This window comes from Ranitomeya variabilis, chromosome 6, assembly GCF_051348905.1.
Source record: "Ranitomeya variabilis isolate aRanVar5 chromosome 6, aRanVar5.hap1, whole genome shotgun sequence".
Lineage (NCBI taxonomy): Eukaryota > Metazoa > Chordata > Amphibia > Anura > Dendrobatidae > Ranitomeya > Ranitomeya variabilis.
Window position 1 is genome coordinate 341,332,957 of NC_135237.1, and position 72,089 is coordinate 341,405,045.

Sequence of the window (72,089 nt, forward strand, 5' to 3'; positions counted from 1 at the left end):
TCGTTCCCAGGAAGCATAGCGAAATTACCCAGAAGACTTAGCGGTCTCGCGAGACCGCTAAGTCTTCTGGGTAATTTCGCAATGCATCTCTTGGAACGGAAGCTGGCGGCAGCCGCGCGCATCGTCGGACGACAGAAGGTGAGAATAGCAGGTTTTTTTTATTATTATTTTTAACATTAGATCTTTTTACTATTGATGCTGCATAGGTAGCATCAATAGTAAAAAGTGGGGGACACACAGGGTTAATAGCAGCGTTAATGGAGTGCGTTACCCGCGGCATAATGCGGTCCGTTAACGCTGGCGTTAACCCTGTGTGAGCGGTGACTGGACGGGAGTATGGAGCGGGCGCCTGGCACTGACTGGACAAAAGTAGGGAGGGACTAATTCTCGGCCTGACTGTGCCTGTCACTGATTGGTCGCGGCAGCCAGGACAGGCAGCTGGCGAGACCAATCAGCGACGTGGGATTTCCGTTACAGACAGACAGAGAGACGGAAGTACCCCTTAGTTAATTATGTATATAGATAGAACATAGTCAATAATTTGCAATCATTACAAATAAGTATATATAGTGTACTCCAGATATAATTTAAACATAATTACATTATATCTGCCTTTTATATAATAATTAGTGATGAGCGAATATACTCGGTACTCAAGATTTCTCGAGCACGCTCGGGGGTCCTCCGAGTATTTGAAAGTGCTCGGAGATTTAGTTTTCAGCGCCGCAGCTGAATGATTTACATCTGTTAGCCAGCTTGATTACATGTGGGGATTCCCTAGCAACCAGGCAACCCCCACATGTACTTATGCTGGCTAACAGATGTAAATCATTCAGCTGCGGCACTGAAAACTAAATCTCTGAGCACTTTCAAATACTCGGAGGACCCCCGAGCATGCTCGGGAAATCTCGAGTAACGAGTATATTCGCTCATCACTAATAATAATCCAAAAGTGCATGTGCTATTAGATATTTATCCAGTATAATACATTTCTTATAAAGTGCATTGTGCCAATAAACAATTATAAATGCCATCACATGTTGCATATTAATGATGAGTAACTCACCCAGACGTGCATTCCTTTTTTTGTCACATTGTTATTAATGAACACCATTCTCGGCGCTCCTTGTATCCTACTGCTCATGTCTTGCACGTCATTCTTACATCACTTGCGAAGTTGCGAGTAAAACAATAGCAGCCAGACAATACCAAAATACTACCCGCGCTTGCGCGGTAAAGTAGGTCGGCCGATCTTCAGCGCCATATTGAGTGTGGCACGATCATGTCTCATCCCACTGCGCCTGTGCGACATACTTCAAATCCATAATATATTATATGGTGCCATTTTAAGCTTCCCATCTTCAATAACAGCACAATGTGACAAAAAAAGCAAGGCACGTTTGGGTGAGTTACTCATCATTAATATGCAACACGTGATGGCATTTATAATTGTTTATTGGCACAATGCACTTTATAAGAAATGTATTATAATGGATAAATATCTAATAGCACATGCACTTTTGGATTATTATATAAAAGACACATATAATGTAATTATGTTTAAATTATATCTGGAGTACACTATATATACTTATTTGTATTGATTGCAAATTATTGACTATGTTCTATATATGTATATGCACCTGTTTGTCTCACTGCTTGAAAAAGGCTTATAGCCGAAATGTTGCCACGCCATGTGGACCTAATAAAGTCCACCTTATTTTGAAGCTACTTTTTGGAGTGCTGCCTTCCGTTTTTTACTACTATATGTTGGCAAGTATGGATTGATTGCTGGTAAACTTTGCACCCATTTAAGTTTTAGTGCTGTTCCATTTTTTCTAAATAGATAGATAGATAGATAGATAGATAGATAGATATGAGATAGATATATAGATAGATAGATAGATAGATAGATAGATAGATATGGGATAGATAGATAGATAGATAGATAGATAGATAGATAGATAGAAAAATAGATAGATAGATAGATATGGGATAGATAGATAGATAGATAGATAGATAGATAGATAGATATGGGATAGATAGATAGATAGATAGATAGATAGATAGATAGATAGATATGGGATAGATAGATAGATAGATAGATAGATAGATAGATAGATAGATATGGGATAGATAGATAGATAGATAGATAGATAGATAGATAGATATGGGATAGATAGATAGATAGATAGATAGATAGATAGATAGATAGATAGATAGATAGATAGATAGATAGATAGATATGGGAGATAGATATGGGATAGATAGATATGGGATAGATAGATAGATAGATAGATAGATAGATAGATAGATAGATAGATAGATATGGGATAGATAGAGAGATAGATAGATAGATAGATAGATAGATAGATAGATATGGGATAGATAGATAGATAGAAAGATAGATAGATAGATAGATAGATAGATAGATAGATAGATAGATAGATAGATAGATAGATATGGGAGATAGATATGGGATGGATAGATAGATAGATATGGGATAGATAGATAGATAGATAGATAGATATGGGATAGATAGATAGATAGATAGATAGATAGATAGATAGATAGATATGGGAGATAGATATGGGATAGATATGGGATAGATAGATAGATAGATAGATAGATAGATAGATAGATAGATAGATAGATATGGGATAGATAGATAGATAGATAGATAGATAGATAGATAGATAGATAGATAGATAGATATGGGAGATAGATATGGGATAGATAGATAGATAGATATGGGATAGATAGATAGATAGATAGATAGATAGATAGATAGATAGATAGATAGATAGATATGGGATAGATAAATAGATAGATATGGGATAGATAGATAGATAGATAGATAGATAGATAGATAGATAGATAGATATGGGATAGATAGATAGATAGATAGATAGATAGATAGATAGATAGATAGATGCAAAGACTGAAACAAAATGCCATGTGAATGCAGTCACAAATGTCTAAACTAACCATAATGTAATGTAATGTAAGACAAACACAACAAACATTCAAACTGATCTCGGGTCATACATTGTGGAATCACTCTTTATGTTTCTATATACAAAATGTAGGTTTTATTCTTTTTTGTGTTTAATGATGGACTAGAGGGCTATTCTTCATCACATTGTACTTGTATTACACATTGTACCTGCATACACAATAATTAAAGGCCAAAATCAACACACTGAGGTTTGGTTTATTTGCTCAAGGTACATTGACTTTCCTAATCAGTGCTAGAAATAAGTGCATCATTTTATGAATAATAATCCAGTAAATGATGGCAGGTACCATACACTGTCACAGCTGAGTGCAGAGTGTGGTGTCCGGCACACAGCTGGGGATCTGTCCTGTTGTTTCTCTTCTGGTGCCACAATGCTCTACATACACTATCTGTATAGGCTAATTCATATATATATATATATATATATATATATATATATATATATATATATATATATAGGGTGGTACAGGGACACTGCACATGAGGCAGCAGGCCAGGCTCCCATGCTGATGACTTCTAGCACCAGACATCATGCTGCTTTGTACTTAGTTACTTAAATATTTACAACTTTGATGTCACCTTTTTAGAGTCACTGCCCTGTTTCCTGGCTGCTCCATACGTGGCACATTAAAGCCACCCAGTGACCCCTCAGGTGCAGTGTCACCCTGTCAGGATATACAAGGTGTGTGCAGGATTTTATGGAGCCTGTGTAGGCCCTGGGTGCACAGAACCCTTCCAGCACCAGCCCTGAGCTCACATGGTGCTGAGGGTGGAGGCCACCAGTCTGTCAGTGCCAGGGTACACTCCCCAAGCTCCATCTTCCCATCCTGCCAGGCTCCGAGCTACTAGTCCACCACCAGAGCACTGGGCTGGGTGGCCCTAATGAAGTTAGGCACAATTATGGGGGCAGGACAGGCCAAGGAACAATGGAGGGAATGAAAAATGACCTGTGGTTTTCTTTTTTATCATCTGTGACTTGCACCTGCAAATCCCATAGAACAATCTGCATTGGTTATTTATGTCTGCCATTCCCCATGCAGCAGGATCTATAAGGATTGGGGCATGGTTTATATGCCAATAATGCACACAATTCAGCCCAGGACGTGAGGGAACTGCCAAGAGCCCAGCAATGGAGGGGTGGATGGGATCCTACCAGGGCCAGGCAGATGCTGGCTCCACGCAGACCTCTGAAGCTCCATTATTCTTTGGACACGTTAGGAAAGCATTAGTGATTGATAATGACGCTAATTAACCCCTTCTCTCTCTCTAAACACTAAAACCTCCCATAGCCAGCAGGACCCTGCAAACACTACACATACCCACATCTAGGTGGATCCCACCTCCAACCAGGGACCAAGCAGGCAGCAATGCTACTCATCATCCACAAGCCATTGCATGCAGACAGCACCAGGTGCACAACACATACTATACAGCACAGAACTTGGCTTCTGGGTTTCCTTCTGCAGTAAGTATAAAATGCATTTTACATTAGGGGCAGAAGAAGTCAAAAGTTTAAAATATGAATATTTATACCAAAATGAATAAACTGTATTCAATTAACTAAAATTTCGCGTGCACTTCTGAACTGAAGTGGAATCGACTGTAATTGATTTATTTGAAACCAGAGGTTAAGGACTGAATTAGCTAAGTACAACTGGGTATTTCAAGCCACTGACTTCTCAAATGTCAAATCCCTTCTATTTTTAATATTATTTCAGCTGCGGGGCATTGCTATCCTGACGCTTGTTCCACCAGTTAAATCTCAAATTATATTAATATTCGATTTTATTTAGGGGGGGGAGGGAGAAGAGGAGAATAAGGAGAGTGGTAAATATAGGTATAAACGGATACCTAAATTATTCCAAAGAGACTTTAGGTTAAATAATCCGAATATTGTCTAAATCTAACATATTCTACCTCTGCCAATGCCAAACTATAGATAGAGAGAGGTGGGTGGGTGAGATGGGCATATATATATATGTATATATATATATATATATATATATATATATATATATATATATATATATATATATATATATTAGATAGATAGATAGATAGATAGATATAGAGAGAGAGACATATTTATCTATAGATATATATAGATAGATATATATACTGTATATACACACACATGCATAAATATATACACACATACATATATTTATATATGCATATATACACAGTTCATATATTTACACACATATATTTCTTTATAAATATATATTCTGTACATATATACATATATGCATATACATACACGTATTATATATATATGTGTATATATATATATATATATATATATATATATATATATATATATATATAGAGTGAACGAAAAGTAGATGGACAGCATGTAGAATAGGGTTTATATTAGGGTTATACTAATTAATATAAACTACATATGAACTGTAGACTTCAAAGCCGTGTAAATTGTGATGGACAGCAGATTGAGCACATGGGTTTATAAAATTGTATAGTATGGTATCAGTAAATACAATTGCATATGTAGCATCCAAATAAATGTTGTCATTTACTGTGTATACACACACACACACACTATATATATATATATATATATATATATATATATATATATATATATATATATATATATATATATATATATATATATACATATAGCAGATTTCGATATTTGATGCTGATTTCCCCCTACACACTTCTACTTCTGAATGCCTGTGAGAATGAATAGAGCTTCATAAACTGGCTTTGCTTTGGAGATGAGCAGCAGAAGGAGCAGTGGTGTATTGTGGTGTATGCAGCCATTGTGCCCGAGGTGAGGATCCCACACACAATCTGAGATGCAGCCAAGAACAGCAGCCCTGGTAGACAATGCTCCACTTCACCTGCTGCCATACACTGCTCTCCATTTATGCCTGTATATGCCATTTATGCCTATGTGCTGCCTCCACAGAGCTGCTAGTAGTGTATGTGCCTGGGTGGCTCCATCCATCCTGGGAGCAGGAGACAAAGGCAGCTGAGCAGTTTCTTGCTCCACTTCCAATTCGGATTGAAGCCTGTAGCATTGTTATTAGGAGCTGGCTGCCTGATGCAAATAGAATGTGCAGTGCTAGTCCCTTCAGCCTGGCAAGATTGATTTTCCAGTGCCTTCCATAAGTAGATTACCCGAGCAAAATGAAACATCTTGTGCTTTATCTAATGTGTTGCTTCAACAGCTCAAGCAAACGTCAAACAGCATGAGGAAATGTTAATTCTTCTGGCCCTGTTATTGTACACAACTCCACAGAACCCTCCACAATGGAGGGGAACGCAGGAAAAGCCCAAATCACTGGCAATTGTTCCTGATTTCGTTTGCATTTCAAGCAGAATTGACCTTATCTCTGAGCACACTTGGTAATCTGCACCATTCAATTGCTCATATTATTTTAGCATTGGGAACAGCAATGGGGGAGTCTCCAGTTACAGATCATTCCCACATAGGCACAAATAAGTTACAACAACATGTGTAGTGCCATCAAGCCACACAGCCCAAACCGATTATGGATCAGCAATAGAAGATCTCCATTCAATTCGAATCCCATCTTATCTCACTTTAAAGACAAGATGAATATTATTAACTCTTTCCAATAGCTCATATTATACATTCCCCAAGCAATTATCATAGATGCCCTTAAGCATTCTCCAAATACTCCCATTCACATGATCTCTATGCTCCCCTGCTCCAAGGTCTGCTGCTTTAAATAATACAAGGAGCAGCCATACATGAAGATAATGCTTCATCATTACTTTCTTTGATTTAATCATTATTATGCCCTGGTTTCCTATTTGTTATGTCACTTTATCTCCTCCTGATTTCCGAACTTATACATATTACAATGAATTTCTAAAGAGTATATACACACACACACATATATTATATATATACATTACATATATGTTACTACTGTCATATATTAGTATATATACATACACTAATATATGGTATATATATGTTATTACTGCCATATATTAATATATATATATTACATATATGTTATTACTTCCATATATTAATATATATATTACATATATTACATATATGTTATTACTGCCATATATTAATACACATTCACTAGTATATATATTACATATATGTTATTACTGCCATATATTAATATATATATATATATATATATATATATACATACACTAATATACATACACTGTATATATGCATATACAAAGAAATATGTGCGTATATAATCATATATATATCAGTAATGGCATATTTCATATTATATTATGTAATAATAATATTGTTTTCATTGCAATAAAATATAAAAATAGAACATTATATTAGGACTTAATATGTATTGTTATATATAAAACATATATTTTTGTTGGCTTAGACAATAACTATAATAATATTGAAGAAACAAAAGGATTTGTCGTCTTAGATAATAATATTATTTTTTAACTCCCTGTAATGGTTATTATCAATGTCAGATTCCACTCGAAATATCAAATGGTTCCCTACACTGAACTCAGAGTTGAGAGTAAGTTTTTATTATACTTGAGGGAAACAATGGGTTCAGCTGCTTATTGCAGGGAGCAATTGTCAAGGGAGAGTTAAACTCAATTACTGTAACCATACTGAATAAAAAATACTGCCAAGGACAAAAATACGCCAGAGTAAAGACAGCCACTGAATAAAAGAATCGACATAAAGCGTATCAAATATTTATTCACCTGGTCAACAATAAAAACTATAATACATTGCTAGAGGTTGGGGAGCAGAGTCTCTGTGGTCAGGGAGCTCCCTGCAGCCCCATCACTTGTGCAGTCCTCTGTACACAATGGAACCAAATATACAGTATAGCACTTATGTATTGCTCTTCACACACATTTATCCCTCATTCAATAAAACACTAGTTAATTTGACAATATGTCCAAATATTTAGATGTCTATTTTTTTCTTTCTTTCAGGAAATGAAAAGACTTTTTATAATACTAATCATATATAAAAAAAAATCCATTTTATTTTTTTTATTATTTGTTCTGCTGCTTCATTGCCGTCTTAACATGCTACAACAGTGCTAAAAATTAGGAATTCCATAGAAAGAAACCCAAAAGTTCTGCTTTCTAAATAAGTACCAAGAATCACATGAACTAAGAGGAAAATTGAAAAAACCCACTAAACAATAGGTAAACGAGATCACCAGATAAATTAAAAAAAAAAAAAAAAGTTTCTTTTAACAGACTCACCATATTTACAATCCCCATTAAATTACACATAAATAAGTATTTACAGAAACACTGATTCCCTTATAGTGACCATGATCTGTGTCCAAACACAAAGTTCAACGTGTTGGCATTTACCTTAAGAGGGAAAAGGTACAACCTGAAGACACGACATGGAACTGCAATGTTTTGTGCTCAAGTTTATTCACAATACTGATAATGTCATCCGCAGCCTTTGTTACTGGGGCTACAATCTCAGCTGAAGAAGCATCAGCGTAAGGGAAGGTGGTGATAAGTTCGATGACTCTGATATATATATATAGATATATATTTAACAAGAAATTGTTTCTTTAAAAAAAAAAGGTTCTCTTACAAAATGTCCAAACACTAAAGACAAAACGTTTCCTGGCTCCATTGCCTGTTCCATTAATAATCCAAACGAGACAACAAACGAATGGACAACGTTTCGGCGGTAGAGCAGAAGCCTTTCCTTCTCCGGCTTAGGGATGGCAATAGGTCTTCTTCTCTTTGCCCCGCTTGGCAGGGGACTAACACATAAGGATGTTCAGGGGGTACAAATGATGACATTATGGGTCACTTCCTGTGCTTTTCATCTTTGTCGCCCCCTTTGCTGTTGTCTGTGTGGCTGTTGGGGTTGTTATTATTGAGGTACATTTTGTCCATTGCTTTCAGTGCCTCCGTGAGATAATTTTGCAGGGCAGTGATGGCTGCACATACTGCTGGACTGCCAAATCCATGAGAGATGAGGTTGAAGTGTGTCAGGCAGCTTTGTATACCTGGTTCCAGAATTGGAGATGGTCTAGAGTTACCCAAAGGTGATCTGTCCTGTGACAATAAATCTGTGAATTCTTTACAAATCTGCCTAAAATGCAAAAAAAAAGAAAAATAAATAAAACAGATATGATCTGACTTTCATGTTTTACTGCACCTTGCACCCAGGATCAATTTACATAAAGAGAATGTAGAGTATGCAACGAGTTAATAAGCATGATGGAGTATTGGAAGCCTAGACTTGCCACATGATAGCAATCTCCATTGTGGATAACACATTTGATTTAATCCATTCAAGTCTGCAAACCTCACAAGCACCAGAACTAAAGACATCTTCCATTCATTTCCTGGTGTAACCCGAAAAGTCCCTGGGAGAATGAGTAACCTTATGACACATTTCAGAGTCTTGGGGGATGTTACTAAAGGCTTCCAGGGGCATCAGTGGTCTATAAGAAATGCAGAACACATGTCCCAAGGAGATCCCTATAGATTTCCTTATTTGTTGCTTCTGGAGATGTCCTGCATTTCATAAATATATTAAACAGAAGCAAGACTCACTACAAGTCCCATCATGCATCCTAGACACAACTACATAAGCATAGGAATTCCACTGCCTTGGACTGTTTTATTGCAGGTGGATTAATAAGAAATGTAACATATGGTAAGAGACCAACATGTAGTGGAATTCCATTACACCAGAAAATTGTACCAGACACAGTATATTAATATCGATAACCTATCATTGTAATACATACATAGGGTAATAATGACTACAAGTCAACAGCTGTATATTTTAGGCTATCCTTTAATATCACATTTCCGCTTAATTAGATAAGTATTTCAATGAGGTTCTTAATCTTGGTGGCAATTTACTCCTAGCAAATAATTAACTCGGGATACTGCAAAATGTCGCTTAGATTTGTTTTCAGTTTAGGTCAAAGGTGGATAAACTTGGGAACTCCAGCTGGAGAAGATGTTGGGGGGTGAGAGATTTGTGGAAATAGAGCCTACCAACCATAAACCTGTAGAACTACAAGTCCAATCATGCCAAAGATTGCTCAGCTACACATATCCAGATATATAGGGGGAGTACTTACTTTGTAGCCAATAGCATGTTTTTCCTAGTCACTTGCTCGTTAGGGTCGGAGTGTTGTCGGTTGACATATTCTGCTACTGCTTTTGCAGGAAACTCTGTTTCACAGACATAGCCAAAATCTCTGGCTAGATGGACAGCTTCACCTACAAGGACATAGGGCATGGGAGGAATGATGGAAAGGTCGCATAAGTTAGATATGGATTAAGAAGAATAATGATTAGCAGTAAAAAAAAAAAAAAAAACACACGAGACAAATTTAGGAAGTGTAAAAAAAAATACAATAGTTTTTTTTTTAACTTAAAGTTTACTTCTATAATGGTAGAAAAATCCTGACTATAAAGTTGTTATATGGGATTAACAACAGGAAGTTGCTAACATATCACATCCCTGCCAAAGTAACCATTAGGGGCATACAGAATGGTTAATGATTGTTAGCAGACCCCATTGTCAGCTGTAAATTAAGAGGTGGAGTGGCCCTTTAAATTGCAACTCCAGATCCCAAGTATCTTATTTGATTATTATAAAAAAACATGATTTCAATATGACTCCACATATTAATTAGTGCCTTAAATAGAAATGACTTTTATTCTATGCCACATGCTACAAATAAGGCTTTTCCCATCTGAGCTGAGGATCCAGATCCGCTCTGCTGTCATTATTAATGGAAGGAATGTCCACATTATTGGCCGAGCTGGGAGTCCCTGCTTTACAATGCTCTGATTTTCTATATCCTGGCCGATTAGCTGGGAGAGATTCGGGGTCAGTGCACCGAGTCTGTCTGTTCTGTTGATTTCCAGATCTTTGGTTTTAATTTCCTGAAGCAGTTGGATTTTACTGCAGGGTTTCCTGCTATTAGCTGCACTCCGGAAGAACGCATGCGCCAATTAGCGCTTCAAAGAGCTTCTTTCCACAAAGATGGAGCGGATCCTCCACAATAACAGTACTCATCATCATCATCACTACAAAGTGCCTCCTCGTGACTGCACCACGTCAGCCTCTATGTGAATATACATAACCCTCAGAAACTATACATAAATACAAGACATATTACAATTGATAATTATGTGCCCCAAAACTAGGTATGAATAACCAAGATATATATATATATATATATATATATATATATATATATATATATATATATATATATATATATATATCTATCAGATTTTAGAACCTGCTTTGAAACAGTAATGAATAGTTATGTATATATATATATATATATATATATATAGTAAAATTATGTATACATATAGCTTGAACATTAATAACAATAATGTATTAAAATGTAACATATAGATATAAGTAAGTATATATTTATACATATAATATAATAAACATTAGATGTATATATATATATACATCTTTAAATACACACATATTTATATATATTGCAAAATTCTATGTATTCTCAGTAAAACATTTATGTATATATTAAGAAATATATAAAACAGATATATAAACATATATAACTAAATATATATATTTCATTAATATTACATATATTTAAACACACATATATATATATTTAACTGGAAAATATATATATATGTAACTGAAAAAAAAAAATATATATATATATATATATATATATAGAGAGAGAGAGAGAGAGAGAGAGAGAGAGAGAGAGAGAGAGAGAGAGAGAGAGATAGTCACTAACTACTGTTTCAAAGCAGTTTCTGAAATCTGATGGGGTGGGTGAATAGTCCTGTTCAGTTTCTGCCACCAAACATGCAGTAGTGATTCCATAGTGCATGCATGTATATTAATGGGTGTAGAAGGGGGCAGGCTGAGCTCTTTGGCCTGGAAGGTAAGGCATAAATGAGAAGCAGCAGTGAGTCCCTTAGATCCACGCAGTATAATGCTGCCCTCTGGCACAGGTCATGTCATTCAGGAAGTCCTGGTCAGGCACTTCTCCAATGCAGATGGCAGCTCAGCTTAAATGATTTACTGCATTGTTTTGAGTGGAAACAACTTTGGGTTTAGGTATTTAACTATTATCATATTGAAATGGCTTTCTTTTAATTCTTCTAAGAGCACAAAATGGAGGCAATCAAGAACGATTAGTGCACTTTTACCACTTACCCTCCACTAAGGATGTGAGCAATGTGACATTAGCAGCTTTACGCCTCCCAGCTGGAAGATTTAATCCGATTTTATCTAATTTTTCTCTCAGTGATCGGCCACCGTTTTTGGATTTTGCCCTGTTAAGAATGTAAGATATATTACACATAATATAGGAAACAATCCTAGTATAAATCATCATGTAAAATATCATAAATAATGCTAAATATGTCAATAAATGTTCTAAATGATCTTTATATAGAAGTAAGTTGAACGATTTGGAACTTTTATGGAAAGATAAGATATAAATTATTAGTAGTAAAAGTAGTAGTTTAGGATTATTGTCCTACATTGTGATATTTATCTGGGGAGAGTTTACCCCCAAGCTTGCAACACAGAAAACTTTCAGATAGGTTGCAAAATGCATGTAATTGGTGTGCTGGGAAGAGGAATGTGTTGACATGGCTGCAGACCAAGATCATCATTGCTCAAAAAAGTGACCTATTCTGACCCAAGGAAATGAAGCCTCCTGACATCCTCATTCATGTAATTTACAGAAACATATGAATGGTCTCATAGTTATGGGGTGCAGACAGTGAGCATGGTGCGAAGCTCAGTGTCTAGGACATCTCTAAAGGGCATCAGAAGAATCAAATTACTTCTGTGTTGCAAGGAAAGGAAAACCAAGGCCTTGTACATTGTTAGATTGGAGGATACAAGAACTAAGGGCATTGAAGGTTGGTGTATCTACAGAGGAGGGGAATAGGGACAGACATGAAGTGTACATAGGACCCACTCCTCCTCTAGGAAGGAGACAGGCAGTGTTTATGACTTGCAGCTAATCAAAAATCTAATTACACCCAAATCAGCTCTGTCCATAAGCATTAAGTGGCATAACTGTGAATCCATAGTGTAATTACCAGTGATGGAATGATTAGCTATAATCAACCCTTAACAGAAAATTAAAGAATGTAGGATAGTTGCTCCATTTCCCCTTTAATGCTGTTTTCGCTTGCAAATGTGTAACTTTCCTTATGATTTCGGTTCATTTAATATTAATGTATATTAGAACTGTAAGTGACAAGTGTATCTTATACTATCACATATCAAGAAAAGTTCACCGATAATTCCCATAGCCTTACCATAATAACTATACCAATGATGTACTACTGACACATGATATAGTGTGGATACAGTAGAGTATTAATACTTTATAACAAGTTGTGTTAGACTTTTTTCCTCCATTCTATAACTTGTCAGTAAACTTGCCTTTGATTGAGAGCATTATAATGAACTAGAATGTATGTTATAGAACATTAATTCAGTGAAAGAATTGGGGAATCAAATATTATTCTAACCTGTTCCATGAATTGTTTTGATCTCTGCAGTGATCACCATGTTCCCTGCCATAGTTCACCCCCATGTTCTCACACCGTGTCCTTACATGCTCAGCCAGATGCAATGTGACACTGGATGAACCTGCGAGCCCTGATGGTAAACACGATGGCCATAGCCCAGGCTGTAGGCATCTCACCTTACAAGCTAGTGCTAGGTCTGAAAAGTGTTTTTAGTAAATCAATGCAGAATTTCTCTTTTTGTATAACACCATATATGGAATGGTCAGTACTTATAGACACAGACCCCTCACAGTAATCCATTACCCACTATCTGCCTGGTCATTTCCCCATTCCTGGATGATGATGATGATCACCCAATGCTACACAGCAAAAGTCGGTGTATATGAAAGAGTCTCACCTCCTGAGCACTCCACCCAGCAGGGAAGCATTGAGGCACTCGGGCGGGGACAACCTTCTCTGTACTTCTGCCACTGTCACCTTGTACTTTGATGTGGAGCTTAGAAGAGACAGTCTTCCAGGAACTGAGCAGAAAACTTCATTCGGATTCACTACTCCACCGAAGAGATTGTCTTTGTTGAGAGAGAGGGACGACACTGCATTGTTATTGGATTTAGACAATGAGACAGGCCCTGAAAAGAGAAGGATGACAATGATGCCAGGAAACTAGAAGGCCTGGGCACAACACGCTGGGCTTCTAGGGGCATCTCTAAGAAACTCTAACTAGCCTCCTATATATTACACTAATACTAGCTCTACTCATCATCACTAGCCCTAAAGTAGAAGGACCACTGGAGACAAGTGATCATAGGGGCATCTCTAACAAACTCTAAATAGCCTCCTATATAGAATAATTACATTAATACTAGCTCTACTCATCATCATGGTCACTATTAAAGGACCACTAGATCTAGAGCAGATGTACTACTGGAGACAAGTGATCATAGGGGCATCTCTAATAAAACCTAGTGTCCTATATAGGAGAATAGCACTCAGTCTATTACTACTCATCATCATTAAAGGACCACTAGCCCTAAAGGAGAAGGGCCACTGGAGAGATCTGATCACAGGGGCATCTCTAATAAAATCTGAATAGTCTCCTTAATAGAATAATGACACTAATACTAGCTCTACTCATCATCACTAGTCCTAGAGTAGAAGTACTACTGGAGACAAGTGATCACAGGGGCATCTCTAATAAAATCTGAATAGTCTCCTTAATAGAATAATGACACTAATACTAGCTCTACTCATCATCACTAGTCCTAGAGTAGAAGGACTACTGGAGACAAGTGATCACAGGGGCATCTCTAATAAACTCTAACTAATCTCCTATATAGAAGAATGGCACTCAGTCTAGCTCTACTCATCATCATGGTCACTATTAAAGGACCACTAGCCCTAAATTAGAAGTACCACTGGAGAGATGTGATCATAGGGGCAGACAACTCTTTGTCAATAAGCCCATAGAGGAATATTACTGTTCTCTTAAGATGTCTGTTTGTAAGGAACAATAGGTTGCATTCAACTCCATAACTGGAGAAATTGTCTATATGTTGATCCTCTCTAGAGTTATTATTGTGGCCATGCGTTTTTACACGACTAGACTACTATAGATGGAAAATCATTATTGTCACAGGATTAATGTGACCCCCTATAATTATATATATCCTAAATTTAAAAAAGGGATATTCCTAAAGATGTCGCCCTTCTAATAGTGCTCAGGGTTAACTAACTTGGAAGCGACAGGGTTAATACCGCAGGCAGACAGACAGAGAAAGGAGCACAAGCGCCACAGTGAGGCGGAAAGTGGTACTGCTGCTGCACATTGTCTAGTGAGGGAAAACCTGTCTGATGTAATTACCGATTAAAGTTAGATGGTTCCTTGGTAGAATGCGGCCCACAAAGCAGCAGATTACTGCCCTCACAGTCCATAGTAATATTCTTCTCTTGCATACATGACCATTCATCTATCCCAGGACTTCACACTGCAGGCTAGATGTGCTATACTCTGTGTATACAGCATGCAGCCCATACAAGCAAAATATCCCCCTGTACCGATCATGGCCAAAAGCAGCAGCCTGCCTCCCTAAAGACATAGGCCCTGGGATCACCACTGTAAGTGCAGTGTGTCCGATAGTTGAGGCTTTATTCATGCAGATGGTTTTATCATTTACTGGTTTAGATTATTTACAGCATGATATAGAAATAATCCTAATCTGCCGGTACAATTTAACATTCTGAATTATTTCTATATATTGTTCTAGGTCACAGACACCATTACACTGAATTGTTGTGGGAATTATCTAGATTTTAATGAATAATTCCGGTACATTTTTTTTTTCTATTTTATAGTAATTAAATCTATCAAACACACTGCCATCCCCATATACTTTGGCATGTATATAATGCAAGCAGCACACCGGTCCTCTCCAATAAATGCAATGCGTCCATGACTTGCCTCCTTAACCCTGCACATACCCAGACACTGCACCCTGTTATTATGACGGCAGCTCTAATCATGTGGCTATGGATGGCCTGTGCATTTCATCTGTTGGGGAGAGTCAGACGAATGGGGGCTCGGGATAGATCACTTGTGACATTAATAGCTCTGGGGAGGCTAATAGAGACAATAGGAGCTAAACGAACTCTGGAGATTACTAATAGAAGAGCCAATTATCATGTTGACTTGGAAAGAGCATCTCGGCTAGATCATCTTACACTAGAGGAACGAATACACCGGAAGACGTTGGTTTCCTGGTAATATCAAGTCATTCTTGGGGAAAAATATTACTCATATGTCGGTGACTTTCCATAGCCAGCTATTGTGTTCTATCATATATTTGTAAAGGATAGATAGACAGGCAGACAGACAGATAGATATTTAGATATGGGATAGATAGATAGATAGATAGATAGATAGATAGATAGATAGATAGATAGATAGATAGATAGATAGATATGGGGTTTGAGAAAGGTTCCTGTTGGGACCGAAACGTTGCCATCTGGGCTGATTAAATAGCTCCTTTTCACTACAAACGGTGTGCTGCTTCCAATTTTTCTGGATTTTTTTTTAGATATATAGATAGATAGATAGATAGATAGATAGATAGATAGATAGATAGATAGATAGATATTACATAGATAGATAGATAGATAGATAGATAGATAGATAGATAGATATGGGATGGATAGATAGATGTGTAAAAAGATAGATAGACAGATAATAGATAGATAGACAGATAATAGATAGATAGATAGATAGATAGATAGATAGATAGATAGATAGATAGATAGAATAATGTAATATGTCATTTTCCCTTAGGCATCACCTAAATCCACATAAATAAACTCCAGATGAAACACACCATGATCCCCCACGTTATAACTCCGCTCTGCTGCCTCTGTATACACTACATATTACCATCCACACCCAAGAACAATAGTATGAATGCAACAACCACACGGGAGGACATGAGCACATATATATTCTTCTGTGGAGGAGCACACACTCAGATATTTCAGTCACACAAGCTGGAAATACTTTAGGATGAAGCTCGGCAGTTTTGAGCATGGAAAGAATAGCTTGTCGAGACTTGTAAGGAATGCACAGGAAAATCGCCTACCTTTCTTAATTACAGTCTGATCTGGGATGTTGATACCTGGGTCTTCTACGTGCTGCAACAAAAACAACAAAATACACTAAAGTTTGTAATGCATTGTCATAACAAGACCTGGGAAACTGCTCAGGTTTTATGTCAGAAAGGAATTATCACCAAGAACAACAGCTACAAAATATTGTGACACGATGAGCAAAATTATGTACCCTTTAGTGCAAATTTACAAATTACAATGACACAAACTGTGCCTGGAATATATGTAGAGAGGTAGGTCGGGTGTAAGCTCTCTCTCTCTATATATATACATAGATAGCATGTACTACTCAACGATTGGATTGTGTATTTGTATGTGTATGTATAGATATATACATTTACAAACACATATCTATTTGCCTGTGTGCGTATATGTATTTATGTATGCCTGTTTGAGTGTGATAGATGGATAGAGATATTAGATATATAGATAGATAGATATTAGACATATAGATAGATAGATTATACATAGATAGATAGATATTAGATATAGAGATAGATAATACATAGATAGATAGATAGATAGATAGATAGATAGATAGATAGATAGATAGATAATACATAGAGATAGATAGATAGATAGATAGATAGATAGATAGATAGATAGATAGATAGATAGATAGATATTAGATAGATAGATAATAAATACATAGACAGATAGATAATAAATACATAGATAGATAGATAGATAGATAGATAGATAGATAGATAGATAGATAGATAGATAGATAGATAATAAATACATATATAGATAATAAATACATAGATAGAAAGAAAGATAGATAGATAGATAGAAAGATAGATATTAGATAGATAGATAGATAAATAGATAGATAGATAATAAATACATAGATAGATAGATAGATAGATAGATATTAGATAGCTAGATAGATAGATAATAAATGCATTGATAGATAGATAAATATTAGATAGATAGATCGATCGATAGATAAATGGATAGATAGATGGATAGATACATAATAAATAAATAAATAGATAGATAGATAGATAGATAGATAGATAGATAGCTAATACATAGACAGATAGATATATAGATATTAGATATATAGATAGATAATAAATACATAGATAGATAATAAATAGATAGATATTAGATAGATATTATTATAGTTATTAAACATGGATGGAAATATGTTCCCAATAGGTGCAAAATTACTGAAATGGCTATGAAACCATAGAGTGTTACATTGCTAATTGTATGATGAGCGGGGGTCGTGCTCCATGACAGTACTATATCCATTGGATTGTATATTGCTGCCATTTGCACCGTCTGTGAACCCTTGCACAATGCTACCTAGGGCTGCGGACAGTGGCAGCTTTCCGTGGTTCTGACCCACAGGATGCGGCGGGGTCTGCAGTCCTCCCTGCCATTCACTAGTCATTGTCCAGCAATAATCGTGATGATAACATTTTCCATTCACTGGTGGATTTATGCTCCTGTTAATTGTGCCTGATCTGAATGATTCCGGGTGGATGGGACTGCGCGGCTTTATTACGGCTTTTATTATACTCAATGCTCTCATTTGTAACTTGCCTAAAGTGCTCCTGCATTTAAGTAGAATTAAATAGAGAAATGTTCAGACATGACGACTCGTCATTTCAATATGTAGGGAAATATGTTCCCTTTATGGAGAATCGCTCAAGGTATGGGCTAACGGGCTCACACATCATCTCCTATACTACTGATATTATTAGATGCCCCATACTTCCTCATTCAACTTGCACCAATTTTCCAGTATTTAGTTGTGTATTGTATTCAGTAACAATTGTAGTGATTTATAATTATTAATATTGAACAAATAATAACAAAAACAATTATTAAAACCTAAAAAACACCATATTTATTGAATGGTAATATTTTTACAATGCACACGAGAATCGGTCCTAAATGATAATTTATATAATACCAGTGTTAGTTTATTAAAACATTTATGATAATAGTATTGTTAATGTATTTATTGAAATCGATCTAAAAAATAAATCTATATGTGTGTATTTTCATGCATAAATGTAATTATTGCACAGACAAATAGAAGTATATATGTCTATGTCAATATCAAGCTTTCCACCGCTTTCCACTCCATCTATAAAATACATTAGTTATCCCAAATGTAATATATATATATATATATATATATATATATATATATATATATATATATATATATATATATATATATATGTACACCAAAACATTAACAAATTAGTTGCGACATAAATTCAACCCAAACTATATCACATCCACACAACAAAGCTCCTGCATGGCATTCCATCTTTCCCAAATATCATCCCACCACCAGCACCACAAGCCTGCAACCTGAGACTGTAATCGTTAATCTGTCATCACTTATTTCACAGCGGTGTCTAATCCCAGATTTTGGGAAGTATTTTGTATGACGAGGAAACGTCCTGCCGACAGATTATTAATTACTATTATTATTATTACTATTATTATAAATCTGTTTTTTGTTCTGCGACAAAATGACAAATACATGGAAGGGGGAGAATTCAGGGTAAATTGTAAATAATTGATTTGCATGGAATTAACAAAGGATTTCGGTTTGATTTAATTGTAGGTAACTATTAATGGAGAAACTTCATTGGAAGAGTTTCTAGTGATTTGTGATTCAGTGGTGGCTGAATTGTTGGGGGTCTTGGTAATGATATACAGGGAAGGAGGATGGGACTGGGGCTCAGCTTCATTTGTTGAAGGTATGGAATAGCTTCCTTAATTATAAAGAAGAGAAGATTACAGATCACATCTATCCTGGGCTGAGCTTCCTTCTGAGATCTGATCCATTCACCATCTCTGGGTGTTTGCCCTTGGATGACACATCTATGGAGGATCACTTAAAGGGTGAGGAATAGTAAAAGCCTTACCGAGACGTCTTCTAGAGCATGAGGTATGGAGTGGATGGGTAGGTCCCCAAGTCCTGAGCCTAGCCCGTGAGGCCCGTGCAGAAGGTCTTCATGCCGCCTGTAATCCCTGCGTGGGTCCAGGCCGGCCAGTTGGTGTGGCAGCCCCCGGTGGGTGTGCAGCAGGCTGGCCTCCTGGCTCTGCCTCTGTCCTGGCCACCCCGGGTGCTGAGGCTGCGGCTGGGCATGGAGGGAGTTGAGGCTGTACGGGTCATTAATGTGCGAATATGGATCTTGGGATTGGTTATATATGGGCTGGTATGGTGGAGGAAAATAGGGGGGCTGAAAGTCAGTATTGGGGGTATGTGAAAGTGGGGGAGCACTGGCATAGGGGGACTGGCCCACTGACCCCAGCTGGGGCAACCTGCCTGTCCCATTGCTAGCACCGTCATGGCGATCCTAGGAAGAAGAAAACAGAACAATTCATTACACATGTGTAAGTACACCCAGAGTGGATATATTAATGCTACACAATATCTGCTTCCTATTCATAAAGATTATGATGTTTTATCATTTATCTAGACCAAAAATGTCTGCATTAAACACATCTGCAAAAATGAAATAGATGATAAATGGAACAATTTAACAATTTCAGAATTCGAAGAGGCCTTGAAATACTCTATAGTCATAAGAATACTTAATACAATTATCTTAATTACATAATAATAATACGAGGCAATCTGAAAAAGGCCCCTGCAATCCATAACATACAATAATCTATCTAATCAAACATATACATAAAATACAATATAATATAACAGATACTGGCATTTATACAGCTAGGTAAGGATAGTAGGCATTCAATGAACGCACATGCCCCCTGGAAGGCATATGTTTAGGTTTAGCTGGGGGCCGAGAGATTCTATATATTGTGTATCCATGTTTCATAATATTAAGGAGTCATTTGATCAGGGAAAAGGCGCAGGATGTGTGAGCTAAAATCACATGTCAGTAATAGCTGGAATACAAATCATGGGAACTGCACAATGGGGTTTTGATGGCAGGACTAGATTGAATTGGATGGAGCAGATTGATTTATATAGAAATAAAATAACAGCCAAAAAATCAGTATATAACATTAGTATTTCTGTAAACTCACCATAGCGGAAAAACTGTGCACTAACATGATTGCTGCTATTGATACAAATCAATGGAGAAAAATGACAAAGCGCCCAAGAGTGGAAGCAGAAGAGCAGAGAGACTCGCCAGCCCTAGTGTATGGCTACTAGAAAATCATAGCTACAGGGAATCTCATCGGGCGCCGACCACCGACCATAATCCATCCGATCTGAGGGCGAGTCTTCACGGGAAGGAGGCAGAAGCGGCCACGGGAAACTTTCTCAGCATTAGTGTCTCTTCGTTAATCCTTGGTGGGCTTGTGTGCAATGCTGCTGGCGCAGGGTCCCTGCAAGAGACGCAGCCTGCTCCCTCCTAATAGCAGCAGATATTCATGACTATTAATATTACAACAATACTTAATAAAGGAAGAATGGCTGGAAATCGAGCGTGAACCGAGGAAGCGACTGAAGGCAGAGCCCTGTTCTAAATGACGTCCATTGAATGAAGACTCAGTGTATCTAATCAGAGGTGGAGGGGGAGGAAAAGAGGGAGAGACACCAGTGAGGGAAGGGGAGAGGGAGGGGGCTGGCGAATCACAGGATAGGGGGGACATTTTAAAGGTTGCAGGGCATGAAAAGTGAATGAGTGTGACAGGGAAGGAGGGATGGGGGGAATAAAGGGAATTGGCACCTGGGAATCCTGGGAATATCCTGGATAAGCCATGGGCAGCTCTGATGTCCTCCTCTTGCTGCTAGGAAGGCTTTCTGTGCTCTCCAGCCCTTTGCTTTTCATGTCTGGATCCGAGGGGCCCGGGTCTCCCGTCCTCTGAACCTGATCCATAGCCCGATGGGCTCCAACCACAACAACCACAGCTTCCTACTCCAGCAAATAGTCGGAGCCAGTCAGGGCAGGCACATCCACCGCTCGGCCTTAATTAAGATCCTCTGCTCTTTTAGGTTTCTTTTTTACTTCTTCTGTTGCTTCTTTTCTGTTGAGGCAGCTAGGACAACGACCCAGAGCTCAGATGAGGGTCTCAGACAAGGGTGCAGCAGTCCTGGAGGAGGCAGAAGCAGTCCTGGGCTTGTGGCAGCATGCAGGTCCCGGAAGACAGCTGGGGAACTTTGTTCTTCTGCTGGAGCCTACTGGTTTCCTGTTCTCCAGCGCCGAAATGCTGAACGTTCCCCCCCAGTGTAGATCCCTCGCCTGTCCCCTTCCACAGCGGTCAAGGTGCTCCAGCCCTGGTCATCTGTGGACAGCACCGGTCCAGCATGGATGGGCCCGGCTATAGCGCTGCCTCCCTTCCGCCCGAGCCTGGCTCCAACTCCAAACCCGTCGGACTGGCTCTGCAACTCCAGCAAACAACTCCTCCAAAATATGACATAGTCAACTCTATAGAGCTGGCTGGGGTTAGAATAACAACAGTCATCCCAGCCTGCATGTTCCTACACAGCTCTGCACACCTAACAAAATACAGCCTTAATCTCCAGCTCAGAAGTGCCCCACACAACAGCCTCTCCTCCACCATGGCTGCCGATCCTCCTGCTCCACGAGCAGACACAGGGAGAACCATCTCCGAAACCTTGCTGCAAAATACCAACCGGCACATTAGTCACACAACCCGCATGATATCGAATGGTGAGAGGATGGAAAATGATAGGTATCATTAATCACTATTGTGTTATTCCTGAACATATATATACTAAGAAATAGCACACTAGTACTGAGGACGCGGCGAGCCTTTATGTCCATCCCCAAAACTGACCCGACCACTTGGGCAATCACAAAAGCAGCTCCGAGCCTTGCAAGTCATAACAAGACAATGATCCATGTGCCAACACTCTGCCTTTGTACTCACGTTGTGTGCCTTTGTATGCACCAAAACACCCGACATATGGTAAAACTCAACAACAGCTAACGATCCTGATTTCTCCACTTCTGAAAAACGTATACCTTTCTGTTATTAATAATAATAATAATAATAAAATTGTTATTAATTATTTGTATTGATATAATAATATTTTCTGCAAGTATATGTATGATTGATAATCGATTGTAAAATGTTTGATTAAAAGTAAAAAATGACCATAGCATGTAATTACACTGCACAAACTATTGAAACACTCTCTATAAATTGTATGTAGATGTAAAATAATATATATATATTCAATGTATTTCTCATGAGGACATTTTCACCACTAAATTAAGGGCTTATAATAACTCTGTTACTATATAGATGCAATGGACTTCTACATGCACTGATACCAACAGTTCAGAGTTGGAAAGTCACAGGCTGCCCCAGCTCTGATACTGCTGTGTGTGATAGGAATTGTCTCTACCCCTTACCTCACACTCTTCATATTTGATATTATCCGTTAGTTTCCACAGCATTTTCATGGGCTTTTTGGAAGAGGATTTCTTCTTCTTCCCTGTCCCCACAAAAGTCTAGAGACCCTGTGTGCTGTGCAGAGAGTGAGCAATGCTGGTGCAATGCTTTGGTGCACTGAGATCTCCCTCTAATGGTAGAAAGTTTCCTTTATTTCCCTTGCTTCTAACCACCAAGCCTAAATAGCTGATTAGCATATCTACAATGGTCCGATTGCTAGGTGACATGAGATCCTGCACTCAAGGGCTTAGGTACTATAGGAAAGCTGAAAGATAATCTGAGCAGCCATTATATGTGTTTCAGTAACTATGTATATAAATATATATATATATATATATATATATATATATATATATATATATATATATATGTCTATGCTTCTCTTCTATATATAAAAAAATCAAAGCCTCTGCACTTTGCAAATAAATATATATATATATATATATATATATATATATATATATATATATATATATATATATATATATATACACATATATATATAAGACTTAGATTTTTTTTAATTTTATTATACACACCTTTGCTGAAATGCAAAGAAAAAGAATATTCAAAGTGATAATCTCTGTTTACGTGTCCTACTTGATATTCAGTTTGGGCGTCTGAAGATCTTCGAAAACGTGTGAAATGAGAAGATTATGCAGAAATCTAATGAGCAGTGCCATTTTGACGTTTGCAGAATGGTTAATTGTATAGAGTGATAGGAAGGCCAGGACCACAGTGGTGGGCAGAGGTCTGGGTCTGGCACTACTCCTACCATTCTGTGTATTTTACACCTATTTTTGTTACAGCTGGCACAGCCCACCCTTAGTGCACCAGTGTCTTGGTGGTGACACTGCATTTGCATAAATGGTCTCAGGAGCCAGTGACTCTCAGTTCAATGTCAGGAAGATCTAGGAGGTCTTCTACAAGAGAAAAAAAAATCAGGTTTCCCTCCATTGTGTTTGTTTTAGTCAAAATTGTTGTTTTTTTCCCTCATTGAGTTGAAAATGAAGCTGGGATTATCCTTTGGTTTCTGTGCTAATACACTTGTAATGTGAATGGGTCACATCATGAGCCAGCGCCAGCGCCAGCAGCTCGGCCTATAGTCACCTCTACAAGAGGCCATCAACGCCCAGCTCATTGAATGCGAATATTAGATCCACGATCAAACACAGCAGCATGGAGTGTGAAGCAGTGTGAGGAACACTTTACACCAGCAGCAAGAGATCAATAGAGTCGCATTTAGGAGTCATTACCATTTCTTAGGTGGAGCACATCTATTCAGGAGCTGCTAACAGTGTGAAACTCTTCACTGGGCATTGTAACCCTCATCATTGACATGCAAGACACTACACTTGGTGGAAAATCCCTATAGACTTGCTCAGTTACACCGACATTTGTGTCTCAAGTCTGCTGCTCAGGTGCTTAAGATTATATTCATACATGGCGGCAGTGACAGATCATCACGTGTGCACCACTAAGTACACAACTAATATATATTACTATGATGGCTAGCTAGACATCTGTATATATATATATATATATATATATATATATATATATATATATATATATATATATATATATATATATATATATATATATATATATATATATCTTAAGCAGCAGGGCCTATTAACAGAGCCTCCAGTGGTTTCCATACTGATGGGGGACTCCTGAGACTGGGAAAGTTTTACATTCCCATATCTATCTTTTGTGTACTTCCTATCTATGAACTCATCAGTAACGATATATATATATATATATATATATATATATATATATATATATATATATATATATATATATATATATTTATATATCTATAGCACTGCTGTGAATGATTTCCAGGCTGTTGTTATTATTATTATTAGCTTGCATAATTCACTTTTACTAAGAACCTCTAGCAGGAGTGGCTCAAGGCGGTTTTGCCTGCTCCATTCTTCACCTGCCTTGTGCTTTAATGACTAAATTCAGAATATTTCCAATAGAGAGAGATCCAGCCATTTCCCACGTCTTCTGTCAATGTGATATCTATGCTCTATCAATATAAAAATATAATACTTGCATATAAAAAGTCTAATATCATTCTAAATATATTAAGAGATAAGAACCTACAGAACAGATGAATTGAGAGAGTCACCAGGTGAGAGCCTGTGACCAGGTGTGCCATCTCACCTGCCAGTCCCCCATCTTGGCCAGCATGGACATCCTGTAATCCCTGGCTGATGATGGACTGAGGGATCCGCCTGCAGATATGAGCAGCTTCTACAAATCCTTCTCTACCTGTACAGGAACATCTCACCTGCTCATAAAGAACTGGTTGCTACCTGTGCGCGCATGCGCACTGCCCAGGAATGTGCTTAGGTAACTTACTATGCTCAGAGTTGTCTGAGATGTTGATGGATTTACAGCAACCCAAGTCTCCACATAAACACCAGCTCCCTCCTCCTTACTAATAAGCATTTATTGCACGGCTCTTGCAGTCATGTAGTGTACAGGAGACCCCCCAAGCCTTCTGATGACCTTCTGCAGCCTTTTATACCTGGTGCCAATCCATTTCCATGGATTTCCACTGAATTTGCTCCGATCTCTCCTCCCCATAGGGATGAGCTGTGTGCTGAGCCCGGCCATGTGTGCTGGTCCATTACTGCTCGTGCCATGTCCCCCTGTGCAGCCTGATCGGGGGCCACAGACCGCACATCCCGGCCGCCGCTGTTTGCTTTGTGCTAAATACTCTCATTGTTGACTATAAAACAGTTATGGCCTTAAGATCTCGTGCTCTGCCTTCTTGTAAAAATGAAGCCACGAAGACAGTATTTGTATATCCTGATGGCCAGAGACAGAAGACTTTATACTATCCATTATATGTCTAGCTGATTTATTGCTCTCATTAGGCTTCATACTGATAAGGGACTAAAAGTACCAGCACACCCACAGGATCAGAACTAAACCCTAAGAAACCACAAGTTGATGCTAAACATGATGACACTCAGTCTGACTGAGGAAGAATCAACTTTGCTTAGAGCTCGAGAAAATAAGTTTATTTTAGCATATTTAACCCCTCACAGCTCAACTAATAATTCTTTAACTTCACCCCCATAAGGAAAAAAAAACATATTGCAAACCAAGCAGTAACTTTCTGGAGAAAGTAAGACATGCAGAGCGAAGAAATCACAAACTCTCATTAGGGTCCTGCTTCTTGTCTAGTACCTCCAACATCCTGCAGAAAGATCATTAGCCCCATCTAGGAATGGACCTAATATTATACAGCCCTCCAGGGAAGACCCACTCAGGGAAGACCCACTCAGGGAAGACCCACTTAGGGAAGACCCACTCAGGGAAGTGGCACTCAGGGAGACCCACTCAGGGAAGACCCACTTAGGGAAGACCCATTTAGGGAAGACCCACTCAGGGAAGACCCACTCAGGGAAGACACACAGGTATTGTCTTATACTGGAGATAGTGTCTAGCTGTACAGGAGAATCACCTTCCGCACAGAAAGACAAGTTCTCCAAGATGTTGGAGAGCAATGAGCCATGAAGAAGACTTCTCCTCACCAAATCGGCCAACTCTAGATCTATCCGCAATTTACATCGGTTACTAAAGATAAGGAAGCGACTTCACTCACCTGCACCCAACTGTACAAGGAGCAGATGGGCGACAAGAGCCACCAACATGCAACCGAAATGTCACTTTTTATTGTACACATGGGACACTGGGTAGAAAAAACTGAAGTCACACCCCACTCACCAGACCCAAATACATGTGGGGGAAGGGGACCGACAAATGTTCCCATAGCACCACATGCCACTTGTTGCTAAAAATGTTAAATTGGAAAATAAGTACTTATGATATTACAGGTAGTATACTAATATCAGCTCACACACACTGTATATATATATATATATATATATATATATATATATATATATATATATATATATATATATATATATGTGTGTGTGTGTATAAATAAATATATATGTGATTTTTCACGAAACATACTTTATTTCACATGTCTATCGACTATAATAATATAATGCATTTGTATATATATATATTTATTGGTTTTGACAAAATATTGCATTGAGGCAGAGAGGGAAATGAGGATATTTGCTAAATTTTGTTTCATATTGTTTGCAAAGCAAATCAATCATCAAATACTTTAAATCTGCACTTACAGGACAGGGAAAAGGCTTGTGAATTGTAATTATAGTCTATCTATCTATCTATCTATCTATCTATCTATCTATCTATCTATCTATCTATCTAATATCTATGTGTGTCTGCCTATCTATTTAGCTATCATTTATTATTTATATCTGTTTATCTAACATCCATCTATCCTATCTATCTATCTATCTATCTATCTATCTATCTATCTATCTATCTATCTAATATCTATCCTATCTATCTATTTATCTAATATCTATCTATGCATCTATCTATATTTATCTTTCTATCTAGATTTAATGCATTTGAGAATGATTTGCTTTGTAAGTACTACACAGCAATCTGCTTCTGCACTGGTAATTTGTTGTCGAGACCAGAAAACTGAGAGTAATACGTGACATATATGATATATCTGAAAATCTGTATATATATAATTTACAGAAGCAGGTTAGATAGATGTGATAGATGTCACCCCCACGCAATTTGAGGTATTTTCTGCGGATTAAATCACAAATCTTGAATAAATTATGCAAGTGCTCATTACTTTAATCCCGACTATGAAACCAATTTAAAAAACAGGTTTTGGAAACGTTGTCTCTGTCCTGAAGAAAAAGGTAAAAAGCCGGGGAAGTGAGCGGCACCTGCTGCGCCTGGCTGTCCCTGCACACGGTGCGGCCGGAGCCGGTGCGGTCTCTGTGCGCGGCGCCTCCATTTATGGGAAACCTAATATTGTTTTTAAACACGGAAAGCTAAAATAACAAGGTTCTGCCTTAGCAGCTTCCCTCGCACTCAAACGTAAATGTCTTGGAAAACCACGTGCTAATATTACTAGTATTTTACTAAGCTGGCAATTTCCTGGGGAGTGGTTATTACTGGAGCTACATACAGTCAGAAGCAGTAGCCACAGGCTAATGCCGCAGCCCTCACTGCTGTGCACACTGCTCGCTTGTCTTCATCCTGCTGCTGCACTTATAATGAATGGATCGCTAACGAAAAAAAGGTGGAAAACCTAGAAAACAACCGCTCCTCCTCCAGCAATAAACTTCCAGTATTTGTATGTTTGTCATTAAATCTATGTGTTTGGCTACATAGAGAAAGTCTGAAAATAATTCACATGCGTTATCATTCTTCCTGGTGCTTAATAAATATTGCAGTACAGAGGAAGATGCACTATATATATATATATATATATATATATATATATATATATATATATATATATATATATATATATATATATATATATATATACAGTCCAGTAGGTATGTGATTACTGTTGTGTACAATGTTGTATTGTGCCATTTTCTGGCAAACATGTGGAACTGATTTTATTTCTAGCAAAGTTCTGCTTGAAAATAAATTTAAAAGTTCCTTTAAAAAGTAACAAAATGCTTTTAATTTTATAAAGATTTTCTCATGAAAACATTTGCTCTGAATCGCTAATATTTGTGTTCCTGGTTAACAAATAGATAGATAGAAAGAAAGAACAAAATATAGATATATAGAAATATAGATAGATAGATATGCAAAAAAGTAGCTCTCCTTAGTCCAATTCTCAATGGTTTATTAACCCATCATAGCAGGACAACATTTTGCTTGAAGTGTGGAACTTTCTCAAGACTTGGGTCAACAAACCATTGACAATTGGACCATGGAGAGTTACCTTTATCTTTTTTAGATACTTTGAGGTTTGGTTTAGCCTGAAAAACCTTTTATGCACTCAACTTTGCATTTTTTTTTTGCCTCTGATGTACCTGTATTAATGTAAAGAACATGAATAACATAAACATCTGTATTGTTATACAGTGTGTTTTATGTCTTTTTATGTCTTTTTATGTTTCTCTACAAATGTGTCAGTCTATGCTGAACTTTTAACATTTTATTCCCAAGCAATGAAGATCAAGATCGTCACTGTTATATGTCCATCCTAATTAAAGAGGTCAGTTGTGCAAGAAAATATGACAAAATAGAATTGAAAGAAGTGAAATGCCTTTTTAAATATCTAATATTATTGTTATTATCAATAATGAAACAGCCATTGAAGAGTGATCTGTGGCATATAGGGTAACCTGGAATAGCCAACTCATTGTATAACTATAGTCCTAGTAGGCAATGATCTTCTATGTTTTTGATCCACTTTTTTCGGTTAACAATACTAAGGCAAAATGCCGATGAAAATGCTGCTGCGTGAAAGTGCTCTTATGTGTTTTTATAAGAAATGAAGAGGCGGCCATACATGCTGAGAATAACTTTATAGGGAGGCAGGTTGTGCTGCCGCCATGACTAAAGAGCAGAGAATGTACCTCAGTAAGAATTCCACTTTCTTTGATGTAGGACACATATCAATCACATTTTTTTAAACTAAATAATGGGTCTGCAAAATGATTGGGACAAATACAAAAAATTGCACCACACATAAGAAAGGTTGTAGATATCCCTCCAGCCACTATTATTAAGCCACAGAATTCAAGAATGGTGTGTCTGGTACAATATAGAGAAATGCTATTATGTTAGCACTTCACATATGAGTCGTCGTCAATTTACATAATAGTCCTACCAGATGTATAATGGCGAAAAGAGCGTTCTCTGTAAAGCTTCACTTTTAGTAAGACTTCTTGAAAAAAAATCAGTATTAGTAAAACATAGTTTTGAGCATTCTACCATAGAAACTGTTAATTGGTTATAAAAGAGACAACCCATTGAAGAGAAATGTTTTAGAGGGGCAACAATACAGAGAAGATCATTAAGGTTCCAACCAGTTTCTCACATGAATATAACATGTTAAAGGGGTGGTCCAAAGTTCCAATTAATTTTCATCCTAAATCCCTATCTATTTATTGCCCTCATTTATACTAATTTCTAATATACTTACATTAAACATTCCCTATCCTTCCCTAACTACACTACCTAACTGCTTTTCTTCACTTTCTTTTTGATAACTCTTTGCAGCCTCTGCCCCCTCCCTGAGATGTCATCAGTGAAGGCCGTCCCCTCCCAAACAAAATACCCCAAACAATTATTTAGCGGGGTCATGGAACATAGGTGCAGTCACGGAAACACATACCTCTCAAGTTTTAAATACAGAAAAGAAAAATGTGTACCCTGCATCTTAAAAATTGTGAAGCTATGAAAGCCTTATTATGCCCCCCACATACTATGATGCCCACCCCAAGTGCCTGCAGCATAGCAGCATGCATCCCACAGTGCCTCCAATGCAGTATGATGCCCCCACAGTGTTCCCAACATAGTATGATGTCCCGATATTGCCTCCCACATACAGTATCATTTCCATCTACAGTATACATCATTATACCTACACACAATCTGATGCCTGGAGATGAAAAGATTAATAAACATGACTAATAACTAATGTGTACAGAGGATCTATCTCTAAATATATAAATGGTCATGTATACCCTTGGACTCCTGTAAAGATACAGTTCAGCGCCAAAAAGGGCAAATTGTGAACATATAAAAGAAACAGGAGCTGCTAAATAGCAAACAATTTTATTGACACAAAATCACAATATTAAGAATAAAACTTAATTAAAAGGCGGGTGGGCCAGTCTGCTCAGTAGTGATCCAAAATGTGGCACCACAACCAGGCCACAGCCAGACAGCGATGGTGCCACTTCCCCTACGCGCGTTTCTGCCGCGCATCTCCATAAGGCATTACCCCACACAGTATGATTCTCATATGCATGCATCCACATAAACAGACGCAAACTATGATCATGACCCCACAATAGATTTCCCTCCACATAGTATGATGCCCTCATAATGAATTTCCACATAGTATGTTTCCCTCATAGTGCATTATCCTCACAGTATTATGTCCCCATAATTACAATCACCAATAATGCATCTCACAGTGACATAACATAGTGTGGTGGCCCCAGCACAGTATAATACCCTACAGTCCCCACTTAACAGTATTATGCCCACCAACACTTTATAATTCTCCCACAGTGTCCTTCGAGACAGTATGATGCTGGAGGAGGTGGTTTAAATAGTAAGTGACCTCCAGCTATTTGCTGGGGACACTTTAGAGGAACGCGCACGGCCCCTTTAAGAAAGAGGAAGTGTGCACGCGCCCTAAACACAGTGCGTAGAGACTCTCTAGGAGTGAATGCACCCTGGGCAGTAGGAGACCCGAAGGAGCAGAACGGGAGCCTCGACGGTGAGTACTCTGGTGCCTCCGCAGGGAGAGAGGAACTGCAGGCAGAGATGTGGGCGCTACACAAACCAATATGCAGGTGCACAAGTAGACTGTGGCTAATACACACACACTCACATATATATATATATATATATATATATATATATATATATATATATATATATATATATATATATATACAGAGACACATACTCAGGGTCAGCACATTAGACTTAATTAACTACTGTAAATTATTCCACTACTGCTAGAAGCGTAAAAATGTCAGGTACTTAACTACCATTTTTTTTAATCACAAAGTCTCCAACAACAAGGTGACCTGATGCATAGACCCTACATTTGTTAATTTATAGTTGTATAGTTTTTGAATTTGAAGGTAGACATACTGTAAGTGCATCAAGTTCAACCTATAGCCTAACATGTTAATCCAGAGGAAGGCAAAAACCCCATGGGTGAGACACTGATAGCGCCATATTAGGGGGAAAATTCCTTACTGATTCCACATCCTGCAATCAGACTAGTTCTCAGGATCAACAACCCGTCACTGAACTTAGTACCCATAAACTGTAATATTATATTTCTCAAGAAAGACACCCAGGCCCTTCCTTGATCTTTTGCAGTGAAGCAACCATTACAACATTATGTTCCATGGTCTCACTACACTTACAGTAAAGAATCTGCAATTATGAATAAACCGTCTTTCTTTTAGATGTAGAGGATGCCCCTTGTCATCATTGCAGACCTAAGGGTACTGTCACACAGTGGCACTTTGGTCGCTACGACGGTACGATTCGTGACGTTCCAGCGATATCCATATGATATCGCTGTGTCTGACACGCAGCAGCGATCAGGGACCCTGCTGAGAATCGTACGTCGTAGCAGATCGTTTGGAACTTTCTTTCGTCGCTGGATCTCCCGCTGTCATCGCTGGATCGTTGTGTGTGACAGCGATCCAGCGATGCGTTCGCTTGTAACCAGGGTAAACATCGGGTTACTAAGCGCAGGGCCGCGCTTAGTAACCCGATGTTTACCGTGGTTACCAGCGTAAAAGTAAAAAAAAAAAAACGTACATACTCACATTCCGGTGTCCTTCAGGTCCCTCGCAGTCTGCTTCCCGCTCTGACTGACTGCCGGCCGGAAAGTGAGAGCAGATCACAGCGGCGACGTCACCACTGTGATCTGCTTTCACTTTACGGCGGCACTCAGTCAGTGCGGGAAGCAGACGGCAAGGGACCTGAAGGACACCGGAATGTGAGTATGTACGTTTTTTTTTTTTTACTTTTACGCTGGTAACCAGGGTAAACATCGGGTTACTAAGCGCGGCCCTGCGCTTAGTAACCCGATGTTTACCCTGGTTACCCGGGACCTCGGCATCGTTGGTCGCTGGAGAGCGGTCTGTGTGACAGCTCTCCAGCGACCACACAACGACTTTCCAACGATCACGGCCAGGTCGTATCACTGGTCGTGATCGTTGGAAAGTTGCAGAGTGTGACAGTACCCTAAGTGTAAAAAGCTCTTTTGAAAGATCTCTGTACTGTTCCTTCATATATTTGTACATTGTAATAAGATTGACCCTAATTTAATTAAAGGTTTTAATTCAAGCCAAACCAGATGCTCCAGTTTATTCAAGGCCTAGCTGGATATTAGGGAGATAAATTCAAAGATGTAGGGTCCATTCATGAGGTACACCTTGTTGTGGTTGGATGACTTACACACTTATTGATCAAACAATGTGAAAAAAGTAACTTAGGTTTGAAAGAAGCCCTCACATGCACATTTTGTCATTAAATCTGTGTATATGTGCATGTAGTGTAGGATGATTGTATTACTATACTCACCTACCGCTGGTTTCTCTGGGATGAAGCACAATCTCTTCTAAGTGACATCACTGCAATCCAGATTAACTGGCTCACTCTGCTCTCTATGTGTGAGTTGGAAGACTCTATTATAATGTAATCCTATGGAGCGTCAGAACGAGGTGCTGGATACCGGAGAAGGAGGCGATCGTTGAGTACATTAATACAATCACACTACACACCATACACATATACACACAATTAATAAAAACATATTAATGAATGCACTTTTTTGACAGCATGAATAGCAATAGAGGAATTCATGTATTTTTTCATTTCAGTACACTGATACATTGTGTATTTAAGGTGGATATAAAAAGTTTGCACCCCCTTTTAAAATGGCTTTTTTGTTGTCATGTAACAAAATCAAACGAAGAAGAATCACTTCAGAACTAATTTCATTGAAAACATTTTTGGGTGGAAAAAGAAAAATAAAGAGCTAAAGTAATGTGGTTGCATAAATATACAAACCCTTAAACTAAAACTTTGTTGTAATAACCTTTCAATTTATGACAGTATTCTATAGTAGTAGTAATCTATCTACATGGCACATCTAGAATTGGCAATCTGTGCCCACTCTTCCTTGCAGTAGTGCTCCATATCCATCAGATTTTATACAGGCCTCTTTAGATCAACTCACAGATTTTCAATTGTATTCAGATCTGGGCTATGGCTGGGCTATTGCAAAACTTTGATCTTCATCTGACAAAGCCATTTTTTTTATAATTTGGAGGTATGTTTAGAGTCATTGTTGTGCTGAAAGGTGGAGTTCCTCTTTGTCTTCAGCTTTTTAGCACAGGCCTGAGGGTTTTGATGCAAAATCAACAGGTATTTGAAACTTTTCATAATTCCTACCACATTAACTAAAACCCCCACTCCAACAGCCAAAAAACAGTCCCAAAGCATCATGCTGCCTCCAACATGCTTCACGGTAAGTATTGTGCTCTTTTTAAAGGGAATCTGTCACCCCAAAATTCGCCTATATGCTAAGGCCATCAGCATCAGGGGCTTATCTACAGCATTCTGTAATGCTGTAGATAATCCCCAGATATAACCTGAAAGATAAGAAAAACAGGTTAGATTATACTCACCCAGGGGCGGTCCCACTGCGGTCCGGTCCAATGGGTGTCACGGTCCGGGTCCGGCGCCTCCCATCTTCATACAATGACGTCCTCTTCTTTGCTTCCTGCTGCGGTTCCTGCACAGGCGTACTTTATCTGCCCTGTTGAGGGCAGAGCAAAGTACTGCAGTGTGCAGGCGCCGTGAAAGGTCAGAGAGGCCCGGCACCTGCGCACTGCAGTACTTTGCTCTGCCCTCAACAAGGCAGACAAAGTACGCCTGCGCCGCAGCCACAGCAGCAAGCAAAGAAGAGGATGACATCGTATGAAGATGGAAGGCGCTGGACCCGGACCGCGACGCTCTTCGGATCCGAACCGCATCTGAACCGCCCCTGGGTGATAATCTAACTTGTTTTTCTTATCTTACAGGTTACATCGGGGGCTTATCTAGAGCATTACAGAATGCTGTAGATAAGCCCCTGATGCCGGTGGCCTTACCTTATAGGCAAATTTTGGGGTGACAGATTCCCTTTAATTGATGTGCACAAAACAGACCTTTTGGAATTGTGGCAAAAATGTTAAACCTTGATTTAATTAAACTACAACAAGTTTTCCTGCATGCTTTCGGCAGACTTAATGTAGGTTTTGGGAAAATAGCTAGGTTTGGATGCTTTTCTTTATTAGAAAAAGCTTCTGTCTTGCCACTTTACCCCACATGTCAGACATATGAAGAATAGGGGATATAGTTGGTACATTCAGTATACAATCGGTATTTGCCAGGCATTCCTGCAGCTCCTTTAGTTTTGCTGTAGACCTCTTGGCATCTTCCCGGGTCCATTTTCTTCTTGTCTTTTCAGCAATTTCTATGGTATTTTCAATTCTAGGTGATATGAATGCTGTGCCAGTTTTAGTCACTTCTTGATGTCCTTCTTCACAGTTTTCCATGGTATATTTCTAATGCCTTGGAATTTATTTTGTATCCTTCTCCTGACTGATAACTTTTAACCATGAAATCCCTTTGCTGTGTTGTAAGCTATTTATGGACCATGGCTTTTGATGTAAAATGCAACCAAGAAAATGTCATTAAAATATTGCTAGAACAGCTTTATATGGGGTTAAAGAATCACTTTAAATGATCTGTACTGACCTGTGTACTGACTCCAATTTAACCTGAATTTAAATGTGATTAACTAACTCCGAACACAGACACACTGGGTTGCATTATAAGACATTTTGATTCTGAAGATGTTTACTAAGAATAGTTGCGTGACAAAAGCTGCTCACTAATATGAGAAACCTATTGTGAAAGTAATTACGACATGTGACCTTACATACCAAGATGAGAATTGAGCAGGTATCTAATAAGAACACTTTGAACTCTATTTTTGGGACTATTAGGTCTCATCTTTTTCAGGGTCGAAATTAGAAGTTGTGTGTGAAACTTGAGAGCTTCCTCAGATTAATCTTTCAATGATCAGATGTTAAAGTGAGCAAGTGCTTTACTCTCAGATGCATGTATACAGTAGCTGGTAATATTTGCATTGTCCTTTTTTTATTCCTTTGTTCTGCAGCTCCCACATATGTAAAGCGTTCATTAGCTGGCTACTTTTTGCTCATATGAAGAAGCACTATGGGGGTATAATAATAACCTTGTGATGATGTGCAATGTTTCCAGCAAACAGGTTTTTTTTTCTGAACTCATATTCTGCCAGCTGTTCATACAGCCTTAATTAAAGTCAAAATCTACACACCTGTATTTCTCAATAAAATCTTTAAAATGCAGAAACCGAAAAAGAATTGATTATATTTCACCAGTAAAATATTAACTATGAGCTTGTGAAATGTTTATGTAGCCTTCAGCGATGTTACTCGTACGCAGTGGCATGTGGGTGAGTTTTCCACCCATACACATATTGAAGATTTCTAAAACTCAGAAAGTTGTTTGTAACAAGGCAGTCATATGTTTTCTCTTCGCCAATAACCGATACTGTCGAATGGGCTGGGCTATGTATGGGAAGGGTTGCCCAAATACATTTGTCATGAATTTTTGCTTTGATGTTCCTGCATATATTTCTGTTGACAGTTTCTTCTTCTGTGAAAATGAATGAGTGAACTGAGAAAATAGCATTGTAAACCTTCATCTTAATGCATGTTAGGTATTTTTTTTAATGCATTTCTTTTACATGTGGTTTTAAAGGGAACCTGACAGCAGTTTCAAACTTTCCAAACTACTGGCAGAATATAATATCATCAGACTACCTTATTACAATAAGCTTATTATTATTATTATCGACTTTCAGCTGAATCTCGAGCCATGGCAACTTGATGGATGAACACTTTGCAGGAGCATCAAAGTTGTGCAAGCCTTGATAGATCCACCAATGTCTTCTCCATCATTATCTTGATTGCATAAAGCCATCTGGTTGCTGGTCTTCCTCTTCGCCTTGTTCCTTCCATTCTTCCGACTATGATGTCCTTCTCCAGTGTTTGCTCTCTTCGTGTGATGTGTCCAAAGTAGACGAGTCACTACTTTGGACACATTGGGCACTACTTTGGGTGTCACTCGAAGCAAGTTATCCTTGCTTCGAGTGACATGTGTGGCTTGATTTTTTCCAAAACTGATTTGTTTGTTCTTCTTGTCATCCATGGTTTTTATACCATCCTTCTCCAGCATCAAATTTAAAAGGTGTCAATTCTTCTTATGTCTTGTTTCTTTACAGTCTAAGTTGTGCATCCACATGTTACTTACTGAAAAGACCAGTCTACATACAAGCCATGTCTTCGTCGCCAGTGAAATGTTCCTCGATTTGAAGACCTTGTCCAGTGACTTCATTGTTGATTTGCCCATACCTATTCTCCTATTGACTTCCGGTGTTGTCTCTGCATCTTGAGTGATCATTGATCCTAGTAGGTTAAAGTCCTTTATAACTTCTAGTTCATCACTGTCCATCTTAAATATATGTTCCAGTTGTACTTGGCAGTAATCAATATATTTGTCCTCCTTGTATTAAGTAGGAGTCTTAGATAGCCTAAAAACAAGTCAGACATATGGAGAAGAGTCCAGGTAAGGAGACAAGAGCCCACTCTCCCCAGCTTCTCCTCATTTGACAGGTTTTTTTTCTATACAAAAACCTGTCAAGCAAGCCAAACCAGGCAGGGAGCAGCCTGATAGATCCACCCAGCAGACTTTTCATCCCCTACTTGGACTATTCTCCTTGCGCTATACTCGTATTTCAAGTCATTTTTTTCACTGAAAGGCCGCTGTATTTCAAAATAACTTTCTCTAGTATTGAACTTTGTGCTGCCCAAAGTATTTTTCAAAATGCCGTAAATATATTTAAGTGTAAAGTTTTTATTAAATCATTATTTAGTCAGATTGAGGGTCTAGGGGTTGGAATATTCTACTTGACAACAAAGAGAACGTTTTTAAAGTTAAAGGGGTAGTCTCATATTTCAAAGTAATGGCAAAGTAATGGGATATCAACAAAATATCCCATCTTATTGGAGGATATCTGGCAGCAGCACCACTTTAAACTATGTTTCTCTCTAAAACTCACGGTAAAGCTGGAGACACAAAAAGTGCAAATAGGGTCTTACCAGATAGCAAAGTGGTCTAAGATATTATAGGTATACTCACATGATAGGGTTCTGACAATCACAACCCCTGTAGAAGCATGTAAAGGCTGCAGCAGGAGCACCAAGGAGATATGATGCAATGAATGAGGAATATGGTGGTTCAAAATTCGCGCTGCCCAAGGTTCCAAAAATGTTATCACATATGGAGGTGAAGCATGAATGCGGTTTATTTGTCAATGCATTACAAGGTTTCCAAACTTCAGCAGGACAAAACCACAATGATCAACCTTGAAACACGTTGACAAATAAACCACATTCATACTTCACCTCCGTGTGTGATCACATTTTTGGAACCTTGGGCAGTTCAGGTTTTGAACCACTGTATTCCTCGTTCATTGCATTGTTTCTCTGAAACTCCACATAAATGTTTGGAATGCAGGAGCTGATTCATATTAGAGAGTAAAAAATTGTATCATTCTTACTCCGGTCCCTGTTCACCTTACAAGAGTAAGACTCCAGGACTGTAGTGCTTGACATAATGTGGATACTTTTAATCCTTACTCTGGCATGAAGATGAAGGAAAAACGGATAAAACTGCTGTGCTGCTGGTGAATAAAGATGTGCAAAAGTAGCATGGAAGTAAAGAATCATGCACCAATCGTGGACCCAGGCATTCGGCCCACTGAGTTGGATGTTTAGATGACACAGGCCTAATCATTCTAGTAGTGTTTAGGCTCTTAGGGTACCGTCACACAGTGGCATTTTCATCGCTACGACGGCACGATTCGTGACGTTCTAGCGATATCGTTACGATCTCGCAGTGTCTGACACGCTACTGCGATCAGGGACCCTGCTGAGAATCGTACGTCGTAGCAGATCGTTTGAAACTTTCTTTCGTCGCTGGATCTCCCGCTGTCATCGCTGGATCGTTGTGTGCGACAGCGATCCAGCGATGCGTTCGCTTGTAACCAGGGTAAACATCGGGTTACTAAGCGCAGGGCCGCGCTTAGTAACCCGATGTTTACCGTGGTTACCAGCGTAAAAGTAAAAAAAAAAAAAACGTACATACTCACCATCTGATGTCCGTCAGGTCCCTTGCCATCTGCTTCCCGCTCTGACTGTCTGCCGGCCGGAAAGTGAGAGCAGATCACAGCGGTGACGTCGCCGCTGTGATCTGCTTTCACTTTACGGCGGCACTCAGTCAGAGCGGGAAGCAGACAGCAAGGGACCTGACGGACATCAGATGGTGAGTATGTACGTTTTTTTTTTTTTTTACTTTTACGCTGGTAACCACGGTAAACATCGGGTTACTAAGCGCGGCCCTGCGCTTAGTAACCCGATGTTTACCCTGGTTACCAGCGAACCTCGGCATCGTTGGTCGCTGGAGAGCGGTCTGTGTGACAGCTCCCCAGCGACCACACAACGACTTACCAACGATCACGGCCAGGTCGTATCGTATAGGTCGTGATCGTTGGTAAATCGTATAGTGAGACGGTACCCTTAGTGGTCAGGTCCTTGCTTATCTTGGTGCCAGAGGTGGCAAATTACCATTTGTTTTGTCTCAGAATTCTCTAAAAAAGTTCCAGACTGAGGAACAGGTATCTCTGTGACTGAGAAATTCAGGAGTGTTGGTGCTCTATGAAACAGTTGCCAGCCTCCTCCCTCTGGTCACCCCACTGCCTCTTCCTGCCTGTTTTGGTGTCGCTGATCACTCCCTCTCAACTCTGCATGCCTCGTTCTGCATGACTGATTCCCAGGTTGGGTCGGTGACTTCATCATCCGCAATCTTGTTTTCCACCGCAGCACCATGGTCCTCTTGACTTAACAACAACCTGAGTTATCGGCAACTGTGCCTCATCGTCATCTTCCTTCTTAGACAAAATTTGCCACTCCCCACTGTCATGTTTTTGTGGCCATGGCTGTTCTAAGTTTTGTGCATCACTAAACAGCATCTCCTCCTTTTCCTCTTGGAACAAGCAGGGTGAGAAGCCACAATCAAGAAGCAATGCTGTAAAGAGACCCTCGGAATGTCCTAGTGTGGCATCTCTAGTCTCCTGGGACTCAACAAGGTGGGAGGAAGGAGGATCAAGGTGAGGATTAAGTGATCCAGACTGTTGGCTGGTGACACTGGACAGTGTGGAAGACTGTGTGGTGATGCTAAGCATGCTGGAAGCATTATCTGCAATCCAACCTTACCACCTGTTCTCACTGCTCTGGCTTCAGAAGTGGTGTACCGTGCCTCCCTGCAAAGTGAGACAGAAACCTATGTGTCGTGGATGAGGGTGTTTTTTGTGCTACAGCAACAGGCATAGTCACTCTTGCCCCACGTCCTCGTTGTCTGCATGCACCATCATCAGCACTTCCATTTCCCTGTCCCTTATCGCACACATTACATATTTTCTAATTGATAGGTCTTTTGAAACCAAGTTTATTTTTAATTTTAAAAAATGTGTCATCTGCAGCAGTCAAAGCATTTTTTGGAGTTTAATACCACCTTTATGTACCACAAAGCACATAATACTCTATTGCTGAGTAACTGAATCCAGAAAAAGTTTCCAATGCTTTTTTGGAGTGTTATATACCGCTGAAATGTACCAGAAAGCATGTAATACTCTTTGGGTGAGTAATTGATTCCAGAAAAAATGTTCAATACATTTTTGGAGTGTTATATACCACCAAAATGTATCACAGAGCACATAGTACAGTATGGATGAGTAGTTAAATACAGACAAATTTTTCAACACTTTTTTTGAGTGCTATATACCACCTTTATGTACCACAAAGCACGTAATACTCTATGGATGAGTAATTGAATCCAGAAAAAAAGTCACTGCTATTTTGGAGTTTCAAATACCACAAAGATGTACCACAAGGCATGCATTACTGTATGAATGAGTAATTTAATCCAGAAAAAAATTTCAATGCTTTTTTTAGTGTTATATACCATTCAAAAGTGTACCACAAAGCACGTGTTACTCCATGGGTGAGTAACTGAATCTGGAGTGGAATTTGGAGTGTTATATACCACACAAAAATGTAACGCAAAGTACATAATACTTTATGGGTGAGTAATTGAATTTAAAAAAATCAACGCGTTTTTGGAGTGTTATGTACCAGTGAAATGTACCATAGAGAACTTAATACTATATGGGTAAGAAATTGAATCAGGACAAATTTTTCAATGCTTTTTTGGAGTGTTATATACCACCAAAATATACTACAAAGCACAAAATACTGTATAGATGAGTAATTGAATCCAGAAAAAAAAAACAACTCTTTTTGGGAGTGTTATTAACCACAGAGATGTACCACAAAGCACGCACTACTCTATGGAAGACTAATTGAAAACAGAAAGTTTTTTCAATGCTTTTTTGGAATGTTACATATAACTGAAATGTACATCAGAGCATGTAATGCTTTATGGATGAGTAATTGAATACCAAAAAAATTGACAACGCTTTTTTGGAGTGTTGTGTACCACAGATATGTACCTCAAGGCAAGTAAAAAAAAAATGAAGGTAGAAACGATTCAGCGGGAATAGAGACTTTCTTTTAAAAGTAAACCTTAGCATTATTCAAGTCTAAAAAACTAAAAAAATACAGGTAATGTAGTATAAAATACTGTTAACAGAACCTACTAGTTTCGTCAAGCTGTCTTACTCTTGGTCTCTAAAGCAAGCAATACTTTACTGATGAGTAACTGAATCCAGAACATTTTTTCAATGCTTTTTTGGAGTGTTATACAGTGGGTACGGAAAGTATTCAGACCCCTTTAACTTTTTACTCTTTGTTTCATTGCAGCCATTTGGTAATTCAAAAAAGTTCATTTTTTTCTCATTAATGAAACACTCTGCACCCCATCTTGACTGAAAAAAAAACAAATGTAGAAATTTTTGCAAATTTATTAAAAAAGAAAAACTGAAATATCACATGGTCATAAGTATTCAGACCCTTTGCTCAGTATTGAGGAGAAGCACCCTTTTGAACTAGTACAGCCATGATTCTTCTTGGGAATGATGCAACAAGTTTTTCACACCTGGATTTGGGGATCCTCTGCCATTCTTCCTTGCAGATCCTCTCCAGTTCCGTCAGGTTGGATGGTAAACGTTGGTGGACAGCCATTTTCAGGTCTCCCCAGAGATGCTCAATTGGGTTTAGATCAGGGCTCTGGCTGGGTCAGTCAAGAATGGTCACAGAGTTGTTCTGAAGCCACTCCTTTGTTATTTTAGCTGTGTGCTTAGGGTCATTGTCTTGTTGGAAGGTGAACTTTCGGCCAAGTCTGAGGTCCAGAGCACTCTGCAAGAGGTTTTCATGCAAGATATCTTTGTACTTGGCAGCATTCATGTTTCCTTCAATGTCAACCAGTCATCCTGTCCCTACAGCTGAAAAACACCCCCATAGCATGATGCTGCCACCACCATGTTTCACTATTGGGATTGTATTGGGCAGGTGATGAGCAGTGCCTGGTTTTCTCCACACATACCGCTAAGAATAAGCACCTAAAAAGGTCTATCTTCATCTCATCAGACTAGAGAATCTTATTTCTCATAGTCTGGGAGTCATTCATGTGTTTTTTTTAGCAAACTCTATGCGGGCTTTCATATGTCTTGCACTGAGGAGGGGCTTCAGTCCAGCCACTCTGCCATAAAGGCCCAATTGGTGGAGGGCTGCAGTGATAGTTGACTTTGTGAAACTTTCTCCCATCTGCCTTCTGCATCTCTGGAGCTCAGTCACATTGATCTTGGGGTTCTTCTTTACCTCTCTCACCATGGCTCTTCTCCCACAATTGCTCAGTTTGGCTGGATGGCCAGGTCTAGAAAGTCTGCTGGTCCCAAACTTCTTCCATTTAAGGATTATGGAAACCACTGCGCTCCTAGGAACCTTGAGTAATGCAGAAATTATTTTGTAACCTTGGCCAAATCTGTGCGTTGCCACAATTCTGTCTCTGGGCTCCTTGGCCAGTGCCTTTGACCTCATGATTCTCGTTTGGTCTGACATGCACTGTGAGCTGTGAGGTCTTATATAGACAGGTGTGTGCCTTTTCAAATCAAGTCCTATCAGTTTAATTAAACACAGCTGGACTCCAATGAAGGAGTAGAACCATCTCAAGGAGCATCACAAGGAAATGGACAGCATGTGACTTAAATATGAGTGTCTGAGAAAAGGTTCTGAATACTTATGACCATGTGATATTTCAGTTTTTCTTTTTTAATAAATTTACAAAAATTTCTACATTTCTGTTTTTGTTTTCAGAACAGAGTGTACATTAATGAGAAAAAAAAGAACTTTTTTGAATTTACCAAATGGCTGCAGTGAAACAAAGAGTGAAAAATTTAAAGGGGTCTGAATACTTGATATAGTTTGGCAATATTCTTAGCCAAGAGACCATTATCGAGGAGCTGGATGATGCTGTTTCTTATCTTTGTGGCTGCTCCTCGATTCGAACCAATGACCTTTCACTTTGGAATCAACCTTATAATACACTGAGCTATTAGGGAATGTGAGAATAGGCTGTATTTTGTATTATTCAGGAAGAAAAATATTTTGACAAGAATCTGCATAACTAATTATACTCTAAATAGTTGGAAGTAAAATTTTTGTAGGAGATAGCCAAGATGACTGCCTATAAAATGATGGTAGTCTCACAATAAAAGCAGTAATGGATGGTGAGATATGGAGCCTGATAGTCAAAAGTTCAAAACATTGTTACCTTTTCTCTTCACTGTATGTGGCCCATGATGTCCAATATCATGAGCATTGTCGATATACATTTATACCTTTACATTTATAGCTACTCCGGACATAGTTCATTTGCTATTCAATAATTTATGCCACTATGGTTAGATGATGATTTCCCAAAGTAAAACATTTTAAAGCCTGGTTTTAACGTATTCACCATTTTATGAAATATCACAATGACTAGAGTTTCGGAATAAATTATAGGAGAAGCCCTACACTAGATCTGAGAGCAGGATCAGCCTTTTGTTTCCACTGGGGATGCGGCTGCCAAGTAAGTTACTCAATATTTTACACTTTACTTTGAAATACTACACTTCTCCGCATACATAGTACAGTAAGTACTCTACCCGACAAAGTACGACAAAGCAAATTCACTGCAGATTACACCCTTGATAGGTTTACTGTCATGTTATGGAAAAAAAATGTTGCTTAGAAATGTGGCATCAATTCTATTTTATTTATAACTACTAGAATGAAAATGAAGCTATTCAAAGGGCATTTGTAAGTAATGTCATATGTGCAATACCGGCTGCTGAATAATTTATTTCTACTTGTCTTAAGTGATTTCAGGTAAACAACATGTACATTCGCTGTACAAGTGGTTAATTAAGGTCAACAGAAACATACTTACATGACACAGACCATTTACTGTTACACTGACAAAGAGCAGTTGGTGATGTTTGTGCTCGCCCCATACTACACAAAGCAGCTGCTTTCAGTTATTCATGCCTGTTTAATTATAGATTATTTCATATAAAGAATGCTGGTGATTTTCTATTTCCTACGGAAATTAACACAAAGCTAAAAAGAGAGGTACGCATATTGATAATTACGCACTGTATATAAAATAAAGTGGACTTTTAAAGTATCCATGTTTTCTGTATACAGTTAGAACTTTAGTATCTTAGGCCCTGTACATATAATGTTAATGGCCTTCGTTTGACTTATGTGCCTGAAAAAACACCCAACATACAGTTCCGTTGGGTTCCATTATACTAAAACGTATACACTATGGTATAGATATTTACTAGATGTCACACTATGGAATAGAATAGCTTACCATGATATGCCATACCTTGTTTGTGTTGTATACCAAAGCATATGCGGAACTTCCAGTGATCGCTAAAAAAAGAAAATAATAGATTGCTTTGTGTGGGCCTGTTCTTAAAATTAGTAAGTTATTAATGGGCGCTAAAGCTGATTTAGGCTATGGTCACACTATCAGTAATTGGTCAGGATTTTCCATCAGTATCTGTGAGCCAAAACCAGGAGTGGGTGGTAAATACAGACGTGCTGGTGTGTATCTATTACACTTTTCCTCTGATTGTTCCTCTCCTGGTTTTAGCCTACAAATAGGGAGAGAAAATACTGAGAAAATAGTATGACGGCAGCCTTATTCTGAGGATTGGTGGCAGCAGTGACATAGATTGGGAGGCCACAGGGGAGATTCTCCCAGACACCAAATTCTATAAGGGCACAACATTTCTTCTTCTCTCCACCACTACATCTTCTTGAAGTAGCGTAGAGTATAAAAGCTCACTATCTAGATGAGTAAAGCAGCCAGAGGCTGCGTCTACATCTCAGTCGATGTCACAGGTTTCTTTGCAGAGCACAGCAGTCACAGTAGTTGAGATGAATTTGTCATCAGCTACTGTGCTCTGCATAGACAGTGACTGAGATAAAAGAAAACACTCAGTATGTTGAAGCAAGCTTTGTCATCTCAGTTGCTGGCTATGAGTGCTCAGTAGATGATGACAAACTCATCTCTACTGCTGCGCTCTGCATAGGCAGTGACTAAGATGACAAAGACTTAAAGTGCTATCCCTACAGCTTCCTGCTTCTCCTCTCACTTGTAATTCTTAGAGAAAAGAGAAAGAAACCTACTGGGGAGCTGTATCAAATTTTAAAGTGTCTAATGTAAAGGCAAAAGACTAACATTATAATAAACTATACATTTTATATACTTTTCTAATCCTAACTAGGGTTATGGCTCTGGCTAGGGTTAGGGTTAAAAGTAGAGTCAGTGTTAGGACTGGAGTTAAGGTAAGGATTGGACTAAGGTTAGGGTTAGGGCTGGGTTTCAGGCCACGTCGAGAGTTAAGACTAGGGCAAAGGATAGTGCTAATGTTACAGATAGGTTTAAGGCTAATAAAATATAAAGATAAATAAAATAGTGACATAAAACTCCCAAAATATAATAATAATAATAATAAAAATAGCAATGTAAAACTTTAATTTTTAAACTTGTCACAACTCAACAAAGAGCTGAAAATAGCTAGAAGCACAAAGAAGAATCTATAATTACATCAGTATTTTTATAAATGTATTTGCATTTGTCTTTAGTTTATTTTATTTATTTTCATAAAATACATTTTCATCAAGGGTTTTCCTGATACTATAATGTTGATGGCCTAGTCTTAAGATGACCCATCAATTACAGATCACTTAGGCCCTGACTACCGACACTGTTGCCGATTAGCTGACCGATGGGGTCTACAGCACCAAGTGCGGTCTTGTTTGCCAGACACAGCACCATACAAAGGTGTCTGAAGTCAGACCCCCATTATCACTGATCTGATATAGTTGGCTTACGATAAGAATCAGGTCATCGATATTATATTACAGGAAAACCTATTTAACATTTTATTTTATGTTGAACAGTTAACGTTCTTCAGCCCTAAAGAACATTTTGATTACTGCTTTACATGAAATTGTATTGTTATTAGTCCAGTTCAGCAAAAAGAAGAAATGAACTAGAGGTTCAAGGGAAAACTATAATTATATCAGAATATTCATAAAATATATCCGTTTATGGAATACAGGTTCAATATTGGTTTGTCAAAAGGGATTCAGGTAGTGCTATCCATCAGTAAGACGGCGCAAAAATACATGCCTTCACTGGCAATGCACGCTACAACACGGAGTGGGGTCCCTGGCATTTAGGCTTCCACCAACTCTGAAGTGAATAAATTCCCATTGTGGGATCATTCTTTAAATAAATTGTTCATTAATAGAGCATCTGGATGTTATAATAAGAGAGTTATGCCATTCATAAAGCCCCTCTGTTAAAAGGAATGTAAAATCAGGTTTTTATATTAAATATATTCTAAAACAATTTTTCCCTTTTTTTATTATTCATTTCATGATTGGATCGGTTTAAAGGAAAAAAGGGAAATCTTGCAATCCTCACACTGACCACTGGGGCTATTGTAGACTCCTATGTCCTGTTCTTTGAGGAAAGCCTCATTTACATTAGCACTGCAGCAATAGATTTATTCAGATACCCTATCTTTTTTACTACAGTGTGCATTGAGCCTCTACAAAGGTCCATGTGAATGGAGGGGAAGCAATGTCAGGTGTGACGCCATTTATTGAGGTTTGTGGATCCTGCCTTAGAGTTGTTGTAGGAGCAAATAATTTGCATGCAATAATGTATTGTAATCCTGCCTCTGATCTATAAAAGTTCTGCAAAGGACAGAAAGTATAAATCTATAATAGACGCAGTGGTATCTGTGAAAAGCATAACAATTATTGGTTTTTTTAAAATACAGATTGTGATATGAATAGTTTTGAGCATTCCGATACCGCAAGTATCGGGTATCGGCCGATACTTGCGGGTATCGGAATTCCGATACCGAGATCCGATACTTTTGTGGTATCGGGTATCGGTATCGAAACAACATTAAAGTAATAATGTGTAAAAGAGAGAATTAAAATAAAAAATATTGCTATACTCACCTCTCCGACGCAGCCTGGACCTCACTGAGGGAACCGGCAGAGTTGTTTGCTTAAAATTCGCGCGTTTACTTCCTTACGTGAAGTCCTGGCTTGTGATTGGTCGCGTGCCGCCCATGTGGCCGCGACGCGACCAATCACAGCAAGCCGTGACGTAATTTCAGGTCCTTCAGGATTTTAAAATTACGTTCTGGCTTGTGATTGGTCGCGTCGCGGTCACATGGGCGACGCGACCAATCACAAGCCGTGACGTCACGGGAGGCTGGACACGCGCGCATTTTAAAATGCACGCGTGTCCTGCCTCCCGTGACGTCCCGGCTTGTGATTGGTCGCGTCGCCCATGTGGCCGCGACGCGACCAATCACAGCAAGCCGTGACGTAATTTCAGGTCCTTCAGGATTTTAAAATTACGTTCTGGCTTGTGATTGGTCGCGTCGCGGTCACATGGGTGACGCGACCAATCACAAGCCGTGACGTCACGGGAGGCTGGACACGCGCGCATTTTAAAAGCCAGAACGTAATTTTAAAATCCTGAAGGACCTGAAGGACCTGAAATTACGTCACGGCTTGCTGTGATTGTTCGCGTCGCGGCCACATGGGCGGCACGCGACCAATCACAAGCCGGGACTTCACGTAAGGAAGTAAACGCGCGAATTTTAAGCAAACAACGCTGCCGGTTCCCTCGGTGAGGTGAGTATAGCAATATTTTTTATTTTAATTCTTTCTTTTACACATTAATATGGATCCCAGGGCCTGAAGGAGAGTTTCCTCTCCTTCAGACCCTGGGAACCATCAGGGATACCGTCCGATACTTGAGTCCCATTGACTTGTATTGGTATCGGGTATCGGTATCGGATTGGATCCGATACTTTGCCGGTATCGGCCGATACTTTCCGATACCGATACTTTCAAGTATCGGACGGTATCGCTCAACACTAGATATGAAAAATAAAACATTGCCGAATATAAAGTGAACATGACAGCAGATGCAGGCTGCCTGATCCGCGGGCAGCATGTATGAGGCATTGTCTATATGAACCCAGCCAGGTATGTTTGATTCTGAAATGCTGCATCATTTCAGAAAAGACAAGCTTTAAAAGCCGCTGGGCACCAAGCCGTGCAGTAGACAAGTCTGACAAGAGGGTCCCTGGCAGCTTCTTCCCACCCGCTGCCCTGGAGTCATAGGTCTCTGCTTATATGCAGGAGGGGAGTAACCACCACCAGGGAGTCAGACTTACCTATCAGAATGCGACCAGGGAGTCAGACTTACCTATCAGAGTGCGACCAGGGAGTCAGACTTACCTATCAGAGTGCGACCAGGGAGTCAGACTTACCTATCAAAGTGCGACCAGGGAGTCAGACTTACCTATCAGAGTGCGACCAGGGAGTCAGACTTACCTATCAGAGTGCGACCAGGGAGTCAGACTTACCTATCAGAGTGCAACCAGGGAGTGAGACTTACCTTTCATAGTGCGACCAGGGAGTCAGACTTACCTATCAGAATGCGACCAGGGAGTCAGACTTACCTATCAGAGTGCGACCAGGGAGTCAGACTTACCTATCAGAGTGCGACCAGGGAGTCAGACTTACCTATCAGAATGCGACCAGGGAGTCAGACTTACCTATCAGAGTGCGACCAGGGAGTCAGACTTACCTATCAGAGTGCGACCAGGGAGTCAGACTTACCTATCAGAGTGCGACCAGGGAGTCAGACTTACCTATCAGAGTGCGACCAGGGAGTCAGACTTACCTATCAGAGTGCGACCAGGGAGTCAGACTTACCTATCAGAGTGCAACCAGGGAGTGAGACTTACCTTTCATAGTGCGACCAGGGAGTCAGACTTACCTATCAGAGTGAGACCAGGGAGTCAGCCTTACCTATCAGAGTGCGATCAGGGAGTCAGACTTACCTATCAGAGTGCAACCAGGGAGTCAGACTTACCTATCAGAGTGCGACCAGGGAGTCAGACTTACCTATCAGAGTGTGACCAGGGAGTCAGCCTTACCTATCAGAGTGCGACCAGGGAGTCAGACTTACCTATCAGAGTGCGACTAGGGAGTCAGACTTACCTATCAGAGTGTGACCAGGGAGTCAGCCTTACCTATCAGAGTGCGACCAGAGAGTCATACTTACCTATCAGAGTCAAACATACCGGCTGAGTTCATGCAGCCGGTGCCTGATACATGCTGCCTCCATTAGATTCTCTTTGGCACAAAAACTGTATTTAAACAATAGCTCATTTTCTGATTATATGTTCTCTTTACTAATTGTGGACAGCTTGTAAGAGGGTGCTATGAAGAGAAGAACTAAGTGCTCAACCACTCCTTTCCTGCATTCTTATCCTTGAATAGTATTTTACAGTGACGTTCTCTTCTATGAATTATTATTTTTCAACATGGTTTGCCGTGTTATGTTATGTCAAGTTATACCATGTATTTTGCAAAAGCAAAGAAAAAGATATATACAGCTTTCCATGGCACGTGTAAAACAGTCAGGTCAAAGTTCTGCTCTGCCCCTATCTATTTTGAGGCCGTATGTCACTAAGGAAGTGAGTTACTAGTGTTAGGGTATGTGTCCACGTTCAGGAAACGCTGCGTTTTTGACGCTGCGTTTTTCCGCAGCATCAAAAACGCAGCGTCCAGATGTTACAGCATAGTGGAGGGGATTTCATGAAATCCCGACTCCACTATGCGTTAAAAAACGCATGCGTTTTTGCCGCGAAAACGCATGCACGGTGCGTTTTTTCAAAACGCAGCATGTTGCTACGATGAGCAAAACACGCAGGAACACCGCAGGTGACCTGCCAGTGACCTCAGGTGCAGTTTTGGTCAGGATTTTACTTGCATAAAATCCTGACCGAAGCCTGAAGCAACCCTGAACGTGGACACATACCCTTAGGGACCATCCTCATTGGGGCACACCTTGTTGCTGTGGGATGGCTTTTACGCTTTTTTGACCAAAATAGTGAAAACTAAGTACTCTATGTTATTTTCATGTGCTATTACTTTTTATTTACAGGGTATTTGCTTATTGTTTTTTTCTCAGGCTTCCTTTTTTAATGGTCACAGTGTGAATTTTTACTAATACAGCGGCATGTAAAAGTTTGGGCACCCTGTTCAAAATTACTTTTATTGTGAACAGTTAAGCAAGTTAAAGATGAAATGATCTCTAAAAGGTCAAAAGTTAAAGATCACACATTTCCTTTGTATTTTAGGCAATTTTTAAAAAATCTTTTACATTTAACCCCTTCATGACCCAGCCTATTTTGGCCTTAATGACCTTGCCATTTTTTGCAATTCTGACCAGTGTCCCTTTATGAGGTAATAACTCAGGAACGCTTCAACGGATCCTTGCGGTTCTGAGATTGTTTTTTCGTGACATATTGGGCTTCATGTTAGTGGTAAATTTAGGTCGATAATTTCTGAGTTTATTTGTGAAAAAAACGGAAATTTGGTGAAAATTTTGAAAATTTTGCAATTTTCACATTTTGAATTTTTATTCTGTTAAACCAGAGAGTTATGTGACACAAAATAGTTAATAAATAACATTTCCCACATGTCTACTTTACATCAGCACAATTTTGGAAACAAATTTTTTTTTTGCTAGGAAGTTATAAGGGTTAAAATTTGACCAGTGATTTCTCATTTTTACAACAAAATTTACAAAACCATTTTTTTTAGGGACCACCTCACATTTGAAGTCAGTTTGAGGGGTCTATATGGCTGAAAATACCCAAAAGTGACACCATTCTAAAAACTGCACCCCTCAAGGTGCTCAAAACCACATTCAAGAAGTTTATTAACCCTTCAGGTGTTTCACAGCAGCAGAAGCAACAAATAGGGGAAAAATTAACATTTAACTTTTTAGTCACAAAAATGATCTTTTCGCAACAATTTTTTTATTTTCCCAAGGGTAAAAGGAGAAACTGGACCACGGATGTTGTTGTCCAATTTGTCCTGAGTACGCTGATGCCTCATATGTGGGGGTAAACCACTGTTTGGGCGCACGGCAGGGCTCGGAACGGAAGGAGCGCCATTTGACTTTTTGAATTAAAAATTGGCTCCAATCTTTAGCGGACACCATGTCGCGTTTGGAGAGCCCCCGTGTGCCTAAACATTGGAGCTCCCCCACAAGTGACCCCATTTTGGAAACTAGACCCCCCAAGGAACGTATCTAGAAGCATAGTGAGCACTTTAAACCCCCAGGTGCTTCACAAATTAATCCGTAAAAATGAAAAAGTACTTTTTTTTTCACACAAATTTTCTTTTAGCCTCAATTTTTTCATTTTCACATGGGCAACAGAATAAAATGGATCCTAAAATTTGTTGGGCAATTTCTCCTGAGTACGCCAATACCTCATATGTGGGGGTAAACTACTGTTTGGGCACATGGTAAGGCTCGGAAGGGAAGGAGCGCCATTTGACTTTTTGAATGAAAAATTATCTCCATCGCTAGCGGACACCATGTCAGGTTTGGAGAGCCCCTGTGTGCCTAAACATTGGAGCTCCCCCACAAGTGACCCCATTTTGGAAACTAGACCCCCCAAGGAACTTATCTAGATGCATAGTGAGCACTTTAAACCCTCAGGTGCTTCACAAATTGATCCGTAAAAATGAAAAAGTACTTTTTTTTCACACAAAATTTTTTTTAGCCTCATTTTTTTCATTTTCACATGGGCAACAGGATAAAATGGATCCTAAAATTTGTTGGGCAATTTCTCCTGAGTACGCCGATACCTCATATGTGGGGGTAAACCACTGTTTGGGTGCACGGCAAGGCTTGGAAGGGAAGGCGCGCCATTTGACTTTTTCAATGGAAAATTAGCTCCAATCGTTAGTGGACACCATGTTGCGTTTGGAGAGCCCCTGTGTGCCTAAACATTGGAGCTCCCCTACAAGTGACCCCATTTTGGAAACTAGACCCCCCAAGGAACTAATCTAGATGTATAGTGAGCACTTAAAACCCCCAGGTGCTTCACAGAAGTTTATAACGCAGAGCCATGAAAATAAAAAAATATTTTTCTTTCCTCAAAAATGATTTTTAGCCCGGAGTTTTTTATTTTCCCAAGGATAATAGGAGAAATTGGACCCCAAATGTTGTTGTCCAGTTTGTCCTGACTACGATGATACCCCATATGTGGGGGTAAACCACTGTTTGGGCGCACGGCAGGGCTCGGAAGGGAAGGCACGCCATTTGGCTTTTTGAATGGAAAATTAGCTTCAATCATTAGCGGACACCATGTCGCGTTTGGAGAGCCCCTGTGTGCCTAAACATTGGAGCTCCCCTACAAGTGACCCCATTTTGGAAACTAGACCCCCCCAAGGAACTAATCTAGATGTATAGTGAGCACTTAAAACCCCCAGGTGCTTCACAGAAGTTTATAACGCAGAGCCATGAAAATAAAAAAATATTTTTCTTTCCTCAAAAATGATTTTTAGCCCGGAGTTTTTTATTTTCCCAAGGATAATAGGAGAAATTGGACCCCAAATGTTGTTGTCCAGTTTGTCCTGAGTACGATGATACCCCATATGTGGGGGTAAACCACTGTTTGGGCGCACGGCAGGGCTCGGAAGGGAAGGCACGCCATTTGGCTTTTTGAATGGAAAATTAGCTTCAATCATTAGCGGACACCATGTCGCGTTTGGAGAGCCCCTGTGTGCCTAAACATTGGAGCTCCCGCACAAGTGACCCCATATTGGAAACTAGACCTCCCAAGGAACTAATCTAGATGTGTGGTGAGCACTTTGATCCCTCAAGTGCTTCACAGAAGTTTATAACGCAGAGCCATGAAAATAAAAAATTATTTTTCTTTCCTCAAAAATGATTTTTTAACCCACAATTTTTTATTTTCCCAAGGGTAACAGGAGAAATTGGACCCTAAAAGTTGTTGTGCAGTTTCTCCTGAGTACGCTGATACCCCATATGTGGGGGTAAACCACTGTTTTGGCACACGTCGGGGAGCGGAAGGGAAGTAGTGACGTTTTGAAATGCAGACTTTAATGGAATGCTCTGCGGGCGTCACGTTGCATTTGCAGAGCCCCTGATGTGCCTAAACAGTAGGAACTCCCCACAATTGACCCCACTTTGGAAACTAGACCCACAAGGGAACTAATCTAGATGTGTGGTGAGCACTTTGATCCCTCAAGTGCTTCACAGAAGTTTATAACGCAGAGCCGTGAAAATAAAAAATGTGTTTTCTTTCCTCAAAAATATTTTTTTAGCCCAGAATTTTTTAATTTTCCCAAGGGTAACAGGAAAAATTTGATCCCAAAAGTTGTTGTCCAGTTTCTCCTGAGTACGCTGATACCCCATATGTGGGGGTAAACCACTGTTTGGGCACATGGCGGGGCTCGGAATGGAAGTAGTGACGATTTGGAATGCAGACTTTGATGGAATGGTCTGCGGGAATCATGTTACGTTTGCAGAGCCCCTGATGTGCCTAAACAGTAGAAACCCCCCACAAGTGACCCCATTTTGGAAACTAGACCCCCCAAGGAACTTATCTAGATGTGTGGTGAGCACGTTCAACCCCCAAGTGCTTCACAGAAGTTTACAACGCAGAGCCGTGAAAATAAAAAATAATTTTTCTTTCCTCAAAAAAGATGTTTTAGCAAGCAATTGTTTATTTTCACAAGGGTAACAGGAGAAATTGGACCCCAATATTTGTTGCTCAGTTTGTTGTGAGTACGCTGATACCTCATATGTGGGGGTAAACCACTGTTTGGGCGCACGTCAGGGATCGGAAGGGAAGTAGTGACATTTGAAATGCAGACTTTGATGGAATGGTCTGCGGGCGTCACGTTGCATTTGCAGAGCCCCTGATGTGCCTAAACAGTAGAAACCCCCCCACAAGTGACCCCATTTTGGAAACTAGACCCCAAAAGGATCTTATCTAGATGTGTGGTGAGCACTTTCAACCCCCAAGTGTTTCACATAAGTTTATAACGTAGAGCCGTGAAAATAAAAAATAATTGTTCTTTCCTCAAAATTATGTTTTAGCAAGTAATTTTTTTTTTTTGCAAGGGTAACAGGAGAAATTGGACCCCAATAGTTGTTGCCCAGTTTGTCCTGAGTACGCTGGTATCCCATATGTGGGGGTAAACCACTGTTTGGGCGCACGTCGGGGCTTGGAAGGGAGGGCGCACCATTTGACTTTTTGAACGCAAGATTGGCTGGAATCAATGGTGGCGCCATGTTGCATTTGGAGACCCCTGATGTGCCTAAACAGTGGAAACCCCTCAATTCTAACTTCAACACTAACCCCAACACACCCCTAACCCTAATCCCAACTGTAGCCATAACCATAATCACAACCCTAACCCCAACACACCCCTAACCACAACCCTAACCCCAACACACCCGTAACCCTAAATCCAACCCTAATCCTAACCCTAATCCCAACCCTACCCACAACTGTAACCCCAACACAACCCTAACCCTATCCTTAACCCTAACCACAAGCCTAATCTTAACCCTATTTCCAACCCTAGCCCTAATTCCAACCCTAAGGGTACCGTCTCACATAACGATTTACCAAAGATCACGACCAGCGATACGACCTGGCCGTGATCGTTGGAAAGTCATTGTGTGGTCGCTGGGGAGCTGTCACACAGACCGCTCTCCAGCGACCAACGATGCCAAGGTCCCAGGTAACCAGGGTAAACATCGGGTTACTAAGCACAGGGCCGCGCTTAGTAACCCGATGTTTACCGTGGTTACCAGCGTAAAAGTAAAAAAAAAAAAACGTACATACTCACATTTCGGTGTCCTTCAGGTCCCTTGCCGTCTGCTTCCCGCTCTGACTGAGTGCCGCCATACAGTGAGAGCAGAGCGCAGCGGTGACGTCACTGCTGTGCTGTGCTCTCACTTTCCGGCCGGCAGACAGTCAGAGCGGGAAGCAGACGGCAAGGGACCTGAAGGACACCGAAATGTGAGTATGTACGTTTTTTTTTTTTTTTTTACTTTTACGCTGGTAACCACGGTAAACATCAGGTTACTAAGCGCGGCCCTGCGCTTAGTAACCCGATGTTTACCCTGGTTACAAGTGAACGCATCGCTGGATCGCTGTCACACACACCGATCCAGCGATGACAGCGGGAGATCCAGCGACGAAAGAAAGTTCCAAACGATCTGCTACGACGTACGATTCTCAGCAGGGTCCCTGATCGCTGCTGCGTGTCAGACACAACGTCATGGATCGTACCGTCGTAGCGACCAAAGTGCCACTGTGAGACGGTACCCTAACTCTAATTCCAACCCTAACCCTAAGGCTATGTGCCCACTTTGCGGATTCGTGTGAGATTTTTCCGCACCATTTTTGAAAAATCCGCAGGTAAAAGGCACTGCGTTTTACCTACGGATTTACAGCGGATTTCCAGTGTTTTTTTGTGCGGATTTCACCTGCGGATTCCTATTGAGGAACAGGTGTAAAACGCTGCGGAATCCGCACAAAGAATTGACATGCTGCGGAAAATACAACGCAGCGTTTCTGCATGGAATTTTCCGCACCATGGGCACAGCGGATTTGGTTTTCCTTAGGTGTACATGGTACTGTAAACCTGATGGAAAACTGCTTCGAATTCGCAGCGGCCAATCCGCTGCGGATCCGCGGCCAATCCGCTGCGAATCCGCGGCCAATCCGCTGCGTATCCGCTGCGTATCCGCGGCCGATCCGCTGCGTATCCGCTGCGGATCCGCTGCGGATCTGCTGCCGATCCGCGGCCGATCCGCTGCGTATCCGCTGCCGATCCGCTGCGGATCTGCGGCCGATCCGCTGCGTATCTGCGGCCGATCCGCTGCGGATCCGCTGCCGATCCGCTGCGGATCCGCTGCCGATCCGCGGCCGATCCGCTGCGTATCCGCTGCCGATCCGCTGCGGATCTGCGGCCGATCCGCTGCGTATCCGCGGCCGATCCGCTGCGTATCCGCTGCGGATCCGCTGCGTATCCGCGGCCGATCCGCTGCGGATCCGCTGCGTATCCGCTGCGGATCCGCTGCCGATCCGCTGCGGATCCGCGGCCGATCCGCTCTGTGTGCACATGCCATAACCCTACCCCTAACCCTACCCGTAACCCTAACCCTACCCCTAACCCTACCCCTAGTTCTAACCCTAACCCTAGTGGAAAAAGAAAAAAAAAAATTCTTTATTTTATTATTGTCCCTATGGGGGTGATAAAGGGGGGGGTTATTTATTATTTTTTTTATTTTGATCGCTGTGATAGAACCTACCACAGCGATCAAAATGTACCTGTAAGGAATCTGCCGACTGGCAGATTCGGCGGGCGCACTGAGCATGCGCCGGCCATTTTCCAAGATGGCGGCGCCCAGCGAGGAGACGGCCGGACACCGCGAGGATCGGTAAGTATGAAGGGGTGGTGGGGGGGGGGGTGTCGGAGCACAGGGGGGGTGATCGGACCACAGGGGGGCTTTATTCACACAAGGAGGGAGCGGACAGGAGGACGGGGGAGCCGGCAGGCGGACGGAGGGGACCGGAGGACTAACGGAGGACTGGGGGGGCGATCGGTGGGGTGGGGGGTGTCCACTTAAGTATTTCCAGCCATGGCCGATGATATTGCAGCATCGGCCATGGCTGGATTGTAATATTTCACCAGTTTTTTAGGTGAAATATTACAAATCGCTCTGATTGGCAGTTTCACTTTCAACAGCCAATCAGAGCGATCGTAGCCACGGGGGGGTGAAGCCACCCCCCCTGGGCTGAAGCACCACTCCCCCTGTCTCTGCAGATCGGGTAAAATCGGAGTTAACCCCTTCACCCGATCTGCAGGGACGCGATCATTCCATGACGCATACGCTGCGTCATAGGTCGGGAAGGCACAGACTTTCATGACGCAGCGTATGCGTCAAAGGTCGGGAAGGGGTTAAAAAATTACAAAAAGGAACATTGGCTGATGCAAAAGTTTGGGCACCCTGCATGGTTAGTACCTAGTAGCACCCCCTTTTGAAAGTAACACAGCTTGTAAATGCTTTCTGTAGCCAGACAAGAGTCTTTCAATTGTTGTTTGAGGGATTTTCAGCTATTTTCCCTCAGAAAATTCATCCAGTTTGGTGAGATTCCTGGGTGTCCTGCATCCTCTGATATTTTGATGTCTAGCCACAGATTTTTAATGATGTTCAGATCAGGGGACTGTGTGGGCCATTGTAAAACCTTCAGCTTGCTCCTTTTGACGTAGTCTATTGTGGATTTTGATGTGTGTTTGAGATCATTATCCATTTGTAGAAGCCATCCACTTTTCAACTTCAGCTTCTTTTACAGATGGTGTTATGTTTGCATCAAGAATCAGTTGAAATTTCATTGAATCCATTCTTCCCTATACCCGTGAACTGATCCCCATGCCATTGTCTGAAACACAACCCCAAAGCATGATTGATCCATCTCCATGCTTAATGGTTGGCGAGGTGTTCTTTTCCTGAAATTCTGTGCCCTTTTTTCTTCACACCTACCTTTGATCATTGTGACCAAAAAGTTCTATTTTAATCTAATCGGTCCACAGGACTTGTTTCCAAAATGCATCAGGCTTATTTAGATATTCTTTTGCATATTTCTGACGCTGAATTTTATGGAGAGGATGCAGGAGAGGTTTTCTTCTGATGACTCTTCCATGAAGGCCATATTTTTGCAGGTGTCTCTGAATAATAGAACTATGTGCCACAACTCCAGAGTCTTCTATATCTTTCTGAAGGTCTTTTGCAGTCAAGTGGGGGTTCTGATTTGCCTCTCTATCAATCCTATGAGCAGCTCTCACTGAAATTTTGCTTGGTCTTTCAGATCTTATCTTGACCTCCACTGTTCCTGTTAACTGTTATTTCTTAACTACATTTCGAACTGAGGTAAGGGCAACTTGAAAACGCTTTGCTATCTTCTTATGGCATTCTCCTGCTTTTGGGCCTCCACCATTTTCATTTTCAGAGTGTTAGGCAGCTGCTTAGAAGAATCCATAGCTGCTGTTTTTTGGCACAAGGTTAGAGGAGGCTGGGTTTTTATAAAGCTGGGAAATTTGCATCACCTAGCCTTTACTACCACTGATAGTGAACAAACCATTACCATAGCATAATATAATAGATATCTTTGTGTGGTGAATCACCACTGGTGATGTCTATCTACCGTATATACTCGAGTATAAGCTGAGAATTTCAGCCCATTTTTTAGGCTGAAATTGCCCCTCTCGGCTTATACTCGAGTCATTCCCAGGGGTCAGCGGGGAAGGGGGAGCGGCAGCTGTCTAATCATACTCACCTGCTCCTGGCGCGGTCCCTGTACGTCCCTGGTTCTCCAAGCACTGACAGCTTCTTCCTGTATTGAGCAGTCACGTGGTACCACTCATTACAGTAATGAATATGGACCCGACTCCACTCCCATAGAGGTGGAGCCACATATTCATTACTGTAATGAGCGGTACAGGTGACCGCTGAACATAGGAAGAAGCTGTCAGTGCCCGGAGAACCAGGGACATCCAGGGACCGCGCCGGGAGCAGGTGAGTATGACAGGGGCAGTGCGCAATATTCACCTGTCCCCCGTTCTACCGTTGGGCGCCGCTCCGTCTTCCGCGTCCTTTGCAGTGACGCTCAGGTCAGAGGGCATGATGACGCGATTAGTGTGCGCATCACGCTCTGCCTGAACAATCAGTGCAGAGGATGCGGAAGACACAGCGGAGCTCGATGGTGGAACGCAGACAGGTGACTATAGCAAGTGTCGGGGGCCTGAGCGACGAGAGGTGAGTATGTCATTTTTTTTTTTTATCGCAGCAACAGCATATGTGGCAAATATCTCTATGGAGCATCTTAGGGGGCCATAATCAGCATTTGTGGAGCATTATACGGGGCAAATATGTCTATGGAGCATCTTATGGGGCCATAATCAGCATTTGTGCAGCATTGTATGGGACAAATGTCTCTATGGAGCATCTTATGGGGTCATAATCAACATTTGTGCAGCATTATATGGGGCATATTTTAATATGGAGCATCTTATGGGGCCCATCATAAACTGTATGAAGCATTATATGGGGCGCATTTTGTATGGAGAATTTTATGGAGCCATCATGAACTTTATGGAACATTATATGGGGCTCCTGATTCAATATGGATATTCAAAAACACTTACCCTACTGATGTCTCAATTAATTTTACTTTTATTGGTATCTTTTATTTTTGACATTTACCGGTAGCTGCTGCATTTTCCACCCTAGGCTTATACTCGAGTCATTAAGTTTTCCCAGTTTTTTGTGGCAAAATTAAGGGCCTCGGCTTATACTTGGGTCGGCTTATACTCGAGTATATACGGTATATGTTGTATCTGGTGATGACTAGGGTTGAGCGACCTTTACTTTTATAGGATCGGGTCGGGTTTCACGAAACCCGACTTTTTCAAAAGTCGGGTCGAGTGAAATCGGCCGATCCTATAAAAAAGTCGGGGTCGGGGTCGGCCGAAACTCGAAACCCAATGCAGTGCATTGGGTTTCCAATGGTTCCCAGGGTCTGAAGGAGCGGAAACTCTCCTTCAGGCCCTGGGATCCATATTTAAGTGTAAAATAAAGAATTAAAATAAAAAATATCGCTATACTTACACTCTGACGGGCCCTGGTACTAACCGGGAACCTTCCCTCCTTAGAATCAGCCTTCCAAGACCTTGCGGTGACGTCGCGGTGACGTCGTGGCTTGTGATTGGTCGCGCGGCCCCCATGTGACCGCTCGCGCGACCAATCACAAGCCGCGACGTCACTGTGACGTCACCGAAGGCCCTGGAAGGGCTGATTCTTAGGAAGGAAGGCTGCCGGAACGAAGCCGAGGGTGAGTATATTCCTATTAGGTATATACTGACCCTCGGACACGCCCTGCTTCTTTCCGACAGCCTTCCTTCCTAAGAATCAGCCCTTCCAGGGCCTTCGGTGAAGTCACGGTGACGTCGCAGCTTGTGATTGGTCGCGCGAGCGGTCACATGGGGGCCGCGCGACCAATCACAAGCCGCGACGTTACCGCGACGTCACCGCAAGGTCCTGGAAGGCTGATTCTAAGGAAGGAAGGTTCCCGGTTAGTACCAGGGCCCGTCAGAGGGTAAGTATGGCGATATTTTTTATTTTAATTCTTTATTTTACACTTAAATCTGAATTCCGATACCAATTCCCGATATCTTAAACATATCGGGAATCGGTATCGGAATTCCGATTCCAGATTCAGAAGATCACCGACCTCATGGCCGACCCCACACAGGGGTCGGGTCGGGTTTCATGAAACCCGACTTTGCCAAAAGTCGGCGACTTCTGAAAATTGCCGACCCGTTTCGCTCAACCCTAGTGATGACTGTATAAGCAATCGGAGTTGTTTGTAAAGTTTTAGTTTATTTGAAGTTTTCTCTAAACACAATTTCACCATAATACGTTGACCAAGAACCTTGCGCATTAAGGACCTGATTCATTATTACATATGTACTTTTTTGGATCATTTTTGGTGTTTTTCACCTATTTATTGTTTGCGCCTTATTTCCTGGCACTTTGATTGACAGCATGTTCTGCACAGATGCTCTGCAAAATGAGCTATCAATCACAGTGTCGTGGCGTGCGTACAGCTGTGGCTCCCAATGACTTGAGAGAGGACTGCAGACGCTCCGGACTTACCTCCATCACCTAAAGTCAGTGGCTCCCAGGAGGAAGAAAGTTCATTTTCTGCCTGTAGCTGCACTTTCAGTAAGTGGAGGATGCCGGGCAGCATTGTAACCCTATAAACCAATAGATTAACTATTTACTAGATCTATATAGATTTCTGGTTAATAGCATTTTGTGACATGATAAGTTCTCTTTAATTTCTGTATTCTCAGTCACCTATGTTTTTATGTTTGCAATTATCAGAGTTCTTGGGGTTTCGTTATGCTTTGGGCTCATTCAACAATTGTGACTTAAAAAAGTCACAATTTTTTGGACGTATATGTACTTAATCTGCTCATGGAGTGATTATGTCTACAACTCTGGTGGAACTTGCAATTTTTTTTGTGCTAAAACGTAGAAAAGAGGATTTAAAATACAGAACATTTTTCATTTATTCATAAACCAATTGTGTCATTTTTAAGAATTTAGCCCAAAACATCAATGAATGCCACAAGCCATAAAAAGTGATCAAAAAATGATGAATTGTTCCCTAAATCTTGATTCAAGTGGCAAATCCTTGCTCCGATCACCCACAAGGCCGTGCAGAACGTACTGCTTTGGTGTGATTTTAGCGTGCTGAGTACCCTGCCTCTCCATACGCGCAGTGACAGGTGGTGGACCAACAGATCATATTTCACATAATTTGAGAAAAGGTCTTCTCAAAACAAAGTGAACAGGTTACGTTGAGGTGATGTGACCCTTGGGCGGGTCAGGCATTGATGGTATGGAAATAAGTGACTGATGGCATGAAAAGAAAGAAAGACTGTCAAAGTGTCAAGCACAATACTTGATATGCTGAGAGATACTCTGCAAAAATCTTTTGTACCCGTGCTATATATTGCGTGTATAAAAGGAACATTTCTGTCTATTTTATGAGATACGTCACTTGATAGTATTTGTTAAAACTATTTTTATTATTTAGCAAAACATGATATGGGTTAATGTTGCTGAAAAATATTATGTAACACAAATCTAAAGGGTGATAGCAATATGCACTTTTAAAGGGTATGTTCCATGAATGTTGCTGATCACTTAGGATCATTAGTGTATTGTCCTGAATCTGTAGCCGGTATTGCTGCATGTCCCACATAATGTAGAAACGAAGGTTAATCTGATTGACTGCCTGCAGTTCTTGCAGAAAACTGAGGTCTTGTGTCTTTACTGTTACAGCACATTCAGCCAATCAGCAGCACCGCTCCATTCTGCTGAGTGTTTTCTAGACCGGTCTGTAGTGACTGATCATAGTACACGGGAAGTCATGGTGTTACATAGGACTTCAGGTTACAGTCACTACATTATCTGTACTCAGAGAGTTATCACTGTATTATCTGCTGTCCTATCATACCTATATAGGTTCCGCACCTATCGCTGAGTAGGATACCTAATCCCTGCCTGACCCTGGCGATAAGCACTGCAGTGGGAAGGACAGGATGAGCGCTAGTCAATCCCCACTACTGCTAAAGACAGCTAGGATACACAAAAAAAGGCACACTTAGCTTGAGTAGACTCAGAGAGAAACACCAATGTCCTCCAAATTCCAAAGAAGACGCTAGCCGATGGCTGCAGCTCCAAGCCTCAACAAGGAAGTGCAAATAGAAAATAACACCCGCAATTCCCAACAGAAAATTGTCAGTTATAGACACCCAGATTCAGGTGACACCATCAGAGTCGGGGGAGGTGTCCTCTAGTTGGCAAAGCAAACTGCTGAGGCCTTCTGCAGACAGATGCAGTGCAACGGTCTGAAGCCTCTGACACATCCGTGACAGCGAGGTATTGCAATAGTTTAGGTTACACTGCTCATATTGTGACAGTTAGTTAGTTGTTACTGGTCATAACCATGGATATCAAAGCTACTGCAATGCCCTGCACATGGGGTAAGCGACATAGCTAATCAGAAGAACTATACTACATTTCTAATAGGAGTTTTTTTGCTAAGATTACACCTATTACAGGATATTGTGGATGGGAATACTACTTTAATACATCTCCACTACACTACAGCCAAATTTAGAAGGGATTAGGGGATAGAAATCTTTGCAGGAGGTAGATGAAATTACGGAAGGATCTAACTGCAATGCATTATTGCTGTAGACACAAAACATTTTTGTAAATTTAGATGCATTGATTGGTTCGCAAAATGATGTGAAGGTCTTTCTCCCATATAACTGACTACATCTTAGGAAGACTTTACTATTTTCCTATATAATACGGATGTGTACATGATACGCAATAGTATCCAATCACTATCTGTAACTTATTTCATTGGAAAAGTAAAATGCGCCTCTGAGTGCTTGCTGGGGTCGGCAGTAGTTCTGAAGCCTCCTTAGATATGAATCAGCCTGGATGTACAGTTAGCAGGATTTTCAGCACTGGCTGACTCGGACGTGTAACACTTTGTAGTAGCTGATGGGATGTTCTGCTCCAGTGCACTTCAATGGAGTAACAATTATGTTTTCTCACAAAATGCAGAGAAAAGAATTCCGGAATCGGTTTGTAGAAATATAAATAACTTTATGCTTTCAAAGCTTCAGAAGAATGAGAAAGAAGAAGCGATGGATTCCAGGCAGAGCTGCGAAGAAGAAGGGTGCAAGAACAACTCTCAGGTTAGCCAACCCTCTTCATGAACTTCAGCCAAGTGACTCAGATGTTTGCTTTGTCTAGATGTGCGGTTTTTTAATTGTTTCATTGTCTATGAAGCAGAATCTTTATCTATGAGTATATCATTACACAACACAAACCATCCATTTCAGAGACATGACTTGCCCAATCATACACAGACATTTAGTTTTAGATTCACACTTTCTTAAATAGACTTTATACCAAAAACATAAATTAGGAAGTCAGCTAATTAGTAAGTAGCAAAAGTTTTTTTTTCATTATTTTAAGACCAAGATGGTCAACATAAATGTTTTATTCTTGGAGGATATTTAAAGGGTGAATTTTCTATTCTTTTATACCCTTTCTAGATTTTTTTTTAATGAGACAGATTGGACTTTAACAGAACATTCTAACTGTTGCATAAAGAAAAGCAGGGCAAATACTTGTTAGAATACACAATTAACTTCTTATGTTACCTATGTACTCTTGGATGGATTGGGTAAGCCCACTGTAAAATGGGAAGGCATATGTCATGACCCTCGTTTTCTATCTTTATATAGGTGGTGTTAGGACACCGCTGGCGCCCCTGCATGTGTCCTCTCCCCTCTTTTGCAGGGACGTCGGCATGTGTACTTACCCATCCTTGCTCCCTCGATGTCTGTCTGCTCCCAGGACCTGCGTGCAGCATACAGGTCTCCTGGAAGTGGGCTTAGGATGCGCAAGCTCCCTGACTCTTAAAGGGCCAACGCGCACTGCTAAAGGCGTCCCCAGCCAATAGCTGGAGACGTCTTGCATATAAGGCACCATCGACTATTGGGAGGTGCCTTAACAACTTAGTCTATGTGTTCCCGCTAGTTAGTTGTAAGGTCCCCATGCTCTTGATCTGATCCACCCTCTCTGTTCCTGTCCCACTCCACCCTACTAATCTGTCCTGCCTTTACTTGATCCTGATCCGTTTGACCTGTACCTGTGCCGCGTATCTACCCAGTCTGAACTTGCACCTGAGAACCTTCATCTGTGATCCCATATAGTGGCCGTCCCATGTTCCTCTTCCTGTCCGACTTGGACCGTACCTTCCCGATAACCAGTTACTGGCCGGTCCTGCTTCCCTGTTCCCCTTGGGTGTCAGCTGCCATGGCTCCGTGAGTCCGTCCTGGAGTAGAACATGGCGTGCACCTGTAGCCAAGTCTATCCCCACCATCAGGGGCTGTAGCGAAGAGTCAGGTGCTCACTTAGTTACACCACTCCACGCTCTCCTCGGACTGTGGCACAGTGGTTCCACTACGACGTGCGTAACAGGGGGTCATAAAAACAGCTGGAAACAATATGCACGTAAGATCTAAAAGTGATCTGATGGCTCTCGGATTTTTATTAGCAATGATCTACACTGTGTTCCAAGTTATTATGCACATAGAGTTTAGGAGTGATAAGGTTAGAATTTTTTTGTTTGTCATTTAAACTCATTGATGGTGATGTGTGTCAGGGCTCTTTATATCACTGAAAGCAATTGCAGATACCTGTGCACATTAGTTTGGCAGGTGTGTCCAAATAAAGGCAAGACTACTTAAGAAGGCTGTTCCACATTATTAAGCAGCCTACATTTTTTGCCAAAATGGGACAGAAAAAGGATGTGTCGGCTGCTGAGAAGCAACAAATTGTGGAGTATTTAGGTCAAGGCATGACTACAATCAACATTGCCAAGACACTTCATCGTGATCATCGCACAATCAAGAAGTATGTAGCTGATTCCCAGCACACACGTGTGCGTGCTGATAGGGAAAAATTGAGGACTCTTTCCAACAGGCAATTACGTAAGGTTAAAAGAGCAGCTGCAAAAATGCCTTGTCATAGCAGCAGACAAGTTTTGAAGCTGCTGGTGCCTCCAACGTCCCCAGAACAACAAGATGCAGGGTCCTTCAGAGGTTTGCAGCTGTGCGTAAGCCATCCTGTCGACCACCTCTATCCACTGCAACAAGCAGAAACAGCTCCAGTGGGCCAAACGATCCATGAAGACTGACTTCCAAACTGTTTTGTTCACCGATGAGTGCCGTGCAACGCTTGATGGTCCAGATAGATGGAGTGGAGGATGGACACCCCATGAAAACACGTCTAAGGCGCCAACAAGGAGGAGGTGGAGTAATGTTTTGGGCTGGAATCATGGGGAGAGAGATTGTCGGCCCCTTTATGATCCCTGAAGGGGTAAAGATGAACTCCATAATCTATGTGGAGTTTCTAAAACAACACTTTGTGCCATGGTTCAAGAGGAAGAACCGTGCTTTCCGCAGCAAGATCATTTTCATGCATGATAATGCACCATCTCATGCTGCAAAAAACACATCTGCATCTCTGGCTGCTATGGACATAAAAGAGGACAAACTTATGGTGTGGCCACCATCTTCCCCTGACCTCAACCCCATTGAGAACCTCTGGAGCATCATCAAAAGGAGTGTCTATGATGGCGGGAGGCAGTTCACATCTAAGTAACAGCTCTGGGAGGGTATTCTGTCCACACGCAAAACAATTGAAGCAGAAACCATCCAAAAACTGACAAATTCAATGGACGAGAGAGTTCAGAAGCTTCTTTCGAACAAGGGGTCCTATGTGCAAATGTAACATCACCTAGAATAAAGTTTTCACTTGAAAACTGTTTGATTTCATTTTGTAATAAGCTGATAATGCTTATAACTTCAAAATTGACCATTTTTTGTTCAAAATAAAAAAAAAGGTTGAAAACTCTGCTGTGCATAATAATTTGGAACATGCATTTTGAGTGTTTATTTTTTTTAAAAAGATACTGTTTTCATAGGCAGTTTGTTCCAAAACATTGCAATTATACTAGAATAGTAGATGACTGGAAAATAACAATGATTGCAATTCAGATAGGTAATTTAGAGAAAATATGAGGAAATATTATTTGCATAATAATTTGGAACACAGTGTATATATAATACTGATTTTGTCACCAATGATATGATGCAATATGAAATAATATCCTGGCAGTTTGTTGCCTTGAGAGAGACCTAGAAAGATTTTGGAGCTGAAATAGTTAAGTTGGACATGCAGGGTTTATAGGATGATTCTGCCAATTGGAAAGCGTTAAGAAGCAGCTCTGATGAACCAACCATAGTGTTTCTGTAAAATGACTTTATCTTGGCAGTAAATGTGAAAATAGTTGAATCAGAGTCCAGTATGTCAGCAAGGCCCCATAGACATTAAATTGTCAATAACTGGGGTTCACTGTTAAAAACGTACAATGTATGACTGCCATTTATGTAAATAACACATTGATTTTGTGAGAACACTTGAATGGTAATCTCTCAAAGACTGCTTCTTACTCAAAACTTAAGCCAATACTGCCATCTAGTGGTGAAATGTAAAATCTACAAGATTTGCTCATTAATACCGTTATATACATTTGCGTGGCTGGATATTATTTTCTAGGAATCAGAGGCAAAGCTAGGGGTTTAGCTCAGGGGCAAGGGGTAGGGGGTGTGGGGCAAACAGCTGAGTGGGTCCCTATCCAGATAACCCTGATTACAACTATGGTGGCACGCCATAATAGTGGATGTAGGAGAACCTCAGCAGTTGACCCTGCTGTTACTAAAAAAATCTTTATACAAAGACCAACACTGATATTACCATCATATAGTGACCATATAGTGGTAGACACCAGTCCTGCAGGACATGTAAGAGATTACAGTACAGTTACAGATAGTGACTTACAGCTGACATTATTACTTATGGAGTTGTTAATTTTCCCGTCTTTTCCATCTGACTGTCATGACATCTTCTTCCAGCCAAGACTCGTCTGCAGAGATTGCAACAAAGACATATTTGACTTTTCCCATTTCTATAACCACCCCCATGTATTCCCAACCTGCACAAACTCCTCATCCTGCCGATACCCTAATACTGAGCCGCTGCTGCCATATCTGTCCCTATTACTGAACCTGCTGTTTGGCACAAAAACAGTGTCCCACATACTAATATCCACCACTGTGCCCCTTACAAAGTAATAATGCATGCTGTATGATAGTAAAATTGCCCCCCTAGAAAATATTAATGCCCTGTGCAAATGGCCTAGAAAACTGCCACATTTAGAAAGTGATAATGACCTAAGTGCACTCCCAAAAGAAGCCCTCTTCCCATCAAAATGTTTATCCTCTTAATATATTACAGTCATCACATTATATAGCACAATGTACTTACAATTGCTCATTTTGCATTTCTACCCAGCTAATTCTTCTCTTTTCCATTAGGTCTATGACATCACATGATTAAAAACTGACTAGCTGAACACTTCTAAGTTCTGTGTAGAAACAGGAGGTTTCATTTCTCTGCATGAGTCATCACTGCAAAAAAGTTTAAAGTGTCTGCAATGAGGCGTCATCTCTATGGAAACACCTTCCAATTTCTACCCCCAAGACCACTGCCTGAAACCTCTGGACCACCAATGCCTTTTGTATGTGTTGGAAATGAAGCTTTCCAACTCTCGGAACACCTGCTGAAGCCATACTCAAGTAGTGGATTGACACCAACTAAAAGAGTTTTTAATTACTGCCTGACACGAGCACGAAGTATGGTGGAGTGCGCTTTTGGGATTCTAACATCCAAATGAGGGTTCTGTTGACCGCTATAAACCTGAAGACTGACACAGTGGATGAGGTTGTGAAAGCTTGTGTGGTCCTGCACAATTTCGTAACATGCAAGGAACAGATTGCCATTGATGACCACTTTGAAGAAACCACCTTGAATGATTATCATGACATTAATTTTAGAAGTTCTGTGTCCGTTTCCAGAATGAGGGACAAATTTGCAGAATACTTTATTTCACCTCAAGGAAGAGTACACTGGCAGAATGAGATAGTTTGAAAAATTAGTCTTGACCCTTGTTACCCAAAGAACTGGACCTGGTTGGGTTTTACCCAAACTTTTTTTCATGTTGTACCCAAAGTATTGTACCTGGTAGGGTTTAACATAAAGTATTGTACCTGATTTACCCAAAGTATTGCGCCTGGTTGGGTTTTACCAAAAGTATTGTACCTGGTTTGGTTTTAACCAAAGTATTGTACCTGTTGTACCCAAAGTATCGTACCTGGTTGGGTACCTGGTTGGGTTTTAACCTAAGTATTGTACATGTTTTACCCAAAGTATTTAACCTTATAATTTAATAAATGAAACACGGGATCCAAGAAGTATAATTTCTCCTTGCGGAGAGTGACATGTTAAGCATGTCGAGATGGGGAGACTTAAAGCGGCAATGCTCCTCTGGGAAATCTAGTGCTACCTATTGGAAGTACCAATCCTAACAGTCAATATCGACCCTTTAAAGAGCCTTGTCCCATGACTTAGGATAAAAGCCAAACCAGAATCTCAATTTGCCGACACTGTGTTTCGAGGTACTGCCCCTCATCAGTGCAAAGTGGATATCTGGTTACTGTCCGGTTTTTCGCCGCAGACAAAAAACGTAACTTTTTTACAGACTCCGGATAAACCATTTTTGCCTGCGAAAGATGGATGAAACGTGAGGCCATCTGGCGCAATCCGGCGCTAATACAAGTCTATGAGAAAAAAACAGCATCATTCGCCAGATCCTTTTTTTTAAAAATCGCCAGATTGAGCCTGACCGTAAAAACCTGATGCGTGAAAGCAGCCTAACACGTAAGGAGCAGATAGAAATTATGTTGATAGAAATAAAACTTGGCACTCAACTTAATTTCAGAATCCAGTAGTGATTTAATGCAGTCCGTTCAATATGACAAAACGTTTCGGTCCTTCACGGACCTTCGTCAGTCTATTATTAGCACAGAAAAAAACAAAAAAGTGTATATACATCTTGAGAATAAACATAATGTCAAACAAAATTCAAACAAAGGAAAATGATAAATAAAATAGCAAGAACATCCTCATAATGCAGGATTGTGGAATTGCCAGGGATTAAGGTATAAGGAAAAAAGGGGGGTAAGGGAAGGGTACCTACCCGACTGCTTAAAGGAGAAGGTATAGCAGGTAAGTATTTGTTAATTTAATGTTGCATGCCTGAAAAAAAGTACTTTAGTGATGAAAAATGGGAAACTCAGACAATTATCCATAAACAGTAAAAAGAATAAAAAGAAAAAGTACCTGTAATATTGACAGGTAGGTGTGGGTCAGGAGTGTCCTACACGTAGTAACAGTAAATCTGTGGAAAATAAATATATCTACCTCAAGATGCTAAAACAAGTAGTGAGTAATGGACATCAATGTGTCAGATAAAATAAAAGGCAAAAAAAGGATCCCATTCCTGGGGAACACGGATATCGCAATGTATGTTATATAATAGTGCAGCGCCCCAGAGACCTGGTCGTTGCAGTACTGACGCTCCGCCACTAAGGGGAGTGATGGTACGTCTGATGGCACTAAAGGAGTTCACCTGACCAGGTATCACAGTCACACATTACACTTCACACTCTGGCCACCAGGGGGAGCAAAGGGTTCTATGTATTAGGCCACTCCTCACAATCTGGTAAAACTGGGAGCCGGATAGGAAGTTAGCCAGAAGCTGACTGGGTTGGAACCAGGCAACATCCTGTGGCAGAGGGTGTTGCAGGGGAAGATTCAGGGGGGTCTCTGTCAGGGGTGGGATCCTGACAGTGACCTAGCGAACAGAACAGAACGTTACGGAGCCGTGCCTGCACTTGAATGCGGCGGCATCCTAAGAAAGGAAACGAAGCGAGGTTTATTGTGGAGAAGTGAGAAACGAGATCGCAGCAAAAAGGAGATAAAGCCAGTAGGAGTCGTGCCTTAAGATCGTGGCAACATCCTACTGAGGCGCGTAGCCGGTGGCCGGAACGCCGAGGAAGTATTGGGCTCCAAGCAGTACTTCAAACAGCGGCAGGACAGTTGATTATAGGTTGGCTGTCTCACCTAAATCACCTAAGCAGACATAGGGGGCAATTGTGGGAGAGGGGCGACACTAAGGTCCCGGAAGAACTCCAGGCCTACCCGTCATACGGGTGTGTCCTAGCCATATCATCTGGGGGACGGAGAAAGAACATCAGAACAGATACGAGTTGTGAGAAAGAACATCAGAAACAGACACAACAGTTGTGAGGACTATCCCGTGGTGCTCAGCAGGGAGGTACTACAACACACAGGTGCTAGAAGGTAGGCACTGATTTCCACCTGCAAAGGAAATTCTGGTTGTGCCTTCGGACCGGCCAGTCTCAGCCAGCCCTGTTAGCAGTGCTCTGGATTGTGGATCCCGAAGCCTTCAGTAAAGAGGTAAAGAGACTGCAACCCTGTGTCCTCGTTATTGATCGCGACCTGCACCATGCACCCTCATCACACCTTTCATTGGACGCCCCTTAGCAGGGTCACAGACCAGGTCTAGCCACCGTGACAACCCTAGGACCAAGACTGAGAGGCCCGGTACCGAGTACCCCACGGCCCTGCGTCTGGGGGCGCTCCAACTTGGCGTCACGAACAGGATCTACTTAAGCCTGAGGAATCAGGTCATGTGTGCCTTGGAACTGTGACTGAATTGTGCTTGAACTGTGACTTATTGCAAAGACTGTGTATTGCTATTTGCCGCCAAAAATGCCGGCCAAAATCGCCGCCATTACAGCGCTACGAGGAGCGCAAGAGAAGAAGAGGGGCGTGAAGTGGGCGTACACGAGCTGGAGAGCGCGAAAGACAATGGCCGCCCAGTCTGAATATTTCTGTATCCTGAGGACGTGTCCGTCAGCAGCTGAGACCCGCCTCCTGATCTTCTATGGCGGGCGGAGACCGAAGAAACGAAACTATGACTCAGATGAGGTGGGACTGGAGACCAGAGAAGGCCTACGGAAAAGAATGGCCCCGCACCGACTCCCGTCACCGGAGGATTACGCCGACATGCCCTTGTTGGAGGATTTCGACCCGTGGGAGCTGCCGATGGGGCATCCCATGCCTGAACAGTCCCCAGTCCGTACGC

General features: G+C 40.7%; 1 protein-coding gene across 7 annotated transcripts; it reads right to left on the bottom strand.

The window, feature by feature from the left end:
- Positions 1 to 7,704: 7,704 nt before the first annotated feature.
- On the bottom strand, positions 7,705 to 25,876 carry TFAP2A (transcription factor AP-2 alpha). 7 transcript variants are annotated; one of them, XM_077269849.1, is made up of 7 exons: positions 25,739 to 25,876; positions 20,083 to 20,517; positions 17,155 to 17,206; positions 13,929 to 14,160; positions 12,195 to 12,313; positions 10,111 to 10,252; positions 7,705 to 9,104 (listed from the first exon to the last, which is right to left on the bottom strand). In XM_077269849.1, the coding sequence occupies exons 1-7, from the start codon at positions 25,769 to 25,771 to the stop codon at positions 8,816 to 8,818; spliced, it is 1,302 nt and encodes a 433-aa protein (XP_077125964.1). In that variant the 5' UTR covers positions 25,772 to 25,876; the 3' UTR covers positions 7,705 to 8,815. The 7 variants fall into 7 exon arrangements, with proteins under 7 accessions (XP_077125964.1, XP_077125963.1, XP_077125966.1 ...); XM_077269848.1 differs by lacking the exon at positions 25,739 to 25,876 and adding an exon at positions 23,521 to 23,668; XM_077269851.1 differs by lacking the exon at positions 25,739 to 25,876 and adding an exon at positions 23,521 to 23,632 and having other exon boundaries at positions 13,929 to 14,100.
- Between the last annotated feature and the right edge of the window lie 46,213 nt (positions 25,877 to 72,089).

Coding starts and splice junctions, on each gene's coding strand:
- TFAP2A (XM_077269846.1), bottom strand. CDS start 22,017: ATGGATCAGGTTCAGAGGACGGGAGACCCGGGCCCCTCGGATCCAGAC. Junction 20,518..21,867: donor GATATTCCCAGGATTCCCAG/GTGCCAATTCCC, acceptor TCTTCTTCCTAG/GATCGCCATGACGGTGCTAG. Junction 9,105..10,110: donor AACATGCTATTGGCTACAAA/GTAAGTACTCCC, acceptor TTTGCATTTTAG/GCAGATTTGTAAAGAATTCA.